Below are 72,089 nucleotides of genomic sequence, written 5' to 3'. Positions count from 1 at the left end.
TTTGGTCATGACAATGCCCTTTGCGGAACATTTCCTTAGCAATTCACCTGTGGAAGAGGTGTCGCAATCAACATCCTTAAGAAAAAGCTCAAAGCAATCAAATGAAAAGGGAAAGGACAAGGTAACTATGTGCAGAAATGGTACTCCAACCAAAGTTTGGTAGCCAAAATTGGCCACTGACTAATGACACTTATTGAGCAAAGGAAAGCCCTTTGGACATCAATACATGATCCCATGTGCATTGCCCCAACCTCATTACGAGTATTGACAGCGATCCATGAGGTCCAGCTTTCTGCCACTGTCCAAAAACATCCCTTCTATGATAAACTGCTTCTAAAAGAAGATCTACACGTGGCTAGCAAGCTAGGAGTATGGAGCATGGTTCTTGATATTAGTGCATATGTCTTTTGCCTCACTCAAGACCGTGCAATCCTAGATCTCTATACTTCCCATTAAGACAACCCTGACTTCTTCATCTAGTTCCGTCCAAGCCTACATGACAAGAACCCTAAACCATCTCTTGGTTCTACACTAGAGTCACCCAAACCTCCAGAGCAAGAGAACAAAAGCTCTAAACACAATGCCCTCTTTGATAAGAAGTAATGGAGGCATGTTCCAATGGGTAAGGACAAGATTCTAGAGCAAAGGCCCGACCATGAGCAACTGCCAATGCAATCGGATGAGGAGCTAAATAGAGGGGAATTAGCTAAAGAGCTAGACTCTCCAAAAAGAGAGGTAGTTGTACCCTCACAACCTAGTAAGGCTATTCAACAGGTCGTAGCTATGTCCCATGAGGACACATTAGAGAAAGAGAATGTTGAGGCCCAACCAAACACATCAATGACTGACCTAGTTCAAGGTCCCTAGTCTTCAAGGGATACACCTCAATTGCCTAAGAAAAAGAGGAGAAAACAACAAAAACATCGACAGTTGCAAGTGGTTGTAGACACCAAGAAGATTGAGACCAAGAGTGCTGAAGAGCTGTGGAATAAAGCATCGAGTCCACCCATGAATAAACCCATTGCCATCTCTCCTAACAACGATGAAACCTCAAACACATCCATGTATTCTTATAAATCAAAGCAACCATTACCATCAACGGTTGCTTACAATGCTCAATCCACCGACAATAAACTTACATTGACCAATCAAGAGTGGATATAACACTGTCACAACAGGTTGACAAAGCTATATCAGTCACATCCAAGGGAAACCATGACACAATAATAGTAAAGCCTCAAGAGAAGAAACATGAAAACCCTAAGGACAAGCAATCCTAGCATTGATCAATCTTGCTTATCTAGGCCTGAACCCCTAGCTATGCTAAAGCCTAGGAAAACTCCCAAAACCTTGCATGAGATAGCAACCAAGCAAGCCCTCATTGAACATAGAAGTGTCACAAAAAGCTTGACTGAGTCGGATGCTAAAATCAAATTATTCGCATGTGTCTACATCCTTGCGGACATGGACACATTCCCTAGGGAGTAGCTTAAGGAATACTTGCCATATTCGATATCCTAGAAAGAGTAAGAATATCTTAATTAGCACTATGGCAAGCTCCTATGTGAACACATGCATCTCATCTCTGACGAGAAAGTTGACGAACTACACTTGACGGTGACATTCAATGAAGTGCTTTGCCAACCAAATCTCTTTGAGATAGAGTAGTTAAAGCACCAATCAGAGGGTCGAAGTCAAATTGAAAAATGTTGGTTTGAAAACCGCACTACAATGGCTGAACTTGGAGCCCAGATTATGACAGTCTTAGAGGAGCGATTGGCCAAATGGTGGTCTCAAAGAGACCCAACCTATGTGGCACCAACTTTCTTTCAAGTACTAACTGTCATTCGGGGTATGGACTTAGTCGGAGCTAGCCAAAAGAACTCTCTGATTGATAAAATTCTCACTAAGGAGGAGCTATATGTTGTCAATAGACTCGGAAAAGGTATCATGCTACTCGATGTTGTAAAATATCTATTGTTATTGAGTAGGCTTCCACGAGTACTAGATGTGTGTGCCACACTCCGGCACAATCCTAAGTTCTACAATTGGTTTTTATCCTCATGAAGTGACATGGATTCATAAACATGTACATAAATAAATAATGAGATTTGTGTCTGTGTATAGATAATACCAAAAAGGCAAAGCCAGCACACACATAAGCAATGATAATCAAGTGCAAGTGATATGCATTGAAGTTAGCACCATGGGATTTAGATAAGTGATGTCTCTTTGAGCCACACCTATCCATTATGGTTGAAGCATAGGACTTGCATGTACTCTCACGAGTTGCCAAGTGAATGCAAGACGACAGAGGTCTCTGTACGAAAGCATTCAATGTCCAAGTCACCAAAGACCACCAACCCCACAAAGAACCATTATGGAGAAAGCGACAGAAATACCAAGAAGAAAGAGCCATGACAGAATCCCCACGGGAAGAGAAAATGACCCCTACAAAAAGCACACATTGCATTTGAGCATGGCCCAAAGCATAATCATCGGCTACTCTCTCTTTCTTGGCCAAACTCTACATTGGAGTAGGAGCCACGCTCTCAACAATGACAAATGTTTCTTCATCAACCAGGATTCAATTCACCAGATGCTCTATTCCTTGTCCATGCATAGCTCACTCCAGTTGCTACCTCAATTATACCGATGTCTCACATGTTACAAAGAGGTTTGCAAAATATCAAGTATATCTCTCCATCTCAACAATTGTTCCTCTAGCATCGAGGCTAGTAACACAATTATCTTTGTAATATCCATTTTTCATAGCCTTTGGATCTTGACATTTCTCAATCCAAATGAAAGGCTGATAACCTCAATATATTGCATTGGTTATATTCATTTTATCCACACAAAAAAAGAAAGAAGAAGAAGAATAAGAAAAAAGAAAAAGAAAAGAAAAGAAAAGCACTCGCAATCACAGCGCAGCACCTAGGGGTCCTCAAATTAGGTACGTCCAGTGACCTTAGTCGGCTGGCTCTGTCCCTAGTCCCCTAGCCCTTTACACATCCCCCACAATTGTTCAGGGCACATCAAGGGCAGGACATACCTAGGGAGCTTGTCTTGCCTATGGTTAGACCCGTCACCCTAACCCATTTGCACAATTCTTTTTCGCACTCCATCTTAGTACCATTGCAATCAATAGTGGTGAGCAAGGCACCAAGGACCAAAAAGTACACCATACTCTTCAAACAATACACGTAACCACTAGCTACCAAAAGCTTGGCATCAATGATCTTAATTATGCTACATCGTGTTGTCAAAATCACAAATAAGGTCTCAAGAAGCCTTCATGTATACTTCTCCTCAGCATTGACAATTTTTTCCACCCCATTCAACCCTTGCTTCATCCACACATTGCTAAGAGGAACCAGACCAACAGTCTTCTAACTACGTAATATTTAACACGTGCACTCACATAATATCTGCACCACAATCTATACATAGGTTGGGTCCTCAAGTTCCCATGCAAGAAAGCCGTCTTGACATCCATCTGGTATAAATCCAAGTCAAGATGAGCAACCAAAGCCAAGACTAAGCGCAGGGTGGTCATCTTAACCACAGGAGAAAAGACCTCATCAAAGTCCACACCATGCTCCTGCTTAAAACCCTTTCCTACCAATCTAGCCTTGTATGCCAGCTTGGGGTGTCTAGGGTTACTTTTCAGCTTGTACACCCACTTGCAAGGCAAAGCCTTCTTGCCCTTAGGCAAGGAAACCAAATCCCAAGTGTCATTCTTATGCAAGGAGTCTATCTCAGACTACATAGCCCTCTCGCAGGAGTGACTGTTACCCCTGCGCATAGCCTCATCATAAGTGAAAGGCTTTCTTGCATCTGTAACCAAGACATAATGCATTGAGGGCTGAAATCTATCAAGTGAACGTCTGTCTCTAGTAGACCGTCTCACGGCAGGCTCTGCTGCCTGCCCAGTTGCATGTCCAACACCCTGACCATGAGCATTTGTTGCAGCTATAGGCTGTCCAACTGGCTGTGCGGGAGCTCTCGGCTCCTCCTGAAATATGACCCTATGGATCTCAACAACTCTCTCAGGCTGCGGATGCATCTTGTCTTCATGGAAGACTACATCATGACTGTGGATGACTTTCTGCGCCTGCGGATCCCGGAGACGGTAACCCATCTCGCCTGCATCCCCATAACCAAGGAAAATGCATTTGACACTCTTAGGATCCAGCTTACTTCTCTCGTCCCTGGGCACATGGCAAAATGCCTCACATCCAAAGACACAGAGATGCGCATAAGAGGGAGGTTTTCTAGTCCATACCTCCTCTGCAACCTAAAAATCCAAACCACTAGAAGGTGATCTGTTTATGACATGCACAGCTGTACTAACTGCCTCAGCCCAAAAGCTCTGTGGCAGGCCTACATGGCTAATCATATTACATACACACTCCTGGATGGTTCTATTCATCCGCTCACCCAAACCATTCTGGGGGGTGTAGGGGGCAGTCAACTGACGCTTAATACCCCTCTCATCACATAACTGCTCAAAAGCACGTGAGACATACTCACCCCCATTATCTATCCTTAGGCATTTGAGCCTATACCCAGACTAGTTCTCAACCAATGCAAGCCATCTCTAAAACACAACCAAGACATCAGATTTCAGCTTAATGGGATAAGCCCAAAATTTCCGTGAAAAATCATCTATGAACGTAACAAAATACTTTGCACCCCCCATAAACTGACAAGGCATGGGCCCACAGACATCCGAATGTACCAATGCCAAGGGCTCACTCATGCGTGGCCTATCAAACTTCTTATGCATAGATCTAGTCTGCCTGCCATAAAGGCAATGCTCACATGAATCAAAACATGCATAATCAAGGGGCGGTAAGTACTGCAAACCAGAAAGCATTTTCATTCCCTTCAAAGACATATGGCCCAAACGGGCATGCCAAAGAGATACATGTGGGATAGAACCCACAGACAAAACATGATCAAGGGAAGAAGCAAATACAATCAAGGAATAGAGGCTGCCAGCCTTGGCACCTCTCGCAATCACAAGTCTGCCATGAGTGATCTTCCATGCAGAGTCTCCAAAAGATATGTGATAACCTACGTCATCAAGCTGTCCAGCTAACATGACACTGCGTGTCAAAGCAGGTACATGATGTACATCCTGCATAACAAAATTGCTGCCAACAGGAAACTGGAGCCTAACAACACAAATGCCCACAATATCAAGAGAGCTGTCATCACCCAAGCGCAAAGAACTCGAAATAGTATGGTATGAATGAAACCACTCTCGGCAAGGTGTCACATGAAAGGACGCACCTGAGTCCAAGAGCCAACACTGTGCATACATAGAGTGTATCTCTGTCATGTGCGAAGCACTAGAAGAAGCTGCAAGGATATAATCATCATCATCAACATCCTCAGGCTGCATAACATTGATCTCTTCAATTTTAACACTGGACTTTGCAAGCACTATGCTGCAATCAGAAGACTTATCCTGCACTTTGTCTTTCCCCTTTCATTGCGCAGTTCATGGCATTGTGGCCTAATATGGCCCTTTTTCCCACAATGGTGACAAGTAACATCTGCATTCTTGCCATGGGATTTGCTACGTGACTTCCCATGAGACTTGGACCGAGATTTCTGAGAATCTTGTCCACGGCCACTGCCACTGCCATGCTCTCCATATCCATCATTCCTACCTCTAACTGTCATAGCATGCGACACACGAGAGGCATCCAAATTCTTATGGTTAACTTCTTCCTACTACAGAAGAGCACTCTCAACATCAGATAATTTCAAGGTAGCAGTAGAGGCACATAATGTAGTGCGGAATACATCCCATGACTCATTAAGAGTACAAAGCAAGAAAAGAGGAGTGACATCCTCTGTAAAAGTGATGTCCTGCGAAGTCAAGTTCTTGAGTATAGCATGGAACTGGCTCAAGTGAGCAGACATAGTCACATTCTCCTTCATGCGCAGATCCATAAGTTGCTTCAACCAATACATCTGACTCGCTGGACTTTTCTTGTCATAGAGCTTCTTGATTTTATCCCACAACTGCCATGCACTCTGTTCTTCCTCAAAGACATTGTAATGAACATGTTCTGTGAGAGATAATACAATAGTGGACTTGCATAACTCATCAAGCTCAAGCCATTCCTCATCTGGCATAGTTGCAGGCGGATGCCCGCTCAACCTCAAAGGTCTGATCTGCGATTTCTGCACCAATACCTGCCAAATCTGGCTCTTCCAATAAGAGTAATTCATACCATCAAGCTTAATGATGTTGAAAATAGCATGTTCAGTGGGCGAACTCGCCATAATGCAGGTTGGAAGATTGTAGACAGTTCAAAACTGCTTGTTGTTTATTGTAGAAAATGACCAAAAAATCACCAAAATCGAGAGAAAATGGCGAGAAAAGTGTAACCAAAGCTGTTGCCCACCAAGTACTAGTGAAAGTACATCATTTCAGAATATTTTAGCATGAAAAATCCATGACAGTCCATACATATATGCTTGTTGTAATAAATTATAGATTTCAGTAAATGAGAGCTAACAGTGTCAAAATCGGATCCCAAGTCAATCAGATACTGCCAAGACCAAATCCGGCATCATGCGGGCATAACATAGGCATATGACAGTCGATAAGCATGAATTCAACACCCAAACATGTCATACAAACATCTGCCAGTGAGTAGGCACACCCTCAATCAACAAGGCAAAGTGTTCCTGCCACTACCAAAACTTGACACAAGTAGGTGTCAGCTCACAAAGATATGGATCCAAATTTGAGACTCAGCTCATAAGCATACAGTGAACCAAGACATATAAACCATGCATCATCTCAAAGGGTAAGAAATCCCAAAGTCTCAAGTGTCTGTAACTGCTCAATGCATAAAAGCACCGCCTGCTCAATGTCTGATAAGCATTCAAGAATGCTCCCACTGGCACAAAAGCCGCATGTACGAGCTCAAGAGCTCAAACCAAGGCAAGACACAGTGCCAATGACATAAGTCCAAGACAATGCATCAATAGTACATCCCAATCCAAACTCTGACAAGCCAAGTAACATCCAAGACAACTCCAGATAATCCAAAATGCATCCAAGGTAGAGCTTCAATGAGCACTCAAGCTCAATGTATGCATAGGGTAATCAACCAGGATATGAGCATCAAGCCATAGGCAACGGGTATGCATAAACCCAAGGAGCATCACTGTCAAAGCATATACCACTGTCAAGCATGAACCATGTCAATGAGTGTGTAATGTCAAAGCTTTTCCAAAAAAACATCCAGAATGAAATCCAAGCTCGAAGTCGTACCTCGAAGATCAATACTTCATGGCATATATCCAAGACATAGGCCGGAACCAATAGGCATAACCCAAGGCATGTGTAATAGCTTCAGCCCGCTTTTATTACAGCCAAGAATGACTGTCAAAACTAAGAAATTTCAGCATGTAAATCAGTCCAAAATGATGGCATAACATGTGCCTTGCATCCTCTAAACATTCGGGCATAAATAGGTACCAAACCGATCATGTAGGCATGCCCAAACAAGCATAGGCATCAATTGATAGTGCAGCATTGACATGAAGTGTCTGTAGACTATTTATGACAGTCCTAGAACACTGTTTCTAGCCACCAAACCAATGCATTGATTCCAGGAGGCATATTCCACGATGGATTCCGTGAGGTTTTACCGTGGATTCCGTAAACTTTGATGACCGGGGCTCATACACAAAGTGGATTCTTTGTGTGAGAAGTTGATGGGGACGCCTGTCCTTTTCGGGCATTTCATTAATTTAGTGTATACATGGGTGATTCCATAGCGGGTAATTTCGCAAAATGCATATTAAATTAATAAACGTTTATGAGTTTAGAGTGCGCACTCGTAATAAATTAAGGTTAGGATTTATTTCTAACCAGTTGATTTATTTATGTAGCTGAAGACTGCTAGGTATTCACTTTTGTCGGTTTAATTGTATTACTTTACTAACGATTGTGAATGCTTCACTTGATGTGTAGAGATAGCAGCACTGGCGGAGGAAAGCATTGGAGTCTAGCGAGTATTCGATCTATGGATTATATTTTGATAGCCGCCACGCCTATATTTTGTCATGTCTATTGAGGCATCGATTATTTATTATTATTTTGTATGCGCCCATGCGCACGGTTATGCTATTTCTATTTGGACATTGTATTGGGCGTACCAGACTCTTTGGGCACGTCCATTAGCTTTATTCTTATTTTTGTAAAACCAAACTCAAAAGCTAAAAGCTTGATATATTTTTGTAAATTGGGCTATTATTGAGCATGAAGATGGAATATACATAAAATACATGCTTTGTGAAGCGCTCACACAAGGCATGGGGGGAGATTGCACCCAATTAGTCTCTTGCTCTTGTCGTTCATGCTTTTTACCTTGTAACTTGTGCAAAAAGTAGAGTTCATTGTTCTTGGGGGCCTTCCGGGATTCACTACGTGAGCATACAGCGACCGATCTGCGCACCAGTGGTATCAGAGCGGAGCTGAGATCAAGAGCTTCCAATCGCTACCCATCTCGTGCGAAGGCGGAGCTCCTGGAACGATCGGGCTCTACGGTCAATCTCGTCGCGAACCGTTGATACAGGCAGACTTCTGGCGATCAAGAACCCCTGTTCGTGAAGGACCGGGCTATCCAGACGGAGGACCACTCCTACATCTCCTTCAACAAGTCGTGGACAACCAGAGTTAAGCTCATAACCTCCATATCTAATTCTTTTCAAAGCTTAGTGTTGAAGCTTAAAAGCTTTAAGAAGCTTATAAAAAGCTTCAAAATTCGTCATCGAGCTGTGAGAGGATGCCCGAAAATCTCGCAACGGCAAAAAAACGCCCCTCCCCCCCCCCCCCCCCCCCCTCTAAGCTTAAACAATTAAGCTTAGTCTTCTAAGCAAGTCTCAAACTCTGCAAGTCAACAACTTCAGGCCACACACCACAGAAGTCAAGTTCTGCAAGTAATCTCTGATCAAGTTCTGCAAGTTCCTTAAGTCGGCTAAGTCCTGCAAGTCTGCAACTCTGCAAGTCAGACTAGTCAACTAGAGTCAGAACTGACTTGTGCTCAAAACTCCTAGAAGGGCTGTTCCTGCGCAGAAACTCTGAACTGCAAAGTTGTTCGTTGGAATATACTCTACCCATACGCAGGTTTGCTGAAGCATTTTCAGCATACGAAGAAGGAAAAATCACAGATTTTTTGAAGATTGAGAAAGATATATCCCAAAACGCATACACCTTGTAACCCTTAACTTGAGCTACGCTCATCCCGCTAACCTGATTTTGAGTGAGAAAGGTCTTTTGAGTTTTACAGGATGACGGAACCACATATGGATGATCTTATGCTGAAGACGACTTACCTGAACCCACGATGGAGCAAAAGCTGGACTTAATCATGATGCAATTGGAAGAAGAACGAAGGGCTAGGCAATCATTGCAAGCGCAACTGGCAAAATTACAAAGAGCGTCTATCGACAAAGAAGAACCTCAAGCTGAAGATCTGATTCGATGTACCATCGACACCACTCTTGAAGCTCAAACCATTCGCAAGGAATCAAAGATAAGTAAACGAAGTTTCAAATTCTGTACTTTCAATGGCATACGAGAAGGAAAGACTGTTCTAGCATTCATTAGTCAGTTTGATGACTATTTCCATGAGGAAACCTATGCAAAAAAAGATAAAATCAAGTGTGTTACTAATCATTTGGTAGACAGAGCATCTCTTTGGTGGACTGTAGTACGCAAGAGCATAGATTGTCCTGCTACTTGGGAAGATTTCAAGAAGAAGTTCATGCAGAATTTCCTTCCATCGCAATTCCATGAGAAAGCTATTAAGCAATGGGATCTTCTCCAGCAACGGGATCGTGAGCCTATTCCTCAGTATACAGAGCGTTTTTGGAATGCACTCCTCCAGCTACGCATGCTTGAAGACGTACCAAAGACGACACACAAGCGCAAGTATATGTCTGGACTCCTTGGGCATTACTACGCTGAAATTAACATGTTCAAGCCTACTACCCTTGAAGACGCCATTTCACTAGCTCACGACACTGAAGATAAGCTACGAGGTAGAGACAGACGACCACCGCAATTCCAAGCCAATGGTAACTATGGATTTAAACAATTCAATTCCAATTTTAAAAGATTTAATCCAAGTCATTTCTCTTCATCATCTTTCCGCAAAAATTGGGCAAAACCACATGCGTTACCATCCAATGTCAATCAAAACCCTAAGCCTATTCCACAGCCAAATCCTAATGTACCTAGACTTCCCGCCATTGCAAACAATGTAACAAAAGCCAAGCCAATAGTATGCTATAAATGCCACCAGCCTGGACATCTAGCAGCAAATTGTCATTCAAAGAAGTCACCAGCTCATATCAACTACCTTGGAGCCATGGACGAAGACGAACATGAAGATATGCCTGACTTCACTGAAGATGAGGATGACACTACTACTACTTCTGATACTTTACCAGGTATGCCTACTCCACATTCTTTATTGACTATGAAATGTTTGGTGCATGGAAAGGAAAAGACCATTTTGCATGATGATGGTAGTACTCATGATTTCATTTCAGCAAAATTGGTAAAAGAATTGAAATTACAAACTGTACCTACGCATTATCGCATAAAAGCTGCATTTTTAAGCACTAGGTATAATGGTTCACAGGAAGTGCAAGACTTAGAGATTCAAATTGGTCAATACACTGAAAGAAGAAATTTTCTAGTTGTTTCATTACAGTCGAGTGACATTATTTTAGGTATGCCTTGGCGTCACCAGCATAACCCAGATATAGATTATTCCACACACACAATGAATATTAATTTTCAAGGAAAATCTATTACATTATATGGTATGCATGCATCTAATGTTTTTCCACTGCTTTTGCATACTCAAGCTAAACGTGCATTACGCAAGAGTAGTAAATCCTATCTCATTTGGGTGAATTAACTGAAAGTAAAAGAAAATCATATGCACCCTAGGCATAAAGAATTTCTTGCATATTTTAAGGACTGTTTTGCAGAAGACCTACCACCTGGTTTACCTCCTTCACGTCCAGAAGACCATAAGATAGATTTGATCCCTGGCACACAACCACCTTGCAAAGCACCATATAGGCATAACCAGATAGAGCAAAAAGAAATCCAGAGTCAAGTTGAGGAATTACTAAATAGAGGATTGATTCGACCTAGCAGTTCTCCATTCGGTGCACCTGTTCTGTTAGTCAAGAAAAAGAATAATACTTATCGTATGTGCATTGACTATCGAGCTTTAAATAAGATAACTGTAAAGAATAGGTATCCTATTCCTAGAGTTGATGACCTTATGGACAAACTGCAAGGATCTGCTATATTTAGTAAAATTGACCTTAAGTCTGGTTATCATCAAGTGAGATTAGATAAGTCAGACATATTCAAGACTGCATTTAGAACACAGTTTGGTCATTAGGAATTTTTAGTCATGCCATTTGGATTGACTAATGCACCTGCTACGTTTAGTAGAATGATGAACCGTATCTTTTTGAAATATCAGTATTGTGTAATTGTTTTCTTTGATGATATTTTGGTGTTTAGTCAAAATGAGAAAGAACATTATGAGCATTTGTCATTGGTTTTTCGGTTATTGAAAGAAAATCAACTGTATGCAAATCCTGAAAAGAGTGAATTCTTTAAAACAGAAATTGAGTATTTAGGTCATATTGTATCATCTGATGGAATTAAAGTTGATCCTAAGAAAATTGATGCAATATTGAATTGGCCTGTACCTAAAAACGTGCATGAGTTACACTCATTCCTTGGTCTTGCTAGTTTCTATAGGAAGTTTGTACGTAATTTTTCATTACTTGCTTTACCATTAACCAAACTTCTCAAGAAAGGAATTGTTTATCAATGGACCGAAAATCAACAGAAATCCTTTGACTTACTGAAACATGCATTAACCCATGCCCCTGTTCTACATTTGCCTGATTTTAATAGACCATTCTTTCTAGTAGTGACAGATGCTAGTGGATCAGGAATAGGAGCCGTACTTATGCAAGACAATCATCCTATAGCCTATTCTAGTTGTAAGCTGAAACCTTTTGAACTGAAATATTCCACATATGACAAAGAACTATTAGCAGTTGTACAAGCATTAAGACAGTGGAAACACTACTTAATGGGTTTAGAATTTATGATAAAGACCGATCAGCAAAGTATTAGACATTTACTTAGCCAACCCCAAATCTCTGACCGACATATCAAATGGGCCTCCTTTATTCAAAGTTTTCATCCTATCATTCAATACCAACCTGGAAAAGAAAATGTAGTGGCTGATGCATTGAGTAGAAGACCTACCATTCATAATATTTCTGTCATATCTTTTGATTCTTTGATTGCTATGAAAGATACTTATCATCAGGATATTACTTTTCATTCTGATTGGAATAAATTAGTTCAAAATAATTTCATTCCTATTGATTCATTGTCATATAATGATGGATTTATGTTTTATGAAAAGAGATTGTGTGTTACAATTCCATTCCGATCTTTTGTTTTGAATGAAATTCATTGTCCCCCATATCAAGGTCATAGAGGTATCATATCTACCTTACGTATGTTAACTGAAGATTTTTATTGGCCGCATATGGATGTTGATGTATCTAACTTTGTTTCTGAATGTTTGATTTGTCAAAGAGTTAAGAGACATCATGGTAAACAGTATGGATTACTTATGCCTTTGTCTATTCCATCTAAACCTTGGGAACAAATTTCTATGGATTTCATTACTGGTTTACCTAATACTAAATCTAACCATGATATGATTTGGACAGTTGTAGATAGATTTAGTAAACAAGCATATTTCATTCCATGTAAGAAAACTTTAACAGCATCACAAGCAGCACAATTGTTTTTGAAAACTGTTTTTACTAACCATGGATTGCCAAAAGTTATTATTTCAGATCGTGATTCTAGATTTTGTAACAACTTTTGGGTTACTCTGTTTGCTAACCTAGGCACAAAGATTGATTTTTCATCTGCATTTCATCCAGAAACTAATGGACAAACAGAAGCCACAAATAGCACCATTCTAGATCTTTTACGTGCATATACTATTTCTAAACCTCAGACATAGGACACTCATTTGCATTTATTACAATTTGCATATAACAATACACCACACATATCTACAAAGAAAGCACCGTTTGAAGTCATTTATGGATATAGATTATCTACACCTGTTGCATCTTTGTCTAATAGAATTCAAAGTGCTGATGATATTGCTAGTATGCATAACAGTATTTTTGATGAGGTTAAAGATATGATTGTTAAAGCCCAGCAATCATATACCAAACAAGCCAACAAGAAAAGACAAGCAATGAATTTCAAAGTTGATGACTATGTTTGGTTGAGAATAGAAAAACGTAGACTACAAAGTGTAGATAGACACCCAGTTGTCAAATTAGCCCCTAGATTCTATGGACCATTTAGGATCATTCATAAAATAAATGACAATGCATTCAAGTTAGAATTGCCATCTCATTGGAAAATTCACAACACATTTTACATTAGTTTATTAAGACCATTTAGAGGCCAATTACCTGTACACCCTGTTTATGAAAACCCACCTTTATTAGAGGAAGAGACTGAAATACTTGAACCAGAAGCTATCATAGACACTGACTTTATGACCACTAGAACTGGCCGAAGGTATTCTAGATATCTAGTTAAATTTAAGAACCATCCTGTAGAGGAAGCACAATGGATGCACGCTAGAGACTTGAATGCTTTCCCCACTCTGTTAGCTCCACATTGAGCTAATAGCAATTGAGGTCAATTGCTATCCCACCTCGGGGGTATGATGTCCGTAAACTTTGATGACCGGAGCTCATACACAAAGTGGATTCTTTGTGCGAGAAGTTGATGGGGACGCCTGTCCATTTCGGGCGTTTCATTAATTTAGTGTGTACATGGGTGATTCCATAGCGGGTGATTCCGCAAAATGCATATTAAATTAATAAACATTTATGAGTTTAGAGTGCGCACTCGTAATAAATTAAGGTTAGGATTTATTTCTAACCAGTTGATTTATTTATGTAGCTGAAGACAGCTAGGTATTCACTTTTGTCGATTTAATTGTATTATTTTACTAACGATTGTGAATGCTTTAGTTGATGTGTAGAGATAGCAGCAGTGGCAGAGGAAAGCATTGGAGTCTAGCAAGTATTCGATCTATGGATTATATTTTGATAGGCGCCACGCCTATATTTTGTCATGTCTATTGAGGCATCGATTATTTATTATTATTTTGTATGCGCCCATGCGCACGGTTATGTTATTTCTATTTGGACATTGTATTGGGCGTGCCAGACTCTTTGGGCACCGTCCATTAGCTTTATTCCTATTTTTGTAAAAGCAAACTCAAAAGCTAAAAGCTTGATATATTTTTGTAATTGGGCTATTATTGAGCATGAAGATGGAATATACATAAAATACATGCTTTGTGAAGCGCTCACACAAGGCATGGGGGGAGATTGCACCCAATTGGTCTCTTGCTCTTGTCGTTCATGCTTTTTACCTTGTAACTTGTGCAAAAAGTAGAGTTCATTGTTCTTGGGGACCTTCCGGGATTCACTACGTGAGCATACAGTGACCGATCTGCGCACCATGCATGATCTCAAAGGATCAATGCCAAGCATAAGAAGACAATGAGCATGATTGCCAAGCATGTACTAGTGGTGTAAGTGCCAAGAGAGTTACCAATGTCACAGGACAAAGTGATCAGCTCTGCTAGAATGAGGCAAACAGTCTTGAAATGTTGGCACAAACAGCGTGCTGCTATCCTAGGTGGCCTGCAACCCACGTGGCATAAATGGGGTTGAGGAGGAGCTCAAGTAGGTGCCCAAGGGGGCACACAACAAGCCTCAAGAGATCTTGATCAAGGGCAATGTAGATATGAAGCAAGGGAGCTACAATGGTGGCTACCCCAAACTATTCACAGGCTGTGTGACCTGAAAACAATACAAAACCCTATGGAGAATGAAGCAATACCTCTATGTGAATGCCTTGAGGATGCCCAAAGGGGTCGGGAAGCCGGGGAGTGACGGGAGCTTGAAGGAGTCGGATATGGCTACCGGGAAGGAGACCCAATGCGAGTGGGGAGTCGATGGGAAGCTGAGAATGCCACGAGCCAAGCTCAAGAGTCGGGAAGCCGAACTCTGATACAAGTTGAAAGGTGAGAAGGATCGAAGCTTGCACTCGAGAGCTATGGCGGGAGAGCAAGAGCAAGAAAGAGAGAGACAAGAAATGGAAACTCCAACAGTCACAATGTGTGACCGGGCCTTCCTTTATTCAAATTGTCACTAAAAGAATAAAGAATAAACTGACGGTGACGGGCGCCCGCCACCTGCAGTGTGCAGTGGCGGTGATTGTCAATGTAGTAATACACCGGCGGCTAGGCGGAGGTGCCTTTACCCCCAACAAGTTCATCCACTGATCATGCTATTTTCAACATCACTAAGCTTGATGGTATGAATTACTCTTATTGGAAGAGCCAGATTTGGCAGGTGTTGGTGTAGAAATTGCAAATCAAACCTTTGAGGTTGAGCGGGCATCCACCTGCAACTATGCTAGATGAGGAATGGCTTGAGCTTGATGAGTTATGCAAGTCCACTATTGTATTATCTCTCACAGAACAGGTTCATTACAATGTATTTGAGGAAGAACAGAGTGCATGGCGGTTGTGGGATAAAATCAAGAATCTCTATGACAAGAAAAGTCCAGCGAGTCAGATGTATTGGCTGAAGCAGCTTATGGATCTGCGCATGAAGGAGAATGTAACTATGTCTGCTCACTTGAGCCAGTTCCATGCTATACTCAAGAACTTGACTTTGCAGGACATCACTTTTGCAGAGGACGTCACTCCTCTTTTCTTGCTTCGTACTCTTAATGAGTCATGGGATGTATTCTGCACTACATTATGTGCCTCTACTACTACCTTGAAATTATCTGATATTGAGAGTGCTCTTTTGCAGGAAGAGGTTAACCATAAGAATTTGGATGCCTCTCACGTGTCGCATGCTATGACAGTTAGAGGTAGGAATGATGGATATGGAAAGCATGGCAGTGCAGTGATCGTGGACGGGATTCTCAGAAATCTCGGTCCAAGTCTCATGGGAAGTCACGTAGCAAATCCCGTGGCAAGAATGCAGATGTTACTTGTCACCATTGTGGGAAAAAGGCCATATTAGGCCATAATACCATGAACTGCACAATGAAAGGCGCAAAGATAAGGGGAAATACAAAGTGCAAGATAGAGGATATTACTGATGATTATATCCTTACAGCTTCTTCTAGTGCTTCGCACATGACAGAGATACACTCTATGTATGCACAGTGTTGGCTCTTGGACTCAAGTGCGTCCTTTCATATGACACCTTGCCGAGAGTGGTTTCATTCATACCATACTATTTCAGGCTCTCTACGCTTGGGTGATGACAGCTCTCTTGATATTATGGGCATTGGTGATGTTAGGCTGCAGTTTCCTTCTGGGAGCAATTTTGTTATGCAAGATACACGTCATGTACCTGCTTTGACGCGCAATTTCATGTCAACTGGACAGCTTGATGATACAGGATATCATGTATGTTTTGGAGACTTAGCATGAAAGATCACTTGTGGTAGACTTGTGATTGCGAGAGGTGCCAAGGTTGGCAGTCTCTATCCCTTGATTATATCAGCTTCTTCCCTTGATCATGTTTTGTATGTGGGTTCTATCCCACATGTATCTCTTTGGCATGCCCGTTTGGGCCATATGTCTTTGAAGGGAATGAAAATGCTTTCTGGTTTGCAGTATTTACTACCCCTTGATTATGCATGTTTTGATTCATGTGAGCATTGTCTTTATGGCAGGCAGACTAGGTCTATGCACAAGAAGTCTGGTAGGCCACGCATGAGTGAGCCCTTGGCATTGGTACGTTCGGATGTCTGTGGGTTCGTGCCTTGTCAGTCTATGGGTGGTGCAAAGTATTTTGTTACTTTCATAGATGATTTTTCACGGAAAGTTTGGGCTTATCCCATTAAGCTGAAATCCGATGTCTTGGCTGTGTTTCAGAGATGGCTTCCATTGGTTGAGAACCAGTCTGGGTATAGGCTCAAATGCCTAAGGACAGATAATGGGGGTGATTATGTCTCACGTGCTTTTGAGCAGTTATGTGATGAGAGGGGTATTAAGCGTCAATTGATCGCCCCCTATATCCCCCCCCCAGAATGGTTTGGGTGAGCGGATGATAGAACCATCCAGGATCATGTACACAGTATGCTTAGCCATGTAGGCCTACCACAGAGCTTTTGGGCTGAGGCAGTTAGTACAGCTGTGCATGTCATAAACAGATCACCTTCTATGGTTTGGATTTTTAGGTTGCAGAGGAGGTATGGACTGGAAAAACTCCCTCTTATGTGCATCTCCGTGTCTTTGGATGTGAGGCATTTTGCCATGTGCCCAGGGACAAGAGAAGTAAGCTGGATCCTAAGAGTTTCAAATGCATTTTCCTTGGTTATGGGGATGCATTCTAGATGGGTTACTGTCTTTGGGATCCACACGCGCGAAAAGCCATCCGCAGTCATGATGTAGTTTTCCATGAAGACAAGATGCATAGGCAGCCTGAGAGAGTTGTTGAGATCCACAGGGTCATATTTCAGGAGGAGCCGACAGCTCCCGCATAGCTAGTTGGACAGCCTATAGCTGCAGCAGATGCTCATGGTTAGGGTGTTGGACAGGAAGCTGGACAGGTCGCAGAGCTTGCCGTGAGAGGATCTGCTAGAGACAGACGTCCACCTGATAGATTTCAGCCCTCAATGCATTATGTCTTGGTTATAGATGCAGGAGAGCCTTTCACTTATGATGACGCTATGCACAGGGATGACAGTCACTCCTGGGAGAGGGCTATGTAGTCTGAGATGGACTCCTTGCATAAGAATGACACTTGGGATTTGGTTTCCTTGCCTGAGGGCAAGAAGGCTTTGCCATGCAAGTGGGTGTACAAGCTGAAAAGTACCCCTGGACACCCCAAGCCGGCATACAAGGCTAGACTGGTAGCAAAGGGTTTTAAGCAGGAGCATGGTGTGGACTTTGATGAGGTCTTTTCTCCTGTGGTTAAGAGGACCACCTGCGCTTAGTCTTGGCTTTGGTTGCTCAACTTGACTTGGATTTATGCCAGATGGATGTCAAGATGGCTTTCTTACATGGGGACTTGCATGATGAGATTTATATGGAGCCGCCTAAGAGCTTTGCAGAAACTGGCAGGGAGCACCTAGTGTGCAAATTGAAGAAAAGCCTTTATGGCTTGAATCAAGCACCTAGGGAGTGGTATCATAAGTTTGATGCCTTTATGCAGTCACAGGGCTACAACAGGAGTGCTATGGATCCGTGTCTTTACACAAAGAAAGCCCGTGATGGTTCTTTATTGATTTTAGTACTCTATGCGGATGATATGCTGATAGCAGGAAAAGCTCATGATGAGCTAGATGCTCTTAAGGCTCAGCTCAAGAAGAGCTTTGAGATGAAAAATCTGGGACAGACCGCTCACATACTTGGTATGCGCATTAGACGCAACAGGCATCAGGGACTCCTCTACTTATCACAGAGGGAGTACATTTATAAATTCCTTGAGCGCTTCTGCATGCAGGACGTAAAGCCTATTGGCTGTCCATTGCCTTCTTATGTGAAGGTATCACATGTGATTGTCCACAGACAGATTGGCAGAGGGCCGAGATGGCCAAGATTCCCTATGCATCCGCAGTGGGCAGTCTTATGTATGCCATGATCGCCACTCGTCCAAATATTGCCTTTGCAGTTGGTGTTGTGGCACGCTATATGGTTACACCTGGCAAGAAGCATTGGAATGCCGTGAAGGGTATCATGAGGTACCTGAAGGGCACTGCAGATATGTGCATACAGGAGTCATGGGGTACACTGACTCTGATTATGCAGGACATGCAGATAGTAGGAAGTCCACTTCCGGCTATGTATTCACCTATGCTGGAGGTGCTATTTCTTGGATGTCCAGGTACAGAAATGCACGGCCCTTTCTACTACAGAGGCTGAGTATGTTGCAGCATTGAGGCTTGCAAGGAGGCCATTTGGTTGGGTCGTTTGGTTGCTGACCTTGGTATTGATGCTATCCCTACACTGCATTTGGATTCTATGAGTGCTATTTAGTTAGCTAAGAATCCAGTCTTCCATGCGAAGACGAAACACATTGAGGTCAGGTATCACTTCATAGGTGGGGTTGTTGAGGACAAGTCTTTGACCTTGTCAAGATCTCGACTGACCAAAATCCTACAGATCTGCTCACGAAAAGCCTCTCTACAGAGCGCTTTGCCTTCCTCAGGAGGTTGATGGGCCTGGGATGAGATGACGTCTTTCCTCATCCTGTTGTACATGTGTACATGTTGTGTTGTATTTTTTCTTTTTCTTTTTCTTTTCACTCCTTAGTAGGGTAGATTTGCCTTTAAGTGGGAGGTTGTTGGGGGTAAAGGCACCTCCGCCTAACCGTCCGTATATTACTACACTGACAGTCACCGCCACTGCACACTGCAGGTGGCGGGCGCCTGTCACCATCACTTTATTCTTTATTCTTTTAGTGACAGTTTGAATAAAGGAAGGCCCGGTCACACATTGTGACTGTTGGAGTTCCCATTTCTTGTCTCTCTCTTTCTTGCTCTTGATCTCCCACCATAGCTCTCAAGTGCAAGCTTTGATCCTTCTCACCTTTCATTAAAAATGTACTAAAATATACCAAAATATACTAGAATTATGTTGCTTTTGTGTAGAGAGTATCAAATTGTACAAAAAAAGATTCAAATTGTGTGAAAAGGCACCTAAATAGGAGCTCTGACAAAGATCTTGGAGAGATTTGACCAAAACATGGCCAAAATGGTAGGTCATGCATCCATTACAGGCTATTTTGAAGGTAACTTAGTCAAATAGGAGTTAATCAGACTTAAGAGAGGAATAAACTAGGGTTACTTTCCAAAGAGAGGGTTCTCTTTCCCCTTTCTTGAAGCTTCCCTATAGGTTTCGTGGAGTTTGCAAAACCAATATCTTCTTCTATCTCTTAAACCCTTGGTGTTTCTGACAAAGTAACACCGGACCGAGCTTCCTTACTTCAAGATCTACATGTTCATTACCTATCAGCTTGCTCCAACCAAGCTTTCTAATGGTGCACAACACACCCCCGAAAAGTGTGGTGTGTTTTTTGGGCTAATTTTAGCTTGCTCTCTACTCTCTTGCTCAATCTTTAGGTGTTGGTGCTTTAGTTGGTCATTAGCAAGTGAAATCCTTTAGGAATCATCAAGATTTGTACTCCATTCTTCATCTTTAAGCTCTCTTGAAATCCTAACTATGCAATCCATGGATAGCCATGAAAGCTTCAACTCAAGCTTTAATTTCTCTTCAATTTCTTGAAGACTCTTCGTCATTTTAGCCTTGGGATTCATTTAAGTAAAGATCCTTAAAGAAATTGCAAGGATTAAAGATTCAACATCAAAAGTTTCTATGGAGTCAAGATTTAGGAAAAATGAGTTTAGTGCCTCAATCTTAAGCTTCTGAAGTTCCAAGATTGCTTATAAGCAATGAACACACAAGGATTGAAGGTTATTTCATTAACGTTGAGCAACTAGAGGCTTCATCAAGCATTTGGGGATCATTCAAGCCTTCATCAAGCTAATAAGAGGTATTTCTCTTCAATTCTTAATCTCTCACATTCATCCAATTGTTGAGCTTCATCCATTTGATTGAGAGATTAAAGCATTGCAATGTTTCCATCAAACTTCAGCCCATCATTGGTTAAATCATCCCATTCATGGAGTGCATTGCTTACTTGATTCAAATAGTGAATTAGAAGTGCTTACTTGAGTTTTCAGCATTACATTCTCCTACTACCAAAAACATAGAAATCATCAATAAATACCTCATAAAAGTTGTTACATATGGCTCAAATGCCTTATGAGTAGCTCATTGAAACTCAGGAGGTCCATTCTTTAGTCCAAAGTTCATGACTGTGCTAATATATGCTCCCCACTCAGTGGTGATAAAGGTTGTCTTATCCATATCTACCAGATGGATCCTAATTTGATTGTATCCTGAAAACCCATCAAGAAAACTATACATTTCGTGACTTGCAACATCATCAAGGAGAGAGTCGGTAAGAGGAATCGGAAAGGAATCTGTAATGATAGTTGCATTTAATGTCTTGTAATCCGCACAGACTCTAATCTTCCCATTCTTCTTGGGCACCACCACAATAGGAGATAACCAAGTAACCTCATTAACTGGTTTGATGAACCCAACTCTCAAAAGCTTGTCAATTTCTTCCTTGACCTATTTAGCATAGTTAGGGTTCATTCTATACCTCTTTTGAATAATTGGCTTAGCATCCTTCTTTAAATTTATCATGTGTTGACACACAGTTGGATCAAGTCCTTTCATGTCCGTATAATCCCAAGCAAAAATGTCATGAAACTCTTTACACAACTTAATAAGATCTTGTTTGAAGTTTTCTTCCACAAAAATACTAACCTTGATAGGTTTGGCCTCCCCTTCAAGATTCAAATTGACTTCTTGAACCTCATCCTCACGTGCCCTTGTAGATCTTCTCATTGTATGCTCGTATCTCAGCCTGAATAATGGTTTTCTATCCTTCTACATCCAATACATCACAACTGTCCATAGAACTGTCCACACCAATTTTATGCTTTTTAGGTAGTTCCTGCTGAGAAACTTCAAGATGACTAATTTCTTGGTCTTGAATTATTTCATACAACTCATTCCTTGACCTGTCCTGAACTTCAAGTTGCTCTTGACCTTCAAGAAAGCCTTCAAAATTCTATCCTATCTGGTTTTGAACTGTAGTTTAAACTACTTGGTGTTCCAGAACTTCATTTCCCGCACTTATAGGAGAATCATGATACTCTTGAATAATACTCTCCACATCTATTTCAAAGACTGGAACCATAGAAGGATTTGCTTGAAGAAATAATTTCTCCTCGTCATCTTCCACTTTATCTATAAGGTTAATAGTTTGAGCTACTACCGGTCTAGAGGAGCTCTTTAAGATAACCTTATTAACTGTTGACAACCTAATTTCCTTAAGTCCTCTGGGGATATATACATAATCATCCCCCCAGTCTTGCTTTAGTTTGGCCAACTTAAACTACAGTCTACCCAAAAGCATTGTATAAGAATCCCCAATTTCCGACATTCATAACACAACAAAACTCACCTTGAATTTCAAGCTAGCCACTCGAATTTGTTGATTCCTAAGAATATCCAAAGGTTGTAAACTCCTCTTGTCTACCATACTGACCTGAAATGGGGCTAGTAGTAGCTCCTCTTGCTCGGTTGCCAAATATGCATGTTCAAGAAGTATATTAACTCTTGAACCCCCATCCAACATGACATCATCATGCTTTCTTCCTGCATACTCAACTTGAATGATAGGGACTTGGTAATCCACAACTCCTTATTGGGTTGGTATAATGCCTGACAGTTCAGGAAGTGCTTGATCCTAAACTATCGTACTTTCAAGAGCTTCATGTTGCTTGAAATAGCTCTTTTAAACCTCCTTGCTATAACTTTCCACCAACAGTAGTATCAAGAAATTGTTCCTGTTGATCAAGAAACCGATCCTACTATACAACAAAATACTCCTATTGTTCTAGAACATACTCCTACAGTTCAGGCTTCTGAATACCTAAATCCCCTACATCATCAAATTGATCAAATTTTGATTTTTCAGCAAGTTTTTACAACTTTCTAACCTCCTTTGTTGCCTTTTTTCTTGTCTTCTCTTGTTCCTACACCAATCAAGCTTCAAACCAGCTTTGCTTCTTATAACCGCTAAGATCATTGCTTCCTCCTGACAATCCACTAGTTTAATACAATTAGAACAATCACAATAAACATGCATACTTCCAACATGAATCTTACCTGACACCTCCTTTGCCCTTTCTTGAACCTTCCCTTGTTGAATTTTCCTACAACCAGCATTACGTGTACCTTCAGGAAATTGCCTTTTCTCATCTTGATTAGGTAACTCTATGAGGACTGCTGCAACTAGGCCAGGTGGATGTTGTGGATGAGATGTTTATGTAGGTCTTCTGTCATTACAGGACCTTGCTCTATTGGCATTCCTCTCTCAATCCTATGCCTTGCCCAAAGTTCACAGTTTGGTCCAACAAAGTGTCCTTGACCTCCACAATAGTGGCATTCTCCCATTTGGGTGGTTTGCTACTATGCCTGAAAATTTTCCCAAGGCTATCTTACCTGCATTCTTCTAGATCCCTTGAAGGGCTTTTGAGGTATTGTGTCAGTAATAACTTGATATGCTACAGTTGGTTGAATAGGTGTTGGCCTAGGCTCCATCACAAACATTTGTTGTGCCATCCTAACATTAGGATTGTACCAACAAGTCCTAGTCTCATGGCCATTCCTTTGACATATCCCACAGTACTTTTCTTTGGTATTAGAAAGACCCAAATCCTTCAGCTTTTGTTTAATCTTCTTATCCAACTTGTTGTCCTCTGCCTTTTTGTTATCTGTATCCTTTGCTTTTCTCATTTTAATCCTAGCTGATCCTAAATTCTTCTTTTTCTTCCTATGCTTCTTCCTGCTAGACTCATCATCATCATCAGGGTCATTGAAATCATCATCTGATTTTGAACAGTCACTATCCTCATCATCACTATCTGTATCTGAATCTGAATCTACATCAGAATTTAAATCCAAAGAATCCTCATCCTTACGGGTCTTTGATCGAGAGGTACCAAGTCTCCTCTCCACTCTCATAGTAGCCCTGATCAGTGTGTCAGGTGTATCATTTTGACCCATCTCCACATTGGCAATGGGGTTCCTAATTTTACCTTTTAAGCCCTTCATAAAATAAGTGATTTGTATTTCAATCAAAGGTGCATCATAAGCATCTAACATGTTCAGCAAGTTCTCAAACTTCAAGGCACAGTCCTCCACCAACATATTCTTTTGTTTGATCTTCTTGATCTTCCTTAAAAAAACTCTTGGAGTTTTGTCCTTACAGAACTTGCCTAAGAATGCTATTTTTAAGGCATCATATGTATTGAAAGTTGCCATACCATAACTGGCAAACTAGTCCATGGCCTTTCCCTGCAAGGTAGCAGCTGATTGTTGCTTCTTGACTTGATCCTCGTACATCTAGTTGAATCCATTTTCTGTCCACCTTGTCTCGAATTGTGCCACATCGCAGTCAAGGTCTTCCTTCTTTTTGCTTGAAAATTTAGATGCTCAAACCTTCGAATTAACAAGCTAAGTTGGGTTCATTATGTTTTGCTTCTTGGGCTGCCTTTCAGGTGGTAAAGGGTTAAAGTTTAGAGATCTCTGAGATGGGATTCCGGCACTCCACAAAAGAAATGTCCTCCCTAGCACTATATGTTGTAACCTCTCAAGTGCTTGTCTAGGAGGAGTATCTTGTTGTTCAAGCGGCAGTATTGCTCCCTCGTCATCTGACAATTTTGGAGATTCTATTGAGGTAGCAGGGGAATGAAATACTATCGAGGTACTTGCAGAGGTACCCCCTCCAAAGAATTATGCCATCAATAAATTGTGCTTCATCCAACCTACCTAGGCCTTTTGCTCTACTCCTAGCATTCAGCCCTACAACTTGCTGTTGTTGTCTTGCTAAGGCTTCCCTAAATTCTCAGGATTTTCTCCTAGTAAGGATAGGATTGGACAAACAAGGGTAATTGTTTAACATAAAGGCCGCCCATAGAAGGCGCCTGATACACCCTTAATGCCATCAGCCTTCCTGCTGCGTGATCTTGCTGCTAGATTTTACCAATTTTGGTTCCAGCCATGTGCCTAAATCAGGAAAATTATTTCCGTAAAACTTGCAGGGATCACCAAAGTGTTATGGCTTCTCAAGGCTACAACAAAATTATTAGAGCATACTAATTTGTTGACACACGCAAACTCATCATAGCCATAATGTCTATACAATTTCCAACATCCATAACCAAAAACATTCATAGACAAATAATTCATGATCAGCCACTTAGAAAATCAGAGAAACGAGACAAAATAATAGGGATCAACCATCAACGACCAACCTAGCATGGCACTGTCATTCTTCATTTTCAGTTTCATTCATTTGATCTCAAACAATACAACTATCTGAATCTTAGGACAGGCGCCTGCATTTCGGGTAAAAGGCATCACATGACATATAAAGTTGGTTTCACATAGGCTGATCTCTCATAACACATACACACAAAGACTAAGGTATGAAATAGCATTTAATATATGGTGGCATTCAAGTCCTAACAGTTCCATATATTTCTCCAAGGAAGACTTCCTTCCATGTCAGAGTTGTAGGGTGCTAGGGGACTACCAAAACTTGCAGAAAATTGACAATGTTAGAATTACCTTGCAATTTAAAAGTAGATGTGGGACTGTTCAACTTCCTTTTTTGCATTTCGGGCAGAGACCATCTCCTAATCTGATCTTATGTGCTCTATTCGTGGTCTAGGCTACTTTTAATAGTATTAGCCACCTCAAGTAAGAGGCCTTAGGCTGAATATTCTTGCTCTAGATCATTTGGAATCTATAAGACCATTGTCGATGTTTTTGATTCAAATTCCATCTTTTGTTTTACCAAAAAACTTGTTTGAATCTAGTTTAAAACTTTGTATAGGTAGGAGGGTTTTGTCATTAATCCACTAGATACCACTATGATGATTCAATTCTTTGTTTAGTTGTATATTCTTGCATAATTGGAATTCCCAATAGTTCAGTCTCTATTGTATCATCGTGTTCTCTTCTCTTGAGGGCTAGAATTTTATCCTAAGTGAATCTAGGTCTTTCCATTCCCCTTGATAGAAGTCCTAAATGTCTAACCAAGTGTTGATTCTTTTTTTGGAGATTTTGTGTGCCAAGGGAAATTGGTCTTGAGTTTGAGAGACAGTCCTTGTCACCTTTCTTGCATATAAGAATGATAACCCCCTAATTAATGTTTCTAGGTAATGCTCCGTATATCGATTCTTTCCAAACCTAAAGAGGAGGTATGATGAGAAACTCTTTAAATTCCTTATAGAACTTATCAAGGAGACCATCGAGTCTTGGTCTCTTTCCATTTGCAAGGTTGTCAACAGTGACCTCAATTTCAATTTCTATAAGGTCAACATCTACAATGTGGGCTAGTGACTAGGGGTCTACTTTGGGTCTGTCTGACTTTGGTTACCTTAGCTCTTGATAGCATTAGATCTTGAGATTGTTCTTTCGGAGGGGAGAAGATCTCTTGCAATAAAAGTTTAGCAGTCCTAGAGATATGGCAAGGGATCCATCCTTTTTATTAAGCAACATAGGTCCATATAAATTTTCATCTTTTTTTAAATTGTATTGTACATCTTTTTTGAGGGTTATCTATTTTCTCAATCCACTCACATATACCTTAATACAATCAACTTCTTCTTCTAGGGAGTCCATGTTTGATTGCAAGTAATTCCTCTTGAAGATCCTCTCTACTTCCATTTACTTCCTCTTCTAGCTCTATCAGCTGGACATATTTTTATCTTCTAAGTTTTCTCCTTTTATTAAATTTATCCCTTTTTGCTTGTTTTAGTAGAACTTGTGTTGCTTTTATTATGGAAGCCCAAGCTTGTGCAAGGTGTTTAGTATTGAGAGGGGTATTCTTCCACAGTTTTTGATATACCCCCTCTCACTTCTTGGGACTTGAATAAAGATGGATTGGTGTGGAACCATCTTGATCTTATAACAACAGTATTATCCCATAACATAATAATGCTTGGAAAGTGATCAAATAAGACCAAATCTTTATGCAACTTGCAACTGTTTTTAGAGAAGGTAGAGAGCAAACATCATGAAATATAAGTCGTATATAGTCTTGCCTTCATAGCAACATTTCCTTTTTTATTATTTGACCAGGTGTATTCAGTTCCTTTATTGATACTAATCAACCCATGAAATGAGGTAGAATTCAACCAAACATTCTTCTCATTACTTGAAATGACTTACCCCTTTATTAGTGACATGTCACAAATGCCTTTGATTGTGCTATAGTCACCCACCAATATTATTGGGCATTGAATTTGCATTAGTGAGTTCCACATGATTGCTTGCTCCTAGGCTAAGCATGGGGCATATAGGGAGACAATTGTGAATTCTTCTTAATCTTTAAAATGGGCAACCCATCTATTCCTCAGACAAATGGAAGTATTAATTAGGAACCTTTTAAGTTTAGTATTGACTCCAACCACAACACCTCCACTTCTGTGGTTGTCTCGTGTAAAAGTCCAATCATGATTTCGATGAGTTAGATGTAGATTCTTGATCATATCATTTTTAGAGACTTTGAATTCTTGAAGACAGATTAGGTTAGGTTCAAATTGTAGATCTTTCAACAAATTCTTAAGGGTTCTTGCTCTTCTTGGGTCTGTAAACCCTTTACAATTAACGGAGTAGATTCTAAGGGAATTGATTATGGGACTCATTTCTTATTCTTACCTTTCCTTGCACCTTCTTTACCGTTTGAGAAGGGATTACTTTCACTTTCACACTCTTTGGAGAATCTCAATTTGGAAGTTTTATTAGGATCCAATGAAATTTTTAGAGGGTTAAGAGAGATCTTAGGATTCTAAAATCGATCAGAATCATCCTCACAACATGATCACATTTTCCATTTAACTTTTAGTTAGGATTCTCTCTCTCTTTTATGTGTTTTCAACAAAAACCTCATCATTATCATATTTAGAATTTAAACACCCTTCTTTTTGGTTCCCCTCAATAGGATTTGGGCCTATAGACTCATCAAGGACCTCCATTAAGAGGGAGGAAATACTTATTATTACTAGCCTTCTTTTTGTTAGTTCCTTGATTAGAATTATTTTGATTAGTTCCTTTTTTCCCTTTCCTCTGGACCACTTGAAATCCATCATTTGTAGGTTTTTTCTCATCTTTGCTTTGTGCAAAGTCCTTTGATTTGAGTTTAGGATAGTCCCTAATGAAATGACCAATTTTCATACATTCGAAACATGCATTAAGGAGATTTTGTATGCCGAAGGTTGTTTTGTAATCAAATTATCATCATAGTCAAAGATGAGAAGGAAGCTGGGTAACTTCTTACTCAAATCCATTTCAATTAAGACATACACGAACCAACAAGGATTGATCATGTTCAAGGGCCAAAGATTCGTAGGGAGATCAATGAATTCAAACCAAATGAGAACCTTTGGCTGGTTTGTCTGTTTAGGGATAGAAATCTAGGGTCCATATGAGCAGAGTTAGAGAGGATTTCTTTACTATCCATTGACCTATTCCTAGTGTATCTAGAACCATATCTTCATTCTCAAACATGAATAAAAAGAATTTAGTAGGCATGTAATTATGCTCACAATCCTACAACCCAACAACTCCCAGTTATTTTTAATTCATGTTCTCATATATTCAATTCGTGGATTGGGTTTATGGTAGAGGCCAGTAATTACTTTCTTCTCATACTTAGAATTCCACATTCTAAGTCTATTCGTAGAGATTGTTATTGGAATTAATATTTTACCTTCTTGTCCTGTATACTACTTTTTTTGTGCTCTAACTGGCACCATTCTAGTTAGATTCACTTGTCGGCTTCCTTGGCCATGATGTGGGTGAGCTTTGAGTCTTTGGGTGTGGACAGGCTTTAGGATGTTGATGTTGTTTTAATGATCCATCCTAGGACTGATACACCAGTCTAAGAGTCGGAGTTCTCTCTTGAAGAAGTTACTAGGGATAGAATCTTCTTATGCTTTGCTCTTGGTCTCTGTTGTTTCCTTGTTGTTGCCCATGATGTTGCGAAATATTTAGTTTTAGAGGATTGCTGTTGTTGTATATGCTGGTGCTAAGCATGGGGTCAAAGGAAGTTCTAAGGGAGTCTATATTGTCTTTCATAATGGAAAGTGGTGCTTGTCAATATCATAATCCTTGCTAGCAAAGATCCAAATTGCGGCAACAAATGTACAGGTATAATGTGTGCTATTTTGTGGAGAGTGGATTTGCCTTTCCCTCAACCCCGAGGGAGAGAGATTGGTAACTTCCCCCTCTCTCTTGTATCCTGTGTATCTCACATTAGTGTGATAGGGGAGGGGGGAAAGCTCCTTCCTGCATGTAGAGGGAGGGAAAGGAGGCTGGAATGGGAAACTTCTCGTAATAGACTCAATTCCACTCTAGTTCTCTTAGTATCCCCCTCGACACCCATAAGTTCACTCACTCACCATTATTAGTATTTTAAAAAAAGTTGAATTTAAATGTAAAAAATAATGATATGAATAATATAATAATATGATTATTTTCGAGAAGACCTGACCTTTGAAAGATGCTTCAATCAATCAATCAATGTTACATTATATTACACATTACACAATGAATATTATTATTCATCGGAATGGCGTGAGGGGACTCGGGAGACCAAGGCAATATAGCGGGTGGGGCCCAGGGACGTCATGGTGGCGGGGCCCGCGGGGGCAGGTGAGGGCACGTGCGGGAGGTCATAATAAAAGAGCGAGGGGGCCCGGCGGGGCCAGCAGTGCGCGACGGCGGGAGGGGGTCAGGCCGCGCACGTGGGCGCAGCAACCGGCAGTGAGGTGGTCCACGTCCGTGGACGCGTGAATCCTGACGCTGGAGCGGCTTTTGCCACGTCAGCGGCCGACCGTCACGTGCCGGTGGACGCGCGGAATCACGTGCGGCCCCTTCCTCTTTCCTTGTTTTGCTTTTTCGTTTTTCTTTTTCCTTCCCGTGTGTGCGTGGATTTTTTGTGTGCGCGCCTCTCTCTCTCTCTCTTCCTGTCTCTCTGCCTTCTGTGCGGCCGATTCATCCCTAGAAGCTTAGAACCTCTCTCTCACAGTCCCCCAACCTTGAACGTTTCCTCTTCGGGGTCTTCAGTCCCAACCTTCCAGTTTCCATTTCTGTGTCGCTCACAGTGCAGATTGCGTCATTCCGCATCTTCATAGGAGAGGTTTACTCATTCGGTAGTTAATTTTGGGGTAGATTCCTCTTCCCCTGTTCAGTTTCTCTAGGAAGGTATTGGGTGGTTCCCCTTTGTGCTTTGTTTGAGCAGATAGCTAGCTCTTCCTTCCCCTGTTTCGTGTAAGTCTCATTTTCCCTTGCCTCTCGATTTGTGACATTCCTCATTTTCTGGTACGGGGTCATCAATCGCATATCACAGCTTGGTCTGGCGCTCTTCTTTGGCATCTTTTCCTCTTCTTCGCCGTCGCATTTAGGAATCCTTGAGCCTTGACCTTGAGCTTCAGGTGTCCAAGGCTTGGATCGTCTCAGTTGATGGGAGCATTACTTTGGGTTGCTTTTTGGGCTGGCGTCCCTCAGGCGTGCTGCCGAGCCTAGGACTGCTGGCACATAGTACGAAGTTGGCCTGCCATAGATCACGGAATAGAACATGGAGTGAAGGTTTTTGCATATTTGCTTGGTGAACTGGCTGAAGCTGAATTATGGCTCAGCTGGAGAATGGAGCACAAAGTACAAGGATTTCCTCAAGCCCCCAACAGCAAACGTCGACTTCGTCCAGCAGACCACCCTTGGACCTGCATGTTCTCGACTTCCAACAAGGTTCTGCAAATGAAGGTCAATTCTTCTTCGTAGATCCTTTCTAGTGGACTGATGGGCTAGTATCAACCCTAAATTGTGTTATCATTAATATAGCAGGCAAGGAAGCAACCGTCCATGATTTCTTGTGTCTTGGTGGTAGCAAGAACACATCTTCATCTGTGGCGAAAGGTAGTCCACATTTTTCAATTTTGAGGAATGAAATCCCTAACTGGTTGGGGCTGGCTGGATCTGTATTTTTCTGTTTAATGTTGAGCCTGAAAGGATTTTGCAAACAGGACTAGCGTCTTCAGTGACTACACAGGATCTTCTCCAGCCACTGGAGAAAAACATAAAGCCCTCTACAACCAGTCTTTTGTCACATGGGCTTGCAATCAGTGCAGGTCGACCTCATGCTCCTGCTGCAGAATATGTTGCAAGCCAGCAGAACAGCTACAATTTGGCTAATGGGACCTTAGATTTACCGACAAATGTTCGGTATAAGAGTGAAGGACTTGCAGAAGGAATGAAAGGTATGGTTTTTCTTTTGTAGTGACTGATGTTAGCTGGTCTTATGTGTCTGGCTCTCCATCTACTGATTTTTTGTGTCCCAATTTAATATTGTTCGGATTCTAATGTTGCAGAGAAACTGGAGAACCTTGCCCAGTGGTCTAACATCCAGTCAAAGTACGGGCCTTCTGAGATAGGCTATACTTCTAAAGCTCTTCTGACACAAGGATTGCCTCCAATAAGCAAGTATAATTGAAGGCCCTTCAAACCTTTAGTGTACGAATTATACTGTGAGAATCTCTATGCACGTGCAGCTCAGTTATCATAATGGTGTTATGGTGCAGGCAATGGCAGTACCAGCAGCAAGCTGGTTTAGATTTGCCTGATCCTACTAAACGGACATCAAGGATTCCTTCTGAGGATGATGAGGATGACGAAGATGAAATGTTGGATCATGCATATAACACTAAAAGAGAGAGCTTCTATCAAAAAAGTAAGTGCTGTAGAGACTTGTTGCAATGCTAGCTAGCATGCTTATTTGTTTTCTGCTTACATAGAAAGTGTGTGCAGCAAGTTGTCTAGTTGTCTTAAGAACACACACATTTCTTATTCTCAATACTGCTGCTTCATTTCATCTGTGTGAATAGGATGTCCCACATGTAGATTTGGGAGAAACTTTTTGTTTCAGCACTGTTACTTCGAACCCTGGGCCATCAGAGTTCAAAAGTGACACTTTGCAGCCTAATCTTTTGTGATACAGTTGCATTTCATTGTGTGCCTACAAAGAAAATTGGGGTCCAGGGTAATCTTCCTTCTTATGTGCTCCAAGTTGCTTTACACAGAAAGCAGGGCTTGCCATAAATGTAGTATGTGAAGTGAGCTGTTATCAAAGCTCGTGCATTTGCTGGTCTAGTATTAAGGGACTCAGCATGTCATGATTTGTGAGGACATGGAATGTTAACATTTCAGTTCTATTTGGCAAAGAGAGCAGGGCCAGTAATTTGAGTGAGATGCAAATGCAAGCATTCAGCAGCAGGCAAAGGTGGCGATGCACATCCATCCATCCATCTATCCACCATCACCTGCACTCAACACATCGACGGTGAAAACATTTTTAATCTGAGAGACAATTTAGAGGCACTTGGTGACAGGTGCTAGAGAGCCTCAAGTACAGTATTGCAAATGGAGTTGCAGGCCTTCTACTTCAGGCAAGTGCAACTTTCACAATCAGTTGGCAGCCATGGATACAATTGGGATGGCAGATCCAAGGAAGGACCACAGCCCAAATGCATGAGCAACTCGCCGTGTACTTTCTTTGAGGTGGGTTTGGTGTTGGCAAGCAGAGCACACATAAATTGCTCTGCACCTAGTTTAAAAGTACACAAAACTGATATCTGGCAGGTGGTGCATCTAGTGGTGGTTGCAGGCTGTTGTGATGGCTCTGCAGCTCAGGTGCTTCAGAAGCAAATAAGATGCATGACACTTCAGATTTGTAGAGCATGGGTGAGCTTTGTGTAGACAAAGTGGCAGATATCCAATGTGGCATGACCTGTGTTCTGCATTTTTGTGCAATGTGGCTTTTGTAATACTGGCATCTTTGACCTGGCGGGCTGGTGGGTGATGGTGTTGTCAACAAGCTAGGTAGCTGGTGGCAGCTCCTAAGGAATATCTGCCTTGACCTCTGATCTTTGTGGCATTGACTTGGTGACAACTGCATGGACCTGACTGCAACCTTCAAGCAGCAAGATCCTCACACATTAGTGGGTTTTCTTGTGGGATAGAGGGCGTTCTCGCGCAGGCTATCCCCTTGGCATGTCTTTGAAGCTAGCAGCTGCTAGCTGCTGTATGCATGGACTGATCTGTACCAGAAGGATTTTTGTCCACCATCTTCAGCTTATTTGAGGCTTTTGTGTGGTATTCAAGTTTTGCACATGTGTTTCACAGAGTATGTGGTCTTTGTTTTAGTTTCTACTAGGCCAAAACGCCCTGTGTAGGAGTTCCCTTTGACACATATTGAATATGTGTCCGATGGTTCTTATGCCTTTTTATTTATTTTCTATGAGACCATCTTGTTTTGTTCTTGGTATGTACATGGCTGTGCCACTATGTTGCTTCAGTACTTGTCTTCAAGGTAAATGAGGTTCAATATTTTTGGATTGTGGGGTCTAAGCGATATAGATATCTCTTGCATATTTGCATTAAGTCTTGAGCATTAGTACCTTATTCCTTCATCTTCAACAAGATTTGGATTGTGAGAGGGGCTTGGTTTTCTATTATTTGCTTGGAATTTTCTAGCATGGTAGGTATTGCTCTCTCCAATGCACTTATGTTTGGAGATCCATCATTTTTGGGAATGGTCTTCACTCATTTGTTGCACCTTAGCATGTTTTCTCTTAGGCAATTGATTGTTTTTCCAGGTTGTGATCTTCATGGATTAGGCACAAGTAACTGCGAAAATGAGTATTGTAGTGGAGGTAGAAGAACATGGCTATTGAACACAGAAGAATGAAAAGTGAAGGAAAGAACACGAGAACTCAAAGAATGAATGGGTAGGCAATGGAATCCATAAGATGAACGATGCATCCTTTTCACGCACGGTGTGTGTTTACTTGCAAGTAATTGATTGTTTTTCTAGGTTTTGATCTATATGGATTTGGCATGAGTAACTGTGAGAATGAGTAGAGCAATGGAGGTGGAAGAATGGTTGCTAAACATAGAAGAATGAACAATGAAAGAGAGAATACCAGAACTCAAAGAATCCATAAGATGAACGATGAGATACCGTACAAACCACATAGTTGATGGCATGTGGGATGACTAGTAGCATCTCCAATTTCCTTCTCTCCAAGTGGATGTGATTTGATAATTCGAGAGTGGAAGAGGAGTGGGGTATGTATAGATTATAGGATGAGACCTGAGACTAATAGAGTAGCCATAAAGGCACTTGGTCTAGCCTAGCCATTTTGTAGGAGAAGGTGGCTTTGCTCCTTCACACATAACCATAATTGAGTCAATTCGAGGGGTCAAGAGTCAATGTAACAACTTTGTCCATTAGCCGAATAGAACCAACCATGCCACTAAAGAACATAGTGATCCTCTTTGCATTGATCATCGTCGTTAAGCAGTATACATGACCACCAGTGGAGTAGCATGACACTTCTCATCTATGTAGCACAGAGATGGGGCCACCAAAGCCATTGGAAAGGAGCTATTAAGAAGACTCGATGAAGCATGCTCGAAACCACCATCCTTTGGAGAAGACTCTAGCAACACTAGAGATTTGGATCAAATTTGTGAAGCTTGGAACATTGCTGAAGTAGAAAATGAAGCATATGTAGTTGAGAATCAATATCTAAGTAGCCTTCAAGCTTGGAACATTGTTGAAGTAGAAAATGAAGCATATGTAGCTGAGAACCGATATCTAAGCAGCATCCAAGCTCAAGGAGAAAGCATTAGAATAACAAGGTTAGGCGATGGTGAGATCATCTCAAGTCAATTAGATAGTATAGTCATAGTGAATAATAGTGCCTAGAATCTGAGAGGATTCCTCTCCAAGGATTTGAAGCTAAGAACGCTCTCCAAGGATCCCCTCTTCCGCTATTGATTGAGCTAATTTCCCAACAATATTGGGAATATCAAGCTATTCTTTGTAATGAGCAATCACAAAATCCAATTTGCCCCTTTATCAATTGCACATTTAGGCACAAATAGGGTCTTAAACACTTTGTATGCAGATCATAAATGACCACCAACATCATAGCTGCATCAATATGTGCTATGGACACTTACAATCTGTGCTCTATTGTATTGTATGTATTTGTTCGATTTAGTACGACCACACCCCTCCCTTTTTCCTCTTACCCGTTTTAGTATGAAAACTATCCCTTTGTAAGTTGTAGCACATGTTGTGCATGTAGCATATGCAATACAAGTTTTTGCTTGTCACCCTCATGTGTTCAACTTACATACTCTAATGGCATTGTTGTTTTGGCTTTATGCATGTGCTCTATCATTTGTAGTTCGAAATAATCAAGTTAAATTTTTGTTTTTCGTAGTAATATTGTACTCTACCTTACAAAATCTTAAGGAACCATTTAGTATTCTATTTTATTGTAGCTTACCATATCATACCTTTTGTACAACTATAAGCAACACAAAGCTCCAAATCACTCCTTGCAATTGCATGCAAATCACTCTACATATACACCCAATATCTCACCTATTTCGTTGTCCATTTACCAAATTTGCACCAATAATCTTCTTTAATCACAGAGGCATGCATGTACGCATTCCAGTGCTGTTATGAAAACCCTAATCCTTGTTGGCTACAGGTTGAGAACATCAAGTTAGGAATCCACAACACAATCAAGCCCAAATCTGAGGTTGAAGTCTCCATTTTTTTTCTCTAGCTGGCACATGTACCAAGCATAGAATGGAGAGAAGCAGCAAGGGAGAGAAAATTCTGCAATTTGGCTGTCAAACAGTGACCATCATCCATTTCTTGCACATAAACATATCAAAACCACGTCACCTTGCCCTTGATCATGCCTTTAATGCAGTTGCCTACATTAATTGCTGCTGTTCAGTCCAATCTGGCATCTCAAAAGAGGTCGTCAGCATCATGACCAGCCCACTGCTGTTGCCTGCTATTTCAGCCCCTATTTAGGGAAATCAGGTCACCTACTATCCTTTGGCTCTAAAATACTCGCCAAATTTGGTTGTCCTGCTGCCATGGTGCTACAACATCTATGTCTTCCTCCAAAAGTGAGATCTCTACTCTTAGATCTACCCCAAACAGCTCTACACAGCCTTGCTTGGCACCCAAACTGAGCCAATTGGCAAGTGTCAAATATGTCCATATAAACTCAGCCTCTAGACTTAATTTTCAGCCAATAATAATTAACTACATTGGGAAACATTTCTAAGCCCAAACTTTGTATTTGGCTATGCCCAGTCTCAATTTTAAATTTCTAACCTCTTTGGACCTAAAAGTGTTAAAACTCTCCGAGTCTCCGTAAACCTTAGTCATTTAAGTCCCTAGGCCCCATGACACTAATAGTCATTTCCAAGGGAATTCAATGTCCTTGATGAAGGTTTGTGGGGAGAAACACAGAGTGTACAGTAAGCACTGAGACAAAGAAACTCAAAAACATTGAAGAAAAAGTTGAATGAATAGAGGATGAACACTAAATCATGTTGAATGAATCATTCTGATACAATGGAGTGGAGCTTAGAGGTGATTGCGCATTCTTGGTTGATCGGGTGCTACCACTTGAAAGGGATCTGCATTGTGAAGGGAACGAAATGCAGTCCTTTGGGCAGAGCTATCAATGAAAAGGAAAATAGCTACTCTATGGAGGGAGCAAAACATAGTCCTCTGAGTAGTGGAATGTCGAAGTAGGCACCGAAAGAATGAAGGACAGGAGTAGAGGGAGCGAAGCGCAGTCTTCAGGAGCTATTAGAGATAAAAGATATACTGAAATCTCTTTAGGATTATGGCTACTATCAAGGCACTAATAGGCAGCCCTTCAAGAGTGAAGAAAACACATAAACATAGGCATCTATTGTAGAGATGTTGTAACTTGTTGTAGACGGCTTGAAACTCTTGCAAATGCAGCCTTCGTAAAGTTCTTGTTCGTTGGGAAGTGTTGCGTTGCTATTGGGGTAGCAATGGTAGAGCTGGAAACACACAATAATGATGAAGATGATCTATTGTAATAGTCGAGGGAGGACTAAAACCAGCAAATGCAGCAATAGACATGATGAAGAATAGGCCATCACATTGCTTGCATAGACTCAAAACACAGCAATCTAGAGTGTCTGGAGCTGATGACAATGTAAAAAAGACCTCCATAATGAAATCGCTTGTTGGTATGGTGTCATGATCGGTTAGACAACAACACCAACTAAGATATTCTCTAGGGTGGGAGTGTGGACAGCAATGGTAGAGGGCTGAGGTTGAAGGTGTGATGAGGGAATGATGAAAAAATGAATGAGAGAGTAAGTGTGGAGTGTAGATGGATGAATGCCCATGCCCTATTTATAAGCACGAGTCATTAAACTCTCTAGGGTGGCACCCGTATCTCTTGGGTGGTGCCTAGTCCCTAATAAATCATTCAAGTAAAGTCTTTTTGGGGCTATCAATGGAGACCAAAATAGGAATTAATGTGATACAGTGAAGTAATGACTTTGGTATCTTAACAAGAGCTGCATTGATTGGTTATCTAGGGTTTCACATGGTGACTTGTTACTTATTTGGTAGGCATGGTCCTTAGAGTTGTCCACTTATTGATCTTTCTTGAGCGAGCTTTCGAGGTAAGGTCTTTTAACTTATTCAAGGGGGATTCTTGTGTTTAGGGGTGCGTTCTGTATGAGAATGAGATGGATCCATCTAATTCATCTAGTTTGGTTGGATTTGTAATGATTCATTTGGGATCCATTCTTTGGACTAGATGGTCAAAATTCACCATTGCCCTGTTTGACCTTATAAGGCTCTTGATAGTTGTTTCAACCATTTTTGCGTCAAGGCTGTTTTGCTGCTTGTTTTTTGGTTGGCTTTGCTTTAAAACTGCACTCTCCCACTTCACTTCACTATTCTAGGCACTATCTCAACCTCTCAAGCTTTACACCACCTCCACCTCTTCCTTTCTTACCACCTCTTAGCCTGTGCCTCTTTTTTCCTCATCTTGTGCTGGCTACCACCTTCTCTCTCTTTCTCCACCTCCATCTCTCTTATCACCTTCTCTATCACAATACCTAAGACTCTATCTCATGGGTAGCTACTCTCATGTTAAAACAAGTAACATTTACTAGACTAATCCTTAATTTCCCATGTATTTTTTAACGGTTGTATGAAACACCAAATTTTATCTAACATTTTTAATGTTCATTTGGTATCCTACTAAGTCCATGGATTGAACACATTAAATGAATCGTATCTAACTACCATGCTTATGTTGTATTGAAGAATTTTTTGCTATTCTATTAAGGGCACTAGTCTTCATGAAGGCTTGTAGGTTCCTTGTCATCTATTTTTTCCATTTGAGGGGGGAGGGGTGCGTTTTACCCTCATGGGCTAAAATGTAGAGGTTGTGATGACGTGATAGGTTGTATGGCAGCAGGTTTGTGCAGGAACAACAATCGCTTGGTTGGGATCATCAGCTCCAAACTGTGCGAAGAGGGTTGGAAAACAGGCGCCAACTCATGTAGACATCAATGGATAGCTTCGCCTTAGATGTCCTTCGGAAACGGGGTGTGGGCACCAAGCTGAAACACTTGAAATTTGCAAAAACGAGATTAAAGGCTGAATGCAGGGCAATATACTTATTTATAGAAAGTTTGGGCCCTCCCAAGTGGGTTTGTGCTTATTGGACACAGAAACTCTCTAGGATCGTGTTTCTTTTAAATAAACTAGGTTTCTTCATTAATTAAGCAAGTTTTGGGGCTGTTTAAGTAAAGCTAATGCATTTTTAGCTCAACACCCCCTCTCAGGCCCAACAACAGTGCCACGAGAAAGATCTTTTACCCCAAGGCATCCCACCCCAAAGTTGCTAGAGCATTGGACAAAGGGTGCGTGCGGCTGTTTAATGGTCTGCTAAGACTATAGAGGCGATGGTTATTTTACCAAGGGAGCCCAAGTGATCACCCCAAAGAGCACAAGGTATCGGGCAAAGGGTACACATCGGCTGCTTAGTAGCCTACCAAGCCCTACAAAGGCGGATGGAATTAGCTATGGACAGTGTTTTTTTTTTTTTTTTGAATTTGATAGATTTAGCACTAAGTGTGGGTTTAAATCGGTTTTCATCCTATTGAGTATCCGTGCCCCAAACGAGAGAATGATAAAGGATGGTCACCCAAGACCTTCACAAAACAAGCACACTATCCCTACCATTATTGGGTGTCGATGAAGAAGAATAAGGCAAAGTTGTGGATATAGCAAATATGTGAAGCAAGTAAGACAAGCAAGCTAAGGAAAAATTGCCTCAGAGACTGCCATGGATATGCCAGAAGTGGAGCAGCGGTGGAAGCATAAACATGTGCTGAAATAAACTGCTGAAACACAAGACAAAAAGAGAAAAGAAAGAACATGATACAGATGAGAACTCAGATGTATGCACGGGAAATGGAATCCATATATCTGAACACGAGACAGTCGCATACAACAGTGAGTCACTGGCTGCGTGGGCACTGGCACTGGCACTGGCACTGGCTCCTCTCTTCACAGTCTGCAGATGGTGAAGATGAAGTGACTGACTGAGGAGGAGCCACTGAGTATAAATAGGCTGAAAAAGTGGGGAGCAATAATGCTGGTTGGACAGCATTAAAGCTGGCCGACTGGTGCATAAAAATGCCCCAATGGCATAAAATGCCACACCAGAAAAAACCTAAAATACCTAATAAAAATACCCAGCCCAGACCAAGCTCAGACTCACACATGAGCTGACAAATACTCTGCTAACACCCTCTCTCAGATCATGAGTGATCTGATACAATACAAGAGTACAATGAAAAGGGATCAGAAACTATATAACATAGAACCAGCAAGTAGAACCATGGATACCCAAGCAGTGGGTGATCAAGCCACCACCAAGGTGCCTTGGAGAGAACCTGATGTCAATGTCGATCGTACCAAACACTTGAAAATAGAGAAGATCATAGCATGCCTCTATGTCCATCATCAATGTCTCGCAGTAGCATACAAGACCATCCTGTCAAAAATGCCTCTGAACATAGGTGACCATGGATTCCCTGCCTTTGGCCAGACCGCCAAAGTGTCCCCTCATGTGAGCTCCAGACGAAAGCCTTCCGCTCTCTGTCAGATAACCAGCTCAGCATGAACCTGGATGTCAATCCCAGCTCCAGGATTTGATTCCGCCAGACTGAAGTCGATGCGTCAGGGACGTCCCTCTCTGCAACATGTGCACCTGTATAAAAATATAGATGAGGCGCGGTTGCCCCATCTGAACACCCGCTCACACTCCTCTCTGGCACAAGAGAGTCGTGAGGGATGACCTCATCACTACCACTAGACAGCAGCCGAGGACGGGGCCACCAAGCCCTTCTCGTGATCCGAAGAAGAGGATCCCTTCCGTGCCTTGGACTTCACCTTGTTTGGAGGATTGGAGTCGGAGTCTGATGAAGGAGAGGACTCATCGGTAGAGTCAGCATCCCGCTTCATCTTCTGCTCCTTCTTCCTGGTAGCCGCTAACTTCTTGCAGTCCTTTCGCAAATGTCCCTTCTTGCCATAGTGGTAACACTGGGCCTTTGACTTCTTCTTCCCGTCACCCCTCTCTGAAGCTACATAAGCCTCACCTCCATAATGTGCCGGAAGCCGCCCCTGTAATCTCAAGGATGCCTCATGCTCAAGAAGCATCGAGGTCATATGTGTAAAACTGACAGGAGTCGATGATGTCTGCGCCCGCAAAGCATTGGCCACTCCATCAAACTCCGGGGGGAGCTTGTAGAGGACCGTCCCGACAAGATGCACCTCGGGAAGAGCAGATTGCATGTACTGAAGCTGGTTCCGTACCTGCGTAACACGAAGAAGAAAAGACTGAATAGTATCTTTCGGCTCAAACTTCATCTGCTGGAGTTGGCCATAAAGTGTGACGGCCCGCATGGTGGAAGGTGCCTCGTACATCTGTTGCAACTTCTGCCATACTTCAGGAGATGTCCTACAGGAGGTAACCGCTGGTAAGACCGCTTTAGAAATACAGCGAAGCAACGCCGAGTAAGCACGGGCATCGTCCGAGTCCCATGTGAGCACCGCTTCCTCATGGTTGTCCTCATCAAAGTCTTCAGGAAGAGGAAAAGGACGGAGAGGTCGAGCAATAGCTCCACAGACGATGTACCATAGTCGCTTCTGCACAAACCAAGCTTTCATGACAGCACTCCATGTGAGATAATCAAGTCCATGTAACTTATCATCAGTGGAAGTGCACGGAGGAGCCATATGGAGAGGATAAGAAGAGAAGTAGAGAAGAGATGGAATTTAGAGAGGAAACACAGCCAAAACACAAGCATAGACTACAGAAAATGAGAGTTCACATGTAATAGAACCCAAAATCTGATCAATAGAAGACAAAATCTGCTGCAAAAAGTCAAAAAATCAGTCAAAAACTGCCAAAAACAGAGAAAACGGCCTGAAGTAACAGTCGCCCAGCCACGAGAGATGCTGAATCAGCAAAATGTAGGCTGTAAACTGGAGAAAAACAGGTAGAAAACTGTCGCCAGCAGCTGCGGATGAAAAACGCAGGCAGCAGAGGGTGCGTAGGCAGCAGAGGGTGCGGCGGCAGCAGGCGATGGCAAAACTGCAAAAAACGCAGGCTGAAAATAGCCCCAAAACAGGTTGCTTGGCTGCAACAGCAGTCGTCTGATCAGCAGGGGTACAAAACAGTCCTGAAATCAGCAAGAAAACACAGCAGAAACACAAATCCTGAAAACTGATACCATTTCAGAAGTGGAGCAGCGGTGGAAGCATAAACATGTGCTGAAATAAACTGCTGAAACACAAGACAAAAAGAGAAAAGAAAGAACACGATACAGATGAGAACTCAGATGTATGCACGGGAAATGGAATCCATATATCTGAACACGAGACAGTCGCATACAATAGTGAGTCACTGGCTGCGTGGGCACTGGCAGTGGCTCCTCTCTCCACAGAGTCTGCAGATGGTGAAGATGGTGACTGACTGAGGAGGAGCTACTGAGTATAAATAGGCTGAAAAAGTGGGGAGCAATAATGCTGGTCGGACAGCATTAAAGCTGGCCGACTGGTGTATAAAAATGCCCCAATGGCATAAAATGCCACACCAGAAAAAACCTAAAATACCTAATAAAAATACCCAGCCCAGATCAAGCTCAGACTCACACATGAGCTGACAAATACTCTGCTAACAGGATAATGCCACGAATATGGTGGATCCAGAGTCAACCACTCTAAAAGACTGAAAAGGGATAAATGCGCACAGATGTATGTTTACATGAACAGAATGCCAATGCATGGGGTAATGCAAAGGGTGATGCAAGATGTCATGCTCACGCAAGATGCAATGCAACGGTGCTACTTGAACAATGTCCTCGTTGGGAAATTGTTGACTTGCCCAAGTGCCCTTTTACAATTATATCATCGTGACAGTGTGGATAAAGTTACAAATATCCATAATACAATACAAAAGAATAAACGAATAAATGTCCAAAAAACTGTAAGCATAATCATTGTAACTATCAAGAGAAGTAGCCATTCCCTCTCAAACTGGAAGGAAAAGCAAGAGGGAAGCACCTTTGTTAATCTGAAGTAGGGGATGGTGTATCCAAATCGATCCTGGGTAACATATATTGAAGAACCGGCCGGTTGACCACTTTGGCGAAAATATTTGCAAAATTGTTGGATGTGGACACAAACTCTAGGCAGATAATGCCTAGCTCAATGTGTTTTTTGGAAAAATCGAAGTGGACTTCCACATGCCGCGTCTGTGGTGTAATGACTGGATTGCCCGCAAGGGCAATGGCACTTTGGTTGTCGCAGTAGATGACTGTGGGAGAGTCGCATGGGAAATGAAGTGCCGCCAACAAACTCCTCAGGTAGATGGCCTCGGTGGTGCCATAAAAAAGAGCCCGGTACTCAACCTCGGCCGTGGAAGTTGCCATTGTCTCTGGCTTACATCGTGTATGTTAACTGAGTAAGCTAAATTTGGCCTTGTATGAATTAACCAAGGAAGTTTTTCTACAACAGAGCGATAGGTATATGTATCGAAGGGCTGTCCTAGGGTATCCTTCGATAAGTGGACAGTAGGATCAAGAGACGTGACCATAGGCCGTGTTTGATCCGAAGTGTGTTGTTCCCCTAGTTGCAGTGCGTACTTCTGCCGTGACACAAAAATGCATCCCTCAGAACGAACTACCTTCATTCTCTAAAAATAAGACAACAAACCAAGGTCTATCATGTTAAAAGTAGCACTAAGCTTTGCCTTGATGTTTGCTAGGGCAGCATAATCTTAGATTGTGATGAGTAAGTCGTTAATGTATAGCAGGATATAACTGACCCCCTTTGTAGTAGATTGAACATATCAGTTCGAGTCACAAGGGGTAGAATGGTATCCATGAGCTCGTAAAACCTCATCCATCCTAGCTCAATGTATTCTTTGGAAAAATGGAAGTGGACTTCCACATGCCGCGTCCGTGGTGTAATGATTGGATTGCCCGCAAGGGCAATGGCACTCTGGTTGTCGCAGTAGATGACTGTGAGAGAGTCGCATGGGAAATGAAGTGCCGCCAGTAAACTCCTCAGGTAGATGGCCTCGGTGGTGCCATAAAAAAGAGCACGGTACTCAACCTCGGCTGTGGAAGCCGCCATTGTCTCCTATAAACATAAACCAAAATCATATGTCAGGTCATATGAGTAAGTGTACCGTAAATAATGCAACACAAGAAGACATGCAATCCAATGTGATATCCTAGGTGTAGTGAAATACTAACCGAGTATGCTAACTAAGCTAGCTAAATCTGGCCTAGTATGAATTAACCAACAGGTTGTGTCTGATCCGAAGTGTGTTGTTCCACTAGCTGAAGTTCGTACTTCTGTTGTGACACAAAAATTCATCCCCTAGAACGAACCATCTCCATTCCCAAAAAATAAGACAACAAACCAAGGTCTATTATGTTAAAAGTAGCACTAAGCTTTGTCTTGATGTATGCTAGGGCAGCATAATTTGAGATTGTGATGAGTAAGTCGTTAATGTATAGCAGGATATAAATGACCCCCTCTGTAGTAGATTGAACATATGAGTTCGAGTCATAAGGGGTAGAATGGTATCCATGAGTTCGTAAAAACTCATCCATCCTATGGAACCAAGATCGTGGTGCTTGCTTCAACCCATAAAGAGCTTTCTGCAAGCAGAATATCTTATTCCTTGGGTTCCTTGAAGGAAAGCTTAGTGGGTGCTCCACATGGACTTTTTTCTTCAAATAACCGTTCAGGAAGGCACTCTTGACATCCATCTGATATATCGGCCAACTGTGGTGAGCGGCCAGCGCAAGAAGCAAGTGGAAAGATGTCAATCGCGCAGTAGGAGCAAAGGTCTCTTCATAATCGATGCCATGCTTTTGTCGAAACTCTTGCACGACAAGGCGATGAGCCTTGTACTTATCTAAAGTTCCATCAGCTTTTAGCTTGGTCTTGAAAATCCACTTTGTCCCGATGACTTTCTTCTGGCTTGGATGATCCACCAATGGCCAAGTCTCATTTTGGTTAATACTCTGGAGCTTCTTCTCCATGGCCTCTCACCATTGAGAGTGTTGAAGAGTCTCCTGCCATGTATTCGTCTTAGAATGCGCTATATAATCGGCTATAAACAGTGTCCCAAATGAAGCCTGATGAGCAAACCAGGTAGATCTTCTAGATCTCTCCGAAGTGGAATCTGGTGCTAGGATCTCCGAATCCCGCATGGTTTGTTGGTACCAGCGAGGTAACGAGTCTCTTGGAGGGTGCTTGGGAGATGAACAATCTGCAGGAATGTCAGGAGCAGAAAGTAGACCAGGCTTAGTAGGCATGATATCTGATGATGTGGAATGAGGAATAGGATCGGAATCCTGAGCAGAGGATTGCACGATATTCCTCTTGTCGAAATTCAATGTGTCTCCTAACGATCACCTTGTTTGTCCGAGGATTGAACAAATGATAGGCTTTCGCTTCAGAGGAATATTCGACAAAAATAAGGAGATTAGCTCAAGGAGTGAGGTTTCCTATCGTATCATCAAGCGTGTGTGTGTAGGTACGACACTCGAAGACTCTGAAGTGGGAAATGACAGGCCGAGAGCCAAAAAATGCCTCATACAGGCTCTTCTAAAGAAGAGCCGCAGTCAAGCACCGGTTGAGGATGTACACTAAAGTGTTAACAACCTTGACCCAAAGGCGCTCAGGAAGCTCTGCTGCGAACAGCAAAGAGTTTGCCATTTCCATGACTGTTCGGTTCCTATGCTCTACGACTCCATTCTGAGAGGGAGAGCTAGTAGAGGTGAGCTGGCGAGAGATGCCATGCTTCAGTAGAAACTCGGAAAACTCGTGGGAGATAAACTCACCACTGCTATCACTCCTCATGCAACCAACAGGACGACAAGTTTGGTTATGAACCAGCAACACCCAAGCAGAAAAATAGGTAAAAGCATCGGACTTATGCTTGAGGAAGTACACCCACATGTATCTAGAATAATCATCCACTATCAAAAAGAAGTACAATGCGCCATTCAAGGTGGCAGTGGATGTTGGCCCACAAAGATCAACACGAATCAATCTAAGAGGCTTCTTATTACGATGTGTGGACTGCTGAGGGAATGGGGTATAGTGCTGCTTTCCGAGCTGACAAGCTTTACAGACATCGCGAGCTAGTTTTAGGCGAGGAAGGCCCTCAGCCAAGCTGATGGTTGGATAACTCATAAAGAGAGTCATAACCAATATGCCCTAAGCGAAAGTGCCAAAGACACTCATTGCTCGTAGGCTCCTGAGATGTGGCTAATGCCTAGAAGCTATGGAACACGGAGCCCTCGGCTGTCGGCTTGGTCAGAAAGTGTGTCATGTGGTAAAGGCCATTAGGTTGTGCCTTACCCCGAGCAATCACTAAACCAATATGAGAGTCAAGGATCTCGACTGTGGTCACTTTAAAGAAAACGTCTTTTCCCAACTGGCAAAGCTGTTGAATAGATAACAAGTGCACCCCAAGTTGGGGGACATGGTATACATTGTTCAGCGAAGCCAGATTCGGACCCTTGTCAGTGGCAAAACCAACGCTACCTTGAGCTTGAATCTTGACCGAGGAGTTGTTTGCTACGCGGACTTGCCCGGCTGCAGGGGCTCGGGTACGAAAAATGTCCTCTGTAGGAGTCATGTGATGTGTAGCTCCATTGTCCACAATCCAAACAGTAGTTGAAGTACTCGACTGTGACGAGTGGATCTCTGCGGTAACCTCATTGGGAGGCAACTCATAGATGTGGACAAGACTCGCAGTTGTTGTCTCTATGGAGATGATGTGGACATTTGTAGACTAATCAGACAAGCCCTCTGGAGTTGAGAGCATTGTCGATTGAAATGGCTGAGCGGTGGCAGTATGAGTCTGACCTTCAAATTGCCCCTTGCCATCACCTTGTCTCCCTTGCTGGGGGTTGCTCAATTGAGGGGCGGGGGTTGGAGACTTAGATTTGGGTGCTATGCCTCTTGCCTTTAATTGACACTTGTCGTCAAAATGACCAGCCTTTTGACAATGTAGACAATACCTATTCTTTTTAGGTATATTCTGCCACCCTTGTTTGAGTTGTGACTAGGAGTTCCCTTATGATTACTCGGATTGATTTTGTTTTTGATTTTGAGTGGAGGTTTGATTTTGTTTGCCCTTCCCTTGTTGCCCCTTCTGAGAATGAGCAACAAGAGCCCCCTCTAAGAAAGAGTTCATATCAAATTGATTGAACAACCGTGCGTAACGCAACAACTGATACTCAAATTCATAGAAAGTAGGCATGGTAGGCTTTGAAACTATACCTTTCACAAAGTTGAAGTATTTCTTGGGAGTTTGTTGAAAAACAATGTGACTTGATCGTCAGAGGACTTGGGAGTTCCCGTAGTGGAGAATTCGGAAGTCACTGATACTCAACCAACTTGACTTTCAAGTTATCCCGGTCAGTGATTTTAAAGAGTTGGAGCTCATGATCAAGATTTATACGACGGGTCCTATCCCAAGCCGCATAGCGGTCAGTCAAGTGTGCCCATCGTTTTGATGCTAAGTCAAAATGTTGAAGTTGAGAATGAAACTTAGGCAATAGGCCTTGCATCAACTCAAGGATAGCGGAGGCATTCCTAACCTTCTACGAGCGGACAACCTCGTATAGAACAAGTGCGGGATCAGGTTGGGCTTCCAGCCTCTGTACAAGATCCCATAGGTTTTGGGAGTTAAAGACATGTCTCATCAAGTTCGACCAAGTGGTAAATTTTGACTCGTTAAAACGAGTCTTATCATTGAAAGCATGTTTGGTAGAAGATGAGGTGGAACCATGAGGTGTTGGGAAAGTGGGATAAGATGGAGGTGGAGGGTAAGATGGTGGTGGTGGGTGTGTTTGATAGGAAGAATGAGGGGGAAAAGGTAGGTAGGCAGAAATAGACTAGGAGTGTCCAGTGAGTGCCGATTGATGCGGAGGCACTGGAACATGAATGTCTCCATAAGGGAGATGGAGACATTGGGACACGATAGCCCTATCCAAAGGCTGGGGCACAATAGAATGACCAGGAGGTCCACTAGGTAATGCTATAGAGGCAAGCTGTGGTACCAACTGATCCACAGTTGGGAGAGACTGGGGAAGATACCCAGGCTGCAATGATCCCGAAAGTGTGTGAGAAGAAGGTGGAACACCACCTGACTGAGGAAAGGATGAGGTCCTGAAGGTGGTGCCTATGTTTCCATAACCCCCCGGTGCGGTGTGATGTGCAACATGAGGTGTTTGATAGGGGAATGTAAATGGTGTAAAGGGAAGTGGAGGAGCAGAAGAATGTGGTGGGATGGGTGGGTTTTGAATTTGTGGTGTGAAAGGTGCAGATGCATTTTGTTAAATTTTTACCATTTAATGATTGAAAATGAAATGACGATGCACCATGCAATGCAGAAATAGGAACACCAAATTCATTCTGATTTTGAGAAGTAAATTGAAAAGAAGGAAGGGTAGAAGAAGAGATGCTTGGTTTTTTCGTATAATCCCCACGACGTGTGTTAACATACAAGAATTGGTCCTCAAGAGAACCTTTTCCATAGTCAATTGATTGTATTCTATCTTTCTCATGATTTCTACCAGCATATTGCAACGTAGAAGAGGTAAAAGACGAAGGAACAAAAGGTGGAACAAAAGATGAATCTAAAGTACCTTGTACCAGAGTGGACGAAAGAGGATGAAATAATGGAACATACTCCGGATCTCTTTCTCCAACAGGAGGGCCCATCTTTGAGGGAGGTCTCAACAACCTTGCAATATCATCAGATTTATGCGTATCTGAAGAGAGAAATTCATGCATACCTTCATTGGAGTATCTTCTCTGAAGGGCAATCCTTCGATCGAGCTCCTCAATCTTCTTTCGTCTAAAGTCCATGATCACATGATATTCTTCAGTGGAAAGCTTGTATAACCTTTCTTTCGAGTTGTCAGCAGTGTTTTCCACCATGTACTTTGTGGAGCAAGTTGTTCTATCCTCTCACTCGGTTCTTGGCATAGGTTGTTTTGGGGACTGAATTGGTGTTGATGTGTTTGAAGTCATTTGAACCTATTGTTGTTTTTGCTTCTTGCGGAGAGCTTTCAGATCAAAGGCCTAGGTTTCTCAGAGAGTACCAAGCTTTGATACCATGTAAAGAAATACTCTGACACAGAAACACAAATAACAATTATACGACAAAGCATAGATTGATAAAAGAACATAGTTAGGGTTAGGGTACTCAGAGACAATGAACACAAAAAATAATTGAAGTGATATAACTGCTGAATATACAATGCTCATGCGGCAACCACACTATGTAGTGAATGATTATTGAACCTCGAACTCTTGTATCTCAAGGATCAGGGCAGGGGTAATGAGTTGGTGAGGTGGACAGTTTCGACTGAGATGTCCTCTGCACAGGGTGTGGGCAGCAAGCTGAAACACCTAAAATCTACAAAAACGAGATTAAGGCTGAATGGAGGGCAGCATACTTATTTATAGAAAGTTTGGGCCCTCCCAAGTGGGTTTGTGCCTATGGGACATAGAAACTCTCTAGGATTGCGTTTCTTTTAAATAAACTAGGTTTATTCATTAATTAAGCAAGTTTTGGGGCTGTTTAAGTAAAGCTAATGCATTTTTTTGCTCAACATGAAGAACTTAAGAAACTTACCCATTGTATTGAAAGTACCTAGTGGAAACTTAAAATGGGATTATGGTTTGACAATGTTATTGATGTTGGCTCCCTTAGTGGAAAACCAGCTAAACCTATCATGGGAAGCTCTTATTATGATGCTGCCAAACCAAGAATACTTTGGGTGCTTGCTAGCTCCATCATTGTTTGTTGTAGTTCTCTTGTTCAATCTCTTGGTTTAGAGCAGATATTACTCTAGAAGGATCAAGAGCTATGAAACTAGTCTTTATAGATGCAATGGGTAATATGCAAGCACTTAATCACAAAATTAGCAAGACACTTCACACAGAGGGAGTTAGAATGCTCCTATCCAAAGGGATGGAAGACATATTGGCCCCAAACCTTGGTGCCCCTAATGATACTATAAGATTATTGAGAATTGCTTCAATTGGATACAAAGAACTTGAAAGTGCTTTGGAGCTTTAGCCACTAGCAGTCCGTAATTAGCAACTTGTTATTTAGTACCTGCTCTCAAAGATCAGCCTTCCTTGCTCTTACTAGTTGTGGCTCTTAAGCATTAGATTTAATTGTGTTTGCCATAAAACATGCATTCTTTGCATAAAATTGAAGAAAGCACCTGCAGACAGTCCAAGATAACTGCCAACAGCAATGTTAGTGACCTTTGAGCAGAGAGGAGGATGCCCACAGCTTGCATGCAACCGACAACAAGTTTACATCGTCCAAAGCAGCCCACATTTGTTATTAGCACAAAACCCTGTGCGGCAATTCCTCAATGTTGAGCAACCAAAATCAAGGGCTTCAATCAACACAAAATATGCATTTAAACCTAATTTAGATTCGCAAAAACAACTCCAAAAAGAATTATACATTACACCCCTACGTAAGGAAATGTGGTCATGCATCCTCATCTATCATTTGCACATTTAGTGTGCACTCTTATCATTGTTGTCCCTCCTCTTTGCTAGGCTTGGCTACCCCTTAGCAAGTAGGTTGCCGCCCCTGCTTCTAGTGATATGCATGGTGCGTGTGGTCGAAGTGGGGTATCGAGTAAGGATGTGGATTGCAATAGTCACAGCTTCAGCCCAAAGACATTGAGGTATCTCTCTATGCTCCATCATGGTGTGAGCCATATCAAACACACTGTGGTTCTTCCACTCCATTATGCCATTCTCTTGAGATGTGTTTATGTTTGCAAACTCCTAGTGGATACCACAATATGCACAAAACCTAACAAGGTCATTAGATACAAATTCTCCTCCCTTATCCAATCGTAAAGTCTTCAGTTTTTGATTTGATCATCTCTTCTTCTCAAAGAGTAACCAATCCTTGAAGTGGGAGAAAGCCTCTGACTTTAGCTACAAAAAATAAGCCCATGTCATCTTGCTAAAATTGTCCACAATTAGCATGAAATACAAGCTCCCCTTAACGGACTCCGTCTTCATAGGTCCACATAGATTTGTAGAAACAAGCTCCAAGCGTGCTAAAGATCGCCTCTCGAAGCCTGCTGGGAATGGCATCACGATGTTGTTTTCCATGAATGCAAGATGCACATGGCTGTTGGGGTCACCAAAATGTTCAACGTATCTCGAACAAACTATCCCTTAAAAGCTTTTTGAAGGTAATCATAATTTAGGTGGCCGAATTGAGCACTCCACAAAGTGACCAAGGCAAGAAGATGTAGAGGACCCCTAAGATCCAAGATTTCCACCGCAAAGGAAACCTACAGTAAAGAACATTAGACAGAGTGAATTGGAGAATCCGAAACTCAACCTCAGAAGAGAAGCCACTAGCTCCGTGGATCCATGCTGGAAGGAATATGAAAGCCTCGTCACCAAGTCACGGCTGAACCTCCGAGGTCCCAATCAAGGTGGTACCTGAAGATCCTGGGTATCAGTGGAAGAGATGACTGGTTGAAGACAGCCACCCCAAGAAAGTAGAGGATGGGTGAAGAACTTCATGTGGAGTAGGTTCCCCCTCTAAGGTGGGAGGTGAAGGGGCCCCCGCTGAAGTCGAAGAAGTAGATGCCCCCTCTGAGGGCAAAGAAATAACATCCTAAAATCAGCTCCGAATAGTGTGTGATAGGTTGGAATCAGGCGCCAGACTGTTGTAGACAGCAATGGCCAGCTTGGACCGCGATGTCCTCCGTGTTTGGGGTGTGGACAGGAGGCTGAAATACTTGAAATCTGCAAAAACGAGATTGTTTTCTGAATGAAGAGTGATCAGCAACAGTCATTCTGCTGTAAACAGCTGCAAACGCGGGTGGAAGGTTGGAAACATGCGCTAGACTGTAAATGACAGCAAGGGACAGCTGAGACTACAATGTCCTCCGGGAAAGGGGTGTGGGCAGCAAGCTGAAAACACCTGAAACCTGCAAAAACGAGATGTTGATGCGGTGGAAGAAAAAGAGAAGTGGATGCCGAATCCACCATTGGTCTTTGCCTTCACTGGAATGGAGGATCTTTGGCGCTGTTTGAGCTGATCCAGCTTTGATACCATGTCAAAAGATGACATACTAGCGAGACAGTAGGGTTGGTGGGGAGAAACACGGAGTGAACTTGGCAAACATGGAGAAGAGAAGAGAAGAGAAGAGAGAAGAAACTCTGATGAATGGAATGATGAAGATCTGAATCATGGAGTGAATGTGATACGAGGGAACAAGGGTGCTGTAGCATAAGAAAGATGATGAAGACAACCACGAACCATGAACTGCAATATCCTCGTGGAGGGGTGTGAGGGTAGTGGAGAGGCTGGAGAGAAGAGGTGACGGATTGAATGAATTGGCCGTAAAGAATGAGTGAGAGAGTGGCCTATAAATAGGCATAGTCAGTCTAGGATGGCGCCCCTTTTTGGGGCTGCAAACCCTAAACGCAAAACGCAAAAACACAAAAATGCAAATTGCGGGTGAAGGGTTTCTCAACACTCCAAAGCTTGGACTCTATATGAGAGGTAAGAAGAAGAGAGATCAAGGCAGAAGGAGACCTTAGCTTGTGGACTCCATTCTCCTCATAACCAGAAGTAAGTACTTCTCTTGATTTATCATCAAGAATCCGAAAGGAATCCTCATCAAACTCAACCAAGAGGCCGATGATACAAATCTTGTGTATCGAAAGCAAATGATAACCCGAGCTTGGCACATAAAGCACTTTTGAAGTATGGGTACCACCTTGCCCATTTGAATTAAGCTGTATATTACCCCTCCCTTGAATAGGGATAGAAGAGCTATTGCCACAGTGAGAATCTATCCATGCGAAGGTTGTAAATATGCAACTCCTGTTGCAGAAGGAGTCATTTTACCGAGAGACACCACTATCAACAATCCACTAGAAGCCCTAGGAGTCGTCGTCTCAATCTCGTCCAAGTGGAGGAAGGCAGTTGATGAGGGAGCAGCCATTGCTCTTTGAAGACTTCTCCTTCTTCTCCTTGTTAGGACAATCCTTCTTCCAATGACTTGTCTTGCCACGGATGTGACAAGTGGAATCCTTCTATTTGTCCTCCTTTTGTTCCTTCCCTTTCTTTTGGGGGGACTAACTTGTCAATCCCTCCTCTGACCGCCCTGAAGCTATCAAGGTGGGGTAAAATGCATTGAATTGGGGCGGTAACTAAAAAGGAAGAGTTTGCCATGCCCTTTGAGGCAATCACCTTCCTTGCGTTCTGGACCTACATTTGCAATTGCCAAGGCTTATTGACATGATCCCACATAGAAGAAGACTTGTTAGGATTCAAAGTCCTCATCTGAACCTCCGGAGAGACCCACTTCATCACTATCATTTGATTGTACATCTGATCAAGCTCCACGATATGAGCAATGACGCTTGGAGTGCAGGAGAGAAAGAGGAAAGAACAAATGCGAGCATTTAGTTTATCCCACTGAGCGTGTATCTTTGTCAACTTGGCTTTCTCATCTATAGAAAGCTTGGAGGCATCATGAGCTATAGGACGATCTAAAGCCTTGGTAATGAGCTCCACCAAATCATAAGACTCCAATATGGCAAGTATCATTACATGCCATATGCGGTAATTCTCCCCATCAAGCTTTTGATCTAAAGGAAGAGTGGGCAACAGGGGACCGTATGGTCCATAATAGCTTGAAACTCCACGTCAATTTCAATTGACATTGTAAATGGAATGAGCTGCACAAAAACAATGCCAGTCCCTTTTGACTCTGTGCATGGTGCCGATGCTTGCTAGGGCTTTCTTTGCTTGTCCTCAAAGAGTTTCACTCGTCGGAGGTGATGAAAACTCAAAATCTGCAGGAAAAGGTTGAAAACACAGCCTTTCGTTCACGAATAGCAAGGACTTGCAAAAAACAGCAACTTTGCTCCTCCTCCGTGCACAACTTGTTCATTGCAGCCTCCAAAGATTGAAAACTCAAACTTTTGTTTCGAAGAATCCTCTTGATAAGGTCTGCCCACAATCAATCAGCCCTTCTATGCTACTTTGATACCATTTTAGAGTGCAGTGAATGCGGAAGCAGATGGACAAGAATGAAAGAAAGATGAACATGAGAGAAAGGGAGAGAGAAAAGAGAGCAGAAAACTGCGGTCAACCTATGTTGAAATGAAGAGGGCAGATATACAAGGGCTATTGATGTATCCTCTCGAGTTCTCTCTCCCACCAGCACCTAAAAAGCAAGTGAGAGGGGTAGGCTGCCAAGTAGGCCTAAATAGGAGGAAATAAATACAATAAAATAATATATGCGGCCAATAAAACTAGCCAACTTGATCAAAAAGCTGCCGACTACATCAATAATGAATAAAGATAATCAGCGACTGATCCTCCAACTGCCACATGGCATCATTGCCTGTCTGATGGAACTATCCATATAGTTCTACCCGTACACTGTGCCTACTGAAAATGCCATTGATTGATAGGAATAATAAATAATGCCCTCCAAGAGTACCTTGAAGAGAATCGACTGCACCAATGGTAACCTGAGGAATGCTAGCCCAGGGGATGACTGATCTCTAACACACCTTGCTTGCTGCCCATCCCATCTTGGAGGCTGTGTTTTGACCATTTGACTGTTGCCTATCATCATTCACCTCATGGTGGCTGTGTTTTGGCTTGCCTGCTGCTGCACTTTTGATAGAGGCTATAATGAGGCAATAGATTGTTGTGTATTGTCATCCTCAGCCTCAACACTTTGTTTTGAGGTCCAACCTGCCGCTCTACTGCTTCAGCTCTTTGCATCAGATTTGTACTCAAACATTGGTGGTTTTCAGCTCTCGAGGTCCATACTCGGAGTATGACATGCTCCAACACAATCCCTCAGCCCACCCCCACGAGAGAGTGGTTGTTGGACAGTCTCCACTCCTTGCACTCATTTTATCTATGTCTCTTCCTTCCATTGTTTATCTCGTTACTAGATTCATTATCGGATTCTTCTTCTTCTATTGTGTTTTGCATTCTTGCATGAGGTCACTATGCGTTAGTGGCATTTGTGTGTGCGCAATGTTTTCTTTGCAAACCCTAGTGTATCTTCACATGGTATTAGAGCTAGTGCTTCTCTAAAGATTATCTTGCACGCCTGTGTGCAATTGGGGGCATTTGGTTGGTGAGAATGGCTACCTTTGTGTTGCAGAGGATGTATCACTTTCAAGACAATTGGTGATCCAATGACTTCATCTTAGGTAGACATGTTGTCAAGTTCGTATGATCCATTCTATTTGCATGAGCCAAAACTCCTCTCTTCACTCCTATCATGGATGAAGCAGCTACTACTTTGGAGATCCAAACCTATACCAATATGCGAATGTAAATATGGGAGGCTTTAGATGCTGCAAAACACACACAAGTATGCATGCTACTTTACCTTCTGTTTTGTTATGTTTGTTGGTGCTTCTCATTCTCGAATCCCTTCCATCCTTCCCTCCTCAAACATGCATTTGAGTTCTCTTGCTTGTGCTTTTAGAAGCTTATGATTAGACTCCATAGTTGGACCTTCCACCTTAGATCCTATTTACTCTTTGTATTGCATTGTAGGTTTAGGATCATCTCTAGGCTCTTTTTTATTCCCAAGGTTAACATAGATCGATCTTCTCTAGGTGTTAGGCCATCTCTAGGTTTTACACCTTATCCACAAGTGATTGGCTCTTTGCAACATGCTGCTTTGTTGTTAGGAATGGCACTTGCACATGGGCATACTTATCTTTGTGTGGTATCGGTTTAATGGTGCAAGGGGGTTCCTATCTCTGTTGCCACATTCAACTATCCCCTTTGCCTTGGCAGCTTTACGTTGTTAGACACCTTTTCCACATGACCGTCCTTTACAAGGGATCCTACCTTGAGTAATTTATTTCCAAAAGAAAACATAAGACCCATTCACTTGGGGTATCCTAAAGAAGATATCCAGCACCTCTTGGAACTTAGTAGGCTGTTGGGCAGTCCATCTTGACACCCTAGGTCTGATGCCTTGGGTCTCTTTGGGGTGGAACGGTTTGAGTACTTGAGGGTAGAGTTATATACTCTGTGCCCACTTAGGCAACTTTTTGGGCTTGAGAGGGGGTGTTGAGCAAGTAAAATTAATGGCTTAATGGTAGATAAATTATCATGCATTTGGGCCCAGTTTAACTCCACAAAAACAGCCCCAAGAAAGAACCACATAAGAAAATATATTTATTTGGTGGTGAGACAAATGCCCAAAAATCTTCTGACAAAGGACATGTTGTGGGCTGTCCTACACTCTCTTTGATTATTCCCTCATTTTGCCATCATCTTTCTTCCACTTCAGGTGGCGGCTGCCTCTATCTTGTTGGTTGCCACCTGCATTCAGTGTGCTGCCATCCACTGCTTGCAGGTGTTGCCCCCCTGCCTGGAGTTGTCACATAGCATGGTTGCTGCCCTGCCTGCTAGAGGTGGTCATCAGCCTCCTGGAGCTGCCACCTACCTTGCTTGGAGGAGCCATCAGCAGCATCTTTGGCCCATCACCTGCTGCCCAGCCATGTCATCATCTTCATGCTGCTGTCTGTTTTCTTCTGTGCAGGTTGCATTTACAATAGCAAAGAGGGTGACAGCTCTTTATTGTTGCCATTGACTAGGTTGCATTTGAGCCAACATAGCTGCATTTTACTGCCCCGGAGTGTTTAATGACATCTTGCTACCTGGAGGACTATGTTTTGCTTCCTCTATTGCTGCCCACATCATCAACATTGGTGGATAGCTACACCCAAGACCCATTCTCGGAGGTCAACTCTCTTTGGGCTCTTTGTGCTCACCCATTGTATTTTGTGCATATTCATGCTGCCTGAGAGTGCCTCGTTGCTACCCTAGACAATTGGTTGGCTCATGTGCCTATAAATAGGGATCTGTCCAGCCACCTTGCATATCCCCACAACCATCAGCTGCACCTTCACCCTTGCTGTCCACCTACTACCAGCTGCTCCACCTGCTACCAAACTTGCTGCTGCCCCTAGAACAGCTGTGGTTGCTGTCCAGCAAGCCACCCTTCTGCTGTATAGCTGCTGCCCAGCCATTGCCCTGTGGACGTGACCTGTCCAGGCTGCGGGTGACCTGTTTGGAGCCTTCTGTATAGCGTTTCCAGCATCAGAACAACCGATGTCATCATTGAGATAGTCTGCTGTGTTTTCACCTGTTCATGCTCCTGCCCGCTTCCAGGATTATCCATACAACTTCATTTTCTCCTTTAGAGTCTGCGTTTGCTGATGCCCACATCTTGAGACTGCTACAGCTGCATTTTCTTCTTCTCTAGCTGTGATAGCATCCTTTCACATTTGAGCTTTGTTGGTGTGCTGCTTTGGGATCATCTGAAGGCTGTCTCCATTGACTCCCTAAACTTAGCTCTCTCCTCTACACACACACACACACACACACACACACACACACACACACACACATATATATATATATATATATAGAGAGAGAGAGAGAGAGAGAGAGAGAGAGAGAGAGAGAGAGAGAGAGAGAGAGAGAGAGAGAGAGAGAGAGCAGTTTGATTTTTTCTTTATTCTTTGAACATATATTATTTTATTCAGTTCATTGAGTTATACCTTCACTCTACACTTTTCTGTTAAGTTTTTTTGAGTTTCTCTTTGAGTGCAGTTGTTTTGGTTGAGCTCCTACATGCTTTGTGTTCCCTTTGTAAACCCTAAGGTATTCTCCTCATGTGTACACCTACACAAATAGATATATACGTTCATAGAAGATGGCTACTAGCCTATTGTGTATGTGGTGCAACCATTAGCTTGGGATAGGAATCCTTATACCAAAAAAGAAAAGGAAAATTCTATTTACTAGCTTCATCCCTCACTTGTCAATCTTTAGCCCTTTGATTCATTGCTCAATCACAAGCTTTTCTGATTTAAGACACACCTCCTAAAATCCTCACTCAAAAGAGAGGAGAATCTAAAGATGGGAATGATCCTCCTACTTATATATTAGAATATGACAATTTTATGTGCACCACTTGAAAGAGATAGGAGAATCCAAAGCCAGAAATGCAAAATGATTCTCCTAGTGATGTGTGCTATCTAAAGGGGGAACAACTGCCCAATAGCATATCCACTTTGTATTGAAGTACAATGTGCAATCCCGCACTTCATGCCAAATGTCTGAGGAATACTCCGGTTGTTATATCCAGGATAAAGGTCTGTTCAGCCACGATTAACCACTAGCAATCCTGTTTGTGATGCCTTGATCCACAAACCACCTGCAAACCTGAGGTGTCCAGCATTAGGAATGCAAAGGAAAAGGTTAAAAAAAGCCAATCACTAGAAGAATGCCAAGTTCTCCCAGTCTTCAGTGCTACAATGTTTTGATCAGTTTTATGTTTTTTTCCTTTGGCAGCCTCTATACAAAATGTGATCATTACTAGTCTTCAAAGATGTGAGTTTCTCAGTAGTTTGCAACAACTATGGCTGAAATAAGCCCCAAGGTCATTTTCATTGTTGCCAACGTTCTTTGAAGATTGGTAAACTTTCTTTCATTAGACCTGCTCATGCTTGGCCATGGGGAGCAGCCCAAATTTTTGGTGAACAAAATGAGTGCTGCCATTTTCATTCAAACACTGTATTGCCAAGTTTCACCATCCCACAAGGTGACGGAGATTTTGCTGAGCTGAGAGTGAATGCAACAGATAACACATGCAAAGAGAGTAGAGAGTAGTAGAGAGGAGAGTGAGCATGACACACTTGATGCTCAGTTAAAGACTAGTGTACCACATTTTAGGTTTTGATAATATATATAAAGTACAAGAAGTGTAAGGGTGTGCTCACATCCAAACACTGTAAAAGGCACGGTGAGCCTTTATTCCCAATAACCTCCAACTTAAAGGCAACGTGCTTGACGGGAGAGAAAAGAAACATCTAAGTCTATGTATGTACAAAGTTGAAATACACATATACTATCCAATCCCCATCATCTGACGACAATGAGCAAACTGCTTGGTTGGGAGACCCTTCGTGAGAAGGTTTGCAGAGTTATCATCTGTATGTACCTTGACAAGCTCAATGCCCTTGCTGTCAAGTACATCTCTGATAAAGTGATACTTCACCTGTATGTGCTTTGTCTTTGCGTGAAAGAAAGGGTTCTGTGCTAGCATGATAGCACTATGATTGTCATAGTGGAGGATAGGAACCTTTGTAATATCAAGCTCTTTCACCAGACGTGAAAGCCATAAAGCCTCTTTGCATGCCTTCGTGGTAGCCATATATTGTGCCTCTGTAGTAGATAATGCAACACACTTCTGCAGTCTAGATATCTAAGAGACTGCTCCTTCTGTGAACATGAATACATATCCTGAAGTAGACTTCCTGCAGTTCGGATGGCCAGCATAGTCTACATCTGTAAAATCGACAACAGATGACTTTTGCTTATCAAAATAGATACACAAATCCTTTGTGCCCTTAAGGTATCTCATGATACTCATCACTGCTTCCCAATGCTTTTTGCCAGCATATGCAATGTATTTGCTAACCACTTCCATCGCAAATGCAATGTCACGACATGTAGCAACCATAGCATACATCAAGCTACCAACAATTGAAGTATAGGGTATCTTGGCCATTTCAGCCTTTCCATCATTTGATGTAGGGCTATCATCTGTACTAAGTTTCATATATAGAGGCAATGATACACTAATGGTTTCTCTCCCCTTCCATATTGAAACGTTCTAGAACTTTTGTGATGTCATGAGGATGTGAAAATTTGATGCTTTGCTTATGTTTAATTGACATTTGATTAAAGGATCGATCAAATGTGCAATTAAAAGATGCATATGTGTTGCACATGTGAGGTGCAAGCTACTTTTTCACAGTTGAAGGCCGAAGGACCTTGTGAAAAAGATGGGTGTCAAAGGCAAAAGTTGTAACAAGTTACACTTGTTAGATTCTAGGTGAAGTTTGGTGTGAGTTTGCCCCTAGGACCATTAATTGGCCATTAAGTGCCAGTGGTGACACTAGGGACTAGGCATTAATTAATGGATTAATGCTTGTCCAAGGGTCAATTAATGCATGTTTGGGTTGCAAATGGCCTAGCCAATTAATTTTTGGATGGGCAAGGTCAATTTTCTGGGCATGGATTAAGGGCTGAATTAATTTTCAGAATTAATTAATTTTGAAAATTAATTAAATGGCTGAAAATTGTTGAAAATAGATTAAGAAAGCTGCCACTTGGCAAAACTTTCCCATGCAAGTGGGGGAAAGGCTAAATAGGGCTGAAGGGAGAGGGAAATCTCGTTTTTTCATTTCGGAACTGTTGGAAAGAGGTGTTGGACTGTTGCTGCCAGCTTTTGGGGTCAATTCCCAGCCATTGGAGACCATTATGGTGATGGAGATTGCATATTCTTGACCTTGGGAAGCTGACAATTGCTGCTGATGCACATTCTCCTGAAGATCAGAGTCTCTGATGCTCCTATTGTTGTTGGTGCATTTGTTTGGGGTTGGTATAGTAGGGCAGCAACTGATTTTGTTCAGTTCTTCGCGACAAATCTCAAAATTTTCTCTCTCTACAACATTCTCTCATCTCCTTCAGCCTATGCTCAGCCATTCTCAGCAATTCTCAGCCATTCGGAGGAGATCTCGGCCATTTTTGGTGGGCTGATCTGTAATTTCTGCAGTAAACCCTAATTCACAGCAGAAATTAGGGTTTAGCAGCCACCTTGGGATCTGTGCCAGAGATTGAAGGCTCAAGGGATTGAAATCAGCAGTTGATAATGGTAGATTATCAAGAGATTTTAGGAGCCAGCCCATCCCAAATTGATTTGGGGCAGCATTTGGCCAGCCAAGGGTCAAATTGGAGAAGAAGTCTTGGGTGAAATAAGGGGCAAATGACCCAAAAGGCTTGTTGGACATTTATGACAGCAAGAGCAATTGGTTAGCAGGAGGAGATTGAAGAATCTCAAGTTGTATTTCTTCCAATTGAATGAAAGCTAAAGAAATGCTGCAAGGGGCGCCAATTTTGAAGCTAAAGAAATGCCGCAAGGGGGACCAATTTTGGGGCCAACAGGGTGTCTACTGTCCAAGAATGTTATGGTAAAGTGTGTATTTCATTTTATGTGCATTTATTTATTGCTGTGATCAACTCTTAAATCAGGTTGTCACCACCCATTCCAAGAAGGAAGGCTGGTCACGTGACATACTCTTGCCATGACAAATAAAGAAGACCCTTGATCTGTCTTTTGAGTATACGCATGCCAAGAATGTGATTTGCCTCACCAAGATCTTTCATATCAAAGCTATTTTGTAGACTCTGCTTCAAGGAGTCTAAGGCACGAACATCCTTGCTTGCAATCAATATGTCATCCACTTACAAAACCAAGAGAATAAGGTTGCCATCTGCTGTTTTCTTGGTGTATAAGCAGCGATCAACTTGAGAACGATGAAATCCCTGAGATTGCATGAATGTATCAAATTTATGATACCATTCTCATGGTGCTTGCTTCAGCCCATACAAACTCTTGTGGAGTTTACATACCATGTGCTCTTTTCTCGTTGCAACAAATCCATCAGGCTGTTGCATATAGATCTCGTCATGCAGATCACCATGTAAGAAGGTGGTTTTTACATCCATCTGTATGAGTTCCACGTCCTCAGATGCAACCAAGCCCAAGATGGTTCGCAAATTAGTCATTTTGACTATAGAAGAAAATATTTAATCAAAATCAATTACATGTTCTTGCTTGTACCCTTTAGCAACCAAGCGTGCCTTGTACTTGGGCAAAAAACCATAAGTGACTTTCATTTCGTAAACCTATTTGCAAGGTAACACTTTTTATCCTTTTGGCAAATGTACCAAATCCCAAGTGCCTTTCTTTATGAGGGATTCCATCTTTGATAGCATTGCTTTTTGCCATTTCTTACTATCCTGTCTGTCCATTGCTTCTTGGAAGCATGACGGTTCACCACAATTTGTTAACATGACATAATCAGCCACATAGTTTACACCAGGAACAAATCTATCTGGTTGTTTTTGCACTCTGGTCGACCTACAGACCTAGTGGTCAAGATTTGGTGGCTGTTCAACTTGCAAATCTGCATTAACAATTTGTTGTTCTGCAGGTTTAGCATGTTGTACAGCTAGTTTAGGTTGTTTCAGAGACACATGTTCTTACTGAATTTGTGGGACATCATGGACTTGTTGATCATTTTCAACATCATTTCCTGCATTTTCAAGGACATTTACAGCAGGTATTTGCTGCTGTCTAATGGGCATTCTTTGCTGTCCTATTGGTATATCCTCTCGGAATACAACCCTTTTGACCTCATTTGTTCTTTCGGGTTGTTTGTGCATGCGATATTTCTGGAAGATAACATCATTGCTGCATACTACTTTTTTTTTCTTAGGATCTCATAATCGATACCCCATCTCACCTTCATCACCATATCCTAGAAAAATACATTTACATGACTTTGGCTCAAGTTTGCATTTGCTGCGTTCTTCCTTGCAAATGTGCACAAATGCCTCGTAGCCAAACACTCTCAAGTGAGCATACGAAGATGGCTTGCCCAACCACTCTTCTTGAGGGACTCCCCCCCCAAAGACCTGTTTGGTGACTGATTAACCAAGTGTACGGCTGTCATAACAGCCTCTGCCCAAAATCCATGGAGTAAAGTAGCATGTGACAGCATTGTACGGACCTTGTCTTGAGTGGTCTTGTTCATACGCTTTGCAATACCATTTTGGGGGGGATTATGAGAGGCAGTAAGCTCCCTTTTAATCCCTTTGTTGTCACACAAGTCTTGAAAGGCGTTGGACACATATTTCCCACCATTGTTAGAGCGAAGGCATTTTAATGTCTTGTTGGTTTGATTTTCAGGAAGTGTTGGAAATTTTTTAAATTTATCTAAGGTCTCATCTTTCCTACGGATTGGATAAACCTAGACTTTGCGTGTGGCATCATTGACAAAGATAATGAAATACTTATTCCCCCCTAAAGATAATTCTTGCATTTGACATACATCTGAATGTATCAACTCTAAGGATGAAGACTTTAGAGAAAGAGATTTTTTGTGTAACGTTTGAGCATGTTTACCATAAATACAATGATTGCACTGCTCAAAATCAGCATACCTCAAAGATGGTAAATAACCCAACGAGAGAGTACTTTCATTCTAGATTGACTCATGTGTCCCAACTGGCTATGCCACAAAGAAATACGTGGCTGCTCATTTATGGCGGCTACATGGTCATGCACACTAGATACATGCAAATGATACAATGTATCACTTTTGGACCCCTTGGCAACAATGCAAGAACCCTTACAGATTTTCCATTTGCTATCCCCAAAGGTGGTGTGATAGCCTTCATCATCTAGTTGCCCTGTGCTTATCAAGCTCTTCTTGAGTTGAGGTACATGTCTCACATTATGCAAAACAAACACGGAGCCATGTTAAAATTCAAGTTTCACACCGCCAATGCCTGCAATTTTACATGCATAGTTATCCTACAAGTGGACAATACCACGTACACCACCGTTGTAGTTAGAGAACCACTCATGATGTGGTGTGATATGAAAGGACGCACTTGAATCAAGTATCCAAGTGTACATATCATCCTCAGAATCTGCAGTCAATGAATGTGCACTCAAAGAAGAAGCAAAAAGTACATCACCATCACTGTCATTATCATGAGTGACTACATTAACCTCTTCTATTTTAACATTGCTCTTTTTGGCAAGTTGGTTGTTCTTGCTTTTAGCCTTATTGGCTTCAATGTTTTGGTTCTTGCCATTCTCTTTCTTCAATTGAAAGCAATCTGTTTTGTAGTGCCCTTTTTTGCCACAATGATGGCACTCCACATTTTTCCCATGAGATTTGTTGCGTGCATTGTTTTCAGAACTGTTGTTGTGTTGAAATCTGTCTCTATTGTGTAATGCATTAGAAGACTTGTTTGCTGAGTTATTCTGCCTATTGAGTTCTTCCATCAGCAAAGAACTCTCCACATTAGAGTATAACAGCTGAGCATTTGAATTACTCAAAGCTGTCTTGAAACTATCGTAACTTTCAGGCAAAGTGCATAGCAAGAAAGTAGCTTTGAACTCTTCATCAATATGGAAATCCAAAGCAATCAGCTGACTTAAAATTGAGTTAAACTCATTCAAATGTATAGACATGGTTGTACCTTCTTTCATGCGAAAGTCCATCAAATTTTTAAGCCAATAAACCTTGTTGGCTGCACTTTTTTGAGCATACAATTCTTCTAGCCTTCGCCACATTGCATATGCTGAATTCAGCTTCTCAATGTTAAAGAGCAAGTTGTCCGACACTGAGAGCTCAATGGTAGAGCAAGCAAGCTTGTCCAAGTCATCCCACTCGTCTTGTTCCATGTCTTCTGGTTTGATTCCCTTTGTTTTGATGGGCTTTACATGTTTCTTCTGCACCAAGACATTGTAGCATTGTTTTTACCGAATTGCAAAATTATGTGCACCCTCAAGCTTCTTAATGTGCAAAAGATTACTGCTGTCACTGTTTCCAGCCATAATTTGTAGTCCCAAATTGACTAACTAGTCACCAAAGGCAAGCCCAAATGTGACACAAGTAACCATGGTACACAAAAGTACCAACCAGCAATGAAAATCCCAAGATTGCAGAAATTTCGGATCTGCAAATAAATTTTCAGAATTAAAAGGTGTCTTTTGTTGCACTCAAGCAAATTTTGACACATTTAGAGACCAAGCCACGAGTTACATGGAAAATCCCCGAAATTTCACTACAATTTCTGCTCCAAAGGCATTCTCGGGAAAAATTTGACAATTTTGATCAAAAGCCCCAAAATTTTAGAGGATAATCCATTCAGATTGCATCAACACACGTACCCAGGTGCATTTGCACAAATTGATGAAATTTTGCAAAATCCCCAATTTTCTTAGGTCCAGTGTGCACGAATTTCAGTGAAATTGAAAAAAATTCACTAAAATGTGAAAAGCCCCAAAATATCCTGGGCAAATGTGCATAGATTTTGCAATTTTTGAGTCAGATTGTCCAGTTTTGCATTAAAGTCCCCAAATCTGGGAAAAGCCCCAATTTTTCAGGTTAGGCTTGCACACTGTGCATGTGTGAGCGAACACCCAGTTGTGGCAGGGGAACAAATTTGGGGGGAAAAAAAGACTGTTGACTGCCAAATCATGACCCGTGGCCCATTTGGTCACGGGTGACCTGTTGAACAGGTCGCCGCCTGTCCTGTCGGAGTGCCCGCTGAGCCCGTCTCGTCTGCCGCCTGGTCTTGGTTGTGTGCAGGTCCCGTTTAGCCTGCATTGACCTGTCGCCTGTCGCTTGCAGCAGGCACTGACAAAGCTGCCACCTGTCCCCTACTTGCTACGCGTGTTGGTCCGACTGCCTCTCTTGCACCCGCTGAATGCTGACTACTGCTGCGGACACCTCTCACTTGAGGTCGCTTGACTAGGTTGTCTAGCTTCGAGAAGCGTGCACTCCTTGAGCTCTGATACCAGTTTGACGGAGATTTTACTGAGCTGAGAGTGAATGGGACGGATAACACACACAAAGAGAGTAGAGAGCAGTAGAGAGGAGAGTGAGCACGACACACTTGATGTTCCGTACAAAGACTAGTGTACCACTTTTTAGGTTTTGATAATATATATAAAGTACAAGAAGTGTAAGGGTGTGTTCACACCCGAACACGGCCAAACGCACGGTGAGCCTTTATTCCCAACACAAGGGGAAGCTTAGACTTTATTCCATGTGCAACAGTTCCACAAGTGTGCTATGGATTTTCAGAATACAGCAGTGTAATATGTACATGTGTGAGAGAGAGAGAATTTCTGTTGAAGCTCCATCAGATGAAGGCAAGATATATACAAGCGGGAAGTGTTTAGAAAGATGTGCATAAATGACAGGGCTATGGATGCCAGCCAATGTGATCCTGTTGACTGGCACTTGAGTGACTTGACACACCATACTGCTTAATCACCATCCTTAACTGCTTCTTGCATTTAGTTTATGACCAAGCTTCGTAACTTTGCAGCCCCTTTTCTGAGTCATTGCCTCTCAATTGTCCCATAGTGAGCTGTGTCATTGACATGGAAGCAGTTACACCCATCCTTGATCCTTGGTTCCTGACACGGGCCTTAATGAAGGCTCAACTTTAGCACACATTAGTGTTACTTGTTTCTCTATCTGCTGTATCTAGATGGGTTATAATCTGCTTAAAATACATTAGTTTGTTATTAGCTTAAAACACACTAGTTGTCTAGATAAGTTATGAATAATGAAACATGTGAAACTGTTGGACTGTGCATGCTTCTTATAAGCACCTTCATGTCGTATGGAGTTTTCCCTTTACTATGTGATGTTTGTTTATGTTTGTTGGATATGCTGTGAGCTGCTGTATAGAAACACTAACAGTATTTATGTGGTAAGGCTCACTTGCATGGGTACTACCTGATGCAAACTACCTGGTTTAATTGAACTTGCAAAATGGTAATTTTCACAGATTAGCAAATTCCAGTTACCTGGTGGCAGGTTTAATGTCTGCTTTAATTTGCAGGTGACATAACTCAAAAGTTTGAAGGGAAGAATAATGATCTGAAAGGGGCTACTCCAAGGTCCAAGCACTCAGCTACCGAACAACGTAGACGAAGCAAAATAAATGACAGGTAGTGCTCTATCTTAGATTGCCTTAAAAAATTTCCTAGCAGCATGATCCTAACTGTTGATTTTTTAAAGTACGCAGATTTCAAACATTGCGGCAGTTATTACCTAATGTTGATCAGAAAAGGGATAAAGCATCATTTTTACTTGAGGTTTGTGGTAATCTTTTGCAATTTTCTGGACAGTTCTTGAAATGCTGTCCCTTGAATTGTATCCTTACGATTGCTAGGTGATTGAATACATTCAAATGTTGCAAGAGAAAGTAAAGAAGTTTGAGACTGCAGAGCAAGGACGCCAACAGGAAATAGCAAAATCTAGTTCCTGGGATACGGTAAGCATCAGTTTTTAACTCAGAAGATGGTGTGGCCTAAATGTTTCTGGCATGAACCGATATGAAGGCTACTGTTTGTCATATGCAGTCTGTTATGCAGAGGAACTCTGTATGTCGAGATTCAACAGCAAACACATCATACCTCCCCCTAGTTACTGCTGTAACATTTGACTCTAAGGAAGTTCCTGAATCAAATGGCTTCACCAAAAACCAATCAAGTCCCTTGAGAGTAACTTGTGAACATGAAGGGGCTGGCTCCGATTTCACATCAGGCATGGGCCAGGTTTTGGCACTTCAAAATAGAATGTCTCAAGGACCCCAAGCTTGTGCTTCCAGTTACGAGAGCAAAGCTGCACTCAGCAAGCCAATGCCAATTGCTCAACCTGCCTTTGACAGAATTTCTGCTCCTGTATTTTCATCCGTCTCACAAGGAACATCCGAAGCACATGCAATATTTGGTCATTTGGTCAAGCAAGAAGAGCAGGCTGCAGCAGAAGCCAAGGGCTCTTTCGATCATAAGGTGGAGGTAGGATCTTTTCCTCTTCCAGAAGCAAGCAATCAAAGTCGCATGGGGCCTGATGAAAGTGCCGAGCTTTTTAGGCCCAGTCAAGCTCTTGACATGCAGAAAACTGAATCTTCCTTGAGGGAGAGTGAAAAGGATGAAAGCAGACAAATATTGAGTGCTGATGGTTCTGTAGTAGGGCCAAAAAGTGAGCTTCCAGTGAATCAACACGAACCACCTATCATACAGGGCGGCGTTATTAATATATCAAGCATGTATTCTCAAGGGTGAGTGGCTCATTATGGATAGGAAGTTGATTGTAAGCAATGGTATTTACACAACCGACCAGGCTTTGTGTATTGGTCTACATAATAGACTCGATTTCATCTTGTTTTTATTACAATGAGGATTTCAGCCTCGTGACATACTGTATACTTTTGTGCTAGGTTGCTAGATACAATAACTCGGGCTTTGCAGAGCTCAGGAGTAGATCTCACACAAGCAACAATATCTGTTCAAATAGACCTTGGAAAACCTGGTGGAGATGTTGGAAACTCTAGGCAGGTATGGTACAATTTGCCTCCTGTGATGTTTTTGATACCTGCAACAAATGATTGCTTTATTGAAGACACTGGTGTTTTACGTTTGTGATTCTTTCGCAGATGGCAAGACTTGGTACAGGTTTCTCGCAGTTCAGTAACCAAGAAACTGGGTCATCCCCAGATTCTGAACAGAGAAGGAAAAAGCCAAAACTGGAAGCTGATGCATAGGTTTCTCTCTTGCCTTGACATTTTGGTTTGTCTCCATCATCACCCGGGTCCAGCACAACTATGAATACCATCAAAGTAGGTGAAGGATAAATGGCATGTTTATCCGGAATGTTTTCGAGCAGAGATCGGACTTTTATGTATAAAGCTCTCTTTTGCCCAAGTATATATATTTTAGGAAGAATGCCTTACTACTTTAGGCTTTAAGAATAGTGTGGACTCTTGAGGTCCTTTGCGGCACAAAATTCTGTGCATTTACATGGAGAGGTGAGAATAGTTAGTAGTCCACTGTATGTCTTTGCTTGGCTGGTGAGCTGCACCGTAACTCACTGAGTGTCAAGTATCTTTCTTGCATTGATTATTTTATCTCAAATAACAAAATGACAACGACAGGCCTTTATCCTCTTCAATCACTTCTGCAGTTTTTTGTATTATATGGCCTGTCATTATTTGCAGTCATTGAGATGAGTAATGAAGCAGTGTAAAGGTGGTGTATAACATCATGGGATTGAAGAATAATTTGACAGCAGGAAGGGTGGATTCTGTTGTGTTATACAGGCTCAACTGAATTCCTTGTTCATGTGTTTGTATATTGATTGACATAGAAAGAGTGTCATGTGTTTGTATATTGATTGACATAGAAAGAGGTGTCCAGATAAAACTTGTGCATCTGAAGTGCAATCCTTATTTGTATAGTTGCAGAATCTGGTTGAATGAAAATATTTGGCCGTCTGGGAGACATGGTTATAGGGTAATAAGACGAGAAAAAAGGATGTTTCATTAGTTCTCATATACTCGACACTTAGCTAGAGTGAATGCAAAAATGCCCAAGAGAACTAAAACTGTGTTGGGTTTCCATTATTTCAAGGTGGAGATTGAACATTGTGCTTTTTACTATTCCTTAAATTTCAAATAGTTTTTCGATTGTATATGTATATGCATCCTCTCTGTTGGAGTCTCTATAATGATTCGCCATTATGGCTTGGAGCTCATCTCTAACTTGATACAAGTTCAAATCACTCACTGAGACAAAAGGAGCAGTAGTATACTAGTTCTCGCCTTACGAGCTGGAGGGTTTTCACAAATGCATAAGTTCAGGGTAATTTATTGGTGATGTAATGACAAAATAACAGGCAATCCATAGAATTAGAGACCTTACTTGGTATATCATGGAAGAGGGCTTCAGCGGAATGGTTGCCCAAGGAATATCGATTTCCGCTAGTGTTGATTTAGCCCACTAAATAGTTCTTCCTAAAACTTTGATTTTCTTAAGCATATATGGGAAAGTAGGAGTGATGGCAATATCACTCAAGTTTAAAACCTTGTGGGTCAAGGGATTGTAGGACAGCGTTTGGACCTTTTGGCCTTTGGTTGTTTTTACTTAAATCCAAGCATACGCTCAATGCTAGGAGCTACAAGTGCCATAAAGGACCTGCTGGCTTATCGAGCTTTTGCATTGCTTGTAGTGTTTGAAGTGCAAAATTGCATTGGAAAAAGATTTATTGAACTAAATCACAAGATTGCTTTGTTGTGAGGTTCAATATATCTTTCGACGTTTCACTTAGCTAAATGTAGGTTCTCAAGTTGTTGCTCGAGTTGTGGTTAGATGGTTCATTGCATCACACTCCAATGAAGATTAGTCTCTATATACACATATGTGTGTCTTTTCGAATGTGGGTGATATAGCAAGACTAGGAAATGGGCATCAAACTTGCCTCCTAGTTAGAGAGCCCAACAAACTTAGCCTAGAGTTTGGAACCAACAATGTAATAGGTAATGCTTACTCGACAAGCGTTGGTGTCCCATAACACCATTCCACACCCCATCTTAAGTGCATAGATGTGATTGCCATTAGTGGTCACAGCATGAGATGCACAAGTGGACCTTGAGTCTTATAAATAGAACTCAAAATTGCTTTAACTATGAAGTGTTCAAAGTATGTTCACACTACAAGACTCCTTGTTCATCTTATCTCAAGTAGATTTATTCACACTTATTCCCTTAATGATCTAGGGTTATGACCAATGTCATCGGTGCCCATCTTGGATGTCCAAGGATGTAACACTTTCCTCTAATGAATGATTGCTATCCTTAACAATATCTTGAGGCATAAAATAAATGAAATTGACTCTTTCATGAGCGCATTTGTTGCCATTTTGTCTCTTCCTTCGGGCAAGGTTCCCACTGAGACTTAATACTTGTGATAGTGGTCATTTTATCATCTAGTTAACCACCAATTTGAGCTAGAGTGGAACCTTCAAATTGAGAAACTTCCTCCATCAAGATAATCAACTCCCCTTGTCCCTAATGTTCTTTCAAATACGTGGAACCCAAAGTGAATCTAAACGCTTTGAGGTAAATTTGAGTGTTAAGATGCAATTTATCTTCTTATCAAGAACCAATTTGAGCTAGAGTGGAACATATTGAGCATTATCTTCTAGTTGAGGGACTTCTTGGATCGAGGCAATCAATGAACCTTGCCTCCAATGTTATTTCAAATAACTTACATGGGTTTCTAAGGTGAAATTGACTAATAACATACACCAACTATCTTTATGCTAATCTATAATGGTTTATATTACTATGAACATGATTTATAATACATTTTGGTGCTCATTAAATTAGAACCCTTTGGTACCTTGAGGTACATTTGTAAGCCCTTCGAGGAGTATTATGTGATTAACATGAAACATAGCACGATTCTAGGTTGTTTTAATGCTTTTTTTTTGTAATTGTTAACATTTCTTGCATCTTGTGCAAGTTGAAAATTATCTATTGCATTTTTACTAGGAGCCTAGTATGATTGTTAACCATAGTATGCAATGTAATAGGAGACCATAGAATGGAAGGCAATAGGAGAGCAAAGTGAATTGATAAAGACGTGTGAAGGCAGAAAAAGTAAAGAAGTGTAAATCAAGCGAAGGGTGCAATGTATATAATTTTTTGTCAAAGCATGCAATCTTACAATTAATTGTATATTATTTTGAAAGCGAAGCGTAGCACCCATGTAAGTTGTAATATTTTTTGTCGAGTAAAAAGATATGTAGCTTGACAAGGGCACAAATACTAGCTTTCATTCACTTTTGTGGTAATTGGTGTAATCTAACATGTAAGCATACATGTGGGAAGATTAGCTAAGAGCCAAATAAGAGAGATGGGTGCCCAACTTAAGTGAAAGCTCAAACTCAAAACTCCATGTATAAAAATCGGAAAGTGAATGGATAAGGTCATTCTTGTGATGTGTAAACTTGAGAGCATGCTTCTTCTTTTTGCTTTTAGTCCATCTTCTTGTGTTTCATCTTGAGAATGAGAGAAAGTGAGAGTGAGGGACTTGAGAGGTGAAGCTCCTTCCTTTAGAGGTAGATTGGAAGAATGTATAGAATAATGAGTTTGGAGGATGTATAGGCTATGTCCCAATTTGTGATATTTTGATTTTGTTGCTAGGACACAATGGCATCGTCCATGAAGGCAAACAGTCTCTTATTCATACATCGAGATAGAAGCACTACTCGGAAATGCAATATGAGCATGGACTCCAAATCGGAGCTTCAAACGAGTGTGAACTAGAAAAGGACGGATGGAGTCGTTGAGAAACTTGATTTGATGTATATAAGAGAGTTATTGTAACCGTAGGAGTGAAACTTGGATTTTTTAAAATAAAAATTAAAAATAAGAAATCTAAAATTTTGGTCTCTGTTCAATAATACCTTGTGGGACGTGCGTTCGACATTCGAGCGAGAAAGAAAAGCCCACTCGAGTGTGAGGAAGCGCAATCTCCAAGCCAACACAACCGAGTCCCGAGTGGTGTGTCAACCACCATTCATTGTCCAAGCCTATTTAAGTTATTGCGTGAACAACCTAGTTGGGCCCACTTGGATAGAGTGTGAAGGCACCTTCCAAGTGCCATCCTCCAATCTGAGTGGATCCATATGAGTGACTACTCCTAGAGTGCTAGTGAGCCCAAAACAATCAAGCAAACAGGAGCCATATTGTAGATTCACCACAAGGCTACTACATCTAAAGAGCATAGTTGTGCCACAAGATTGCACACGGAAGTAGAGTCGGTGTGGGAGTTGGACATCCTACTCAAGTGCTCTCGGTTTATGATTCCATCTTGCTTTTAATTCTAGGCTTTCCATCCAATCCCACACATGTTTTAATTGCCCGATACATTTTGACACAATCCCACCCAGTTGCTCAACCTAATCAAACCCACCTTCTTGACCAACTACACGAGTTGACCACCCTTCCATCCTCCATAAGATTCGACTAGTTGATTTGGATTTCTACTAGGAATTAGGATGCGGTGTGAACCTTAGGCTTTAGCCAGAATCCCCATCGCTCACAAATACAACATGAAGGGTAAGACACTTGTGCCATGAGTTATCTTAGTAGAGCCCACACCTTCTAGTCATAAATACCTATT

The 72,089-nt window shown here is 41.9% G+C and overlaps 1 protein-coding gene across 2 annotated transcripts; it reads left to right on the top strand.

Moving 5' to 3' along the window:
- Positions 1 to 29,825: 29,825 nt before the first annotated feature.
- Positions 29,826 to 68,073, top strand: LOC148035524 (uncharacterized). Of its 2 annotated transcripts, none has more exons than XM_087677478.1 (11): positions 29,826 to 30,641; positions 30,738 to 30,809; positions 30,917 to 31,150; positions 31,262 to 31,373; positions 31,472 to 31,620; positions 65,960 to 66,068; positions 66,146 to 66,215; positions 66,293 to 66,394; positions 66,483 to 67,183; positions 67,343 to 67,460; positions 67,559 to 68,073. In XM_087677478.1, exons 1-11 carry the CDS (start codon positions 30,524 to 30,526, stop codon positions 67,664 to 67,666), a joined length of 1,893 nt encoding a protein of 630 aa, XP_087533604.1. In that variant the 5' UTR covers positions 29,826 to 30,523; the 3' UTR covers positions 67,667 to 68,073. The 2 variants fall into 2 exon arrangements, with proteins under 2 accessions (XP_087533604.1, XP_087533603.1); XM_087677477.1 differs by having other exon boundaries at positions 29,826 to 30,656.
- Positions 68,074 to 72,089: the final 4,016 nt, after the last annotated feature.

This window comes from Lygodium microphyllum, chromosome 5 (genome assembly GCF_053477565.2).
Source record: "Lygodium microphyllum isolate KBCC chromosome 5, Lygodium_microphyllum_v1.1.10, whole genome shotgun sequence".
NCBI lineage: Eukaryota > Viridiplantae > Streptophyta > Polypodiopsida > Schizaeales > Lygodiaceae > Lygodium > Lygodium microphyllum.
This window is presented reverse-complemented; position numbering and strand designations above follow the sequence as displayed.

Coding starts and splice junctions, on each gene's coding strand:
- LOC148035524 (XM_087677477.1), top strand. CDS start 30,524: ATGGCTCAGCTGGAGAATGGAGCACAAAGTACAAGGATTTCCTCAAGC. Junction 31,374..31,471: donor GGATTGCCTCCAATAAGCAA/GTATAATTGAAG, acceptor GTTATGGTGCAG/GCAATGGCAGTACCAGCAGC. Junction 66,069..66,145: donor CGAAGCAAAATAAATGACAG/GTAGTGCTCTAT, acceptor TAAAGTACGCAG/ATTTCAAACATTGCGGCAGT.